The sequence below is a fragment of the Anopheles moucheti genome, chromosome 3 (genome assembly GCF_943734755.1).
Source record: "Anopheles moucheti chromosome 3, idAnoMoucSN_F20_07, whole genome shotgun sequence".
NCBI lineage: Eukaryota > Metazoa > Arthropoda > Insecta > Diptera > Culicidae > Anopheles > Anopheles moucheti.
The window spans coordinates 13759012-13819959 of NC_069141.1; the positions used below are offsets into that span (position 1 = coordinate 13759012).

The window sequence follows — 60948 nt, forward strand, 5'->3', positions numbered from 1 at the left end:
CGTTCAACTGAAAATGATTAACTAAATCTACTTTACCAACAAATGTACTTGTACTTTTGTCATTCTTTTAGAACCTTTATATCTGTGTTTTACAAAAAAATAAGTCAAAAAGATGAATAAATAATGAGAATGAACAGAAGACAACTACGCAAATTAAAGGTTGCTGGTGCTGAGAGTACTGATAAATAATTTACAAATGCATTCTTGTTCTTAATAGATTACATCGAATTGCCAAGGAATTATGTAATGTAAACTAATAACGAGCTTCTTTAGTTTTTTAAGTGGACGATTAGCGAATGGTTTATGTTCGTCAAGCTCTGATACCAGGAGAGCTTCCAACGCCGGAGGATGCTTTTCCCGAGTTGATCATCCGATCAGAAAACCCACCAAAAATAATCAGTTTTTCCAGCTCTGATACCAGGAGAGCATCCAACGCAGGAGGATGCTTTTTCCGTATTGATCGAGACAGAGAACTCACCAAAAATGACCAGTTTGTCAAGCTCTGATACCAGGAGAGCATCCAACGCAGGAGGATGCTTTTTCCGTGTTGATCCAGACAGAGAACTCACCAAACATGACCAGTTTGTCAAGCTCTGATACTAGGAGAGCATCCAACGCAGGAGGATGCTTTTTCCGTGTTGATCGAGACGGAGAACTCACCAAAAATGATCAGTTTGTCAAGCTCTGATACCAGGAGAGCATCCAACGCAGGAGGATGCTTTTTCCGTGTTGATCGAGACAGAGAACTCACCAAAAATGATCAGTTTGTCAAGCTCTGATACCAGGAGAGCATCCAACGCAGGAGGATGCTTTTTCCGTGTTGATCGAGACAGAGAACTCACCAAAAATGATCAGTTTGTCAAGCTCTGATACCAGGAGAGCATCCAACGCAGGAGGATGCTTTTTCCGTGTTGATCGAGACATAGAACTCACCAAAAATGATCAGTTTGTCAAGCTCTGATACCAAGAGAGCATCCAACGCAGGAGGATGCTTTTTCCGTGTTGATCGAGATAGAGAACTCACCAAACATGACCAGTTTGTCAAGCTCTGATACCAGGAGAGCATCCAACGCAGGAGGATGCTTTTTCCGTGTTGAACGAGACAGAGAACTCACCAAAAATGACCAGTTTGTCAAGCTCTGATTCCAGGAGAGCATCCAACGCAGGAGGATGCTTTTTTCCGTGTTGATCCAGACAGAGAACTCACCAAAAATGACCTGTTTCTCAAGCTCTGATACCAGGAGAGCATCCAACGCAGGAGGATGCTTTTTCCGTGTTGATCGAGACAGAGAACTCACCAAAAATGATCAGTTTGTCAAGCTCTGATACCAGGAGAGCATCCAATGCAGGAGGATGCTTTTTCCGTATTGATCGAGACAGAGAACTCACCAAACATGACCAGTTTGTCAAGCTCTGATAGCAGGAGAGCATCCAACGCAGGAGGATGCTTTTTTCCGTGTTGATCGAGACAGAGAACTCACAAAAATGACCAGTTTGTCAAGCTCTGATACCAGGAGAGCATCCAACGCAAGAGGATGCTTTTTCCGTGTTGATCGAGACAGAGAACTCACCAAAAATGACCAGATACCAGGAGAGCATCCAACGCAGGAGGATGCTTTTTTCCGTGTTGATCGAGACGGAGAACTCACAAAAAATGACCAGTTTGTCAAGCTCTGATACCAGGAGAGCATCCAACGCAGGAGGATGCTTTTTCCGTGTTGATCGAGGCAGAGAACTCACCAAAAATAATCAGTTTGTCAAGCTCTGATACCAGGAGAGCATCCAACGCAGGAGGATGCTTTTTCCGTGTTGATCGAGACAGAGAACTCACCAAAAATGACCAGTTTGTCAAGCTCTGATACCAGGAGAGCATCCAACGCAGGAGGATGCTTTCCGTGTTGATCGAGACAGAGAACTCACCAAACATGACCAGTTTGTCAAGTTCTGATACCAGGAGAGCATCCAACGCAGGAGGATGCTTTTGTCCGTGTTGATCGAGACAGAGAACTCACCAAACATTACCAGTTTGTCAAGCTCTGATACCAGGAGAGCATCCAACGCAGGAGGATGCTTTCCGTGTTGATCGAGACGGAGAACTCACCAAACATGACCAGTTTGTCAAGCTCTGATACCAGGAGAGCATCCAACGCCGGAGGATGCTTTTTCCGTGTTGATCGAGACGGAGAACTCACCAAAAATGACCAGTTTGTCAAGCTCTGATACCAGGAGAGCATCCAACGCAGGAGGATGCTTTTGTCCGTGTTGATCGAGACAGAGAACTCACCAAACATTACCAGTTTGTCAAGCTCTGATACCAGGAGAGCATCCAACGCAGGAGGATGCTTTTTCCGTGTTGATCGAGACAGAGAACTCACCAAACATGACCAGTTTGTCAAGCTCTGATAGCAGGAGAGCATCCAACGCAGGAGGATGCTTTTTTCCGTGTTGATCGAGACAGAGAACTCACAAAAATGACCAGTTTATCAAGCTCTGACACCAGGAGAGCATCCAACGCAGGAGGATGCTTTTTCCGTGTTGATCGAGACAGAGAACTCACCAAAAATGACCAGATACCAGGAGAGCATCCAACGCAGGAGGATGCTTTTTTCCGTGTTGATCGAGATAGAGAACTCACCAAAAATGACCAGTTTGTCAAGCTCTGATACCAGGAGAGCATCCAACGCAGGAGGATGCTTTTTCCGTGTTGATCGAGACAAAGAACTCACCAAAAATGACGAGTTTGTCAAGCTCTGATACCAGGAGAGCATCCAACGCAGGAGGATGCTTTCCGTGTTGATCGAGGCAGAGAACTCACCAAACATGACCAGTTTGTCAAGCTCTGATACCAGGAGAGCATCCAACGCCGGAGGATGCTTTTTCCGTGTTGATCGAGACGGAGAACTCACCAAACATGACCAGTTTGTCAAGCTCTGATACCAGGAGAGCATCCAACGCCGGAGGATGCTTTTTTCGTGTTGATCGAGACGGAGAACTCACCAAAAATGACCAGTTTGTCAAGCTCTGATACCAGGAGAGCATCCAACGCAGAAGGATGCTTTTTCCGTGTTGATCGAGACAGAGAACTCACCAAAAATGACCAGTTTGTCAAGCTCTGATACCAGGAGAGCATCCAACGCAGGAGGATGCTTTTTCCGTGTTGATCGAGACGGAGAACTCACCAAACATGACCAGTTTGTCAAGCTCTGATACCAGGAGAGCATCCAACGCAGGAGGATGCTTTTGTCCGTGTTGATCGAGACAGAGAACTCACCAAAAATGACCAGTTTGTCAAGCTCTGATACCAGGAGAGCATCCAACGCAGGAGGATGCTTTTTCCGTGTTGATCGAGACGGAGAACTCACCAAAAATGACCAGTTTGTCAAGCTCTGATACCAGGAGAGCATCCAACGCAGGAGGATGCTTTTTCCGTGTTGATCGAGACGGAGAACTCACCAAAAATGACCAGTTTGTCAAGCTCTGATACCAGGAGAGCATCCAACGCAGGAGGATGCTTTCCGTGTTGATCGAGGCAGAGAACTCACCAAACATTACCAGTTTGTCAAGCTCTGATACCAGGAGAGCATCCAACGCCGGAGGATGCTTTTTCCGTGTTGATCGAGACGGAGAACTCACCAAACATGACCAGTTTGTCAAGCTCTGATACCAGGAGAGCATCCAACGCCGGAGGATGCTTTTTCCGTGTTGATCGAGACGGAGAACTCACCAAAAATGACCAGTTTGTCAAGCTCTGATACCAGGAGAGCATCCAACGCAGGAGGATGCTTTTTCCGTGTTGATCGAGACGGAGAACTCACCAAAAATGACCAGTTTGTCAAGCTCTGATACCAGGAGAGCATCCAACGCAGGAGGATGCTTTTTCCGTGTTGATCGAGACGGAGAACTCACCAAAAATGATCAGTTTGTCAAGCTCTGATACCAGGAGAGCATCCAACGCAGGAGGATGCTTTTGTCCGTGTTGATCGAGACAGAGAACTCACCAAAAATGACCAGTTTGTCAAGCTCTGATACCAGGAGAGCATCCAACGCAGGAGGATGCTTTTTCCGTGTTGATCGAGACGGAGAACTCACCAAAAATGACCAGTTTGTCAAGCTCTGATACCAGGAGAGCATCCAACGCAGGAGGATGCTTTTTCCGTGTTGATCGAGACAGAGAACTCACCAAACATTACCAGTTTGTCAAGCTCTGATACCAGGAGAGCATCCAACGCAGGAGGATGCTTTTTCCGTGTTGATCGAGACGGAGAACTCACCAAAAATAATCAGTTTGTCAAGCTCTGATACCAAGAGAGCATCCAACGCAGGAGGATGCTTTTTCCGTGTTGATCGAGACGGAGAACTCACCAAAAATGACCAGTTTGTCAAGCTCTGATACCAGGAGAGCATCCAACGCAGGAGGATGCTTTTTCCGTGTTGATCGAGACGGAGAACTCACCAAAAATGACCAGTTTGTCAAGCTCTGATACCAGGAGAGCATCCAACGCAGGAGGATGCTTTTTCCGTGTTGATCGAGACAGAGAACTCACCAAACATTACCAGTTTGTCAAGCTCTGATACCAGGAGAGCATCCAACGCAGGAGGATGCTTTTTCCGTGTTGATCGAGACGGAGAACTCACCAAAAATAATCAGTTTGTCAAGCTCTGATACCAAGAGAGCATCCAACGCAGGAGGATGCTTTTTCCGTGTTGATCGAGGCAGAGAACTCACCAAAAATAATCAGTTTGTCAAGCTCTGATACCAGGAGAGCATCCAACGCAGGAGGATGCTTTTTCCGTGTTGATCGAGACAGAGAACTCACCAAAAATGACCAGTTTGTCAAGCTCTGATACCAGGAGAGCATCCAACGCAGGAGGATGCTTTCCGTGTTGATCGAGACAGAGAACTCACCAAACATGACCAGTTTGTCAAGTTCTGATACCAGGAGAGCATCCAACGCAGGAGGATGCTTTTGTCCGTGTTGATCGAGACAGAGAACTCACCAAACATTACCAGTTTGTCAAGCTCTGATACCAGGAGAGCATCCAACGCAGGAGGATGCTTTCCGTGTTGATCGAGACGGAGAACTCACCAAACATGACCAGTTTGTCAAGCTCTGATACCAGGAGAGCATCCAACGCCGGAGGATGCTTTTTCCGTGTTGATCGAGACGGAGAACTCACCAAAAATGACCAGTTTGTCAAGCTCTGATACCAGGAGAGCATCCAACGCAGGAGGATGCTTTTGTCCGTGTTGATCGAGACAGAGAACTCACCAAACATTACCAGTTTGTCAAGCTCTGATACCAGGAGAGCATCCAACGCAGGAGGATGCTTTTTCCGTGTTGATCGAGACAGAGAACTCACCAAACATGACCAGTTTGTCAAGCTCTGATAGCAGGAGAGCATCCAACGCAGGAGGATGCTTTTTTCCGTGTTGATCGAGACAGAGAACTCACAAAAATGACCAGTTTGTCAAGCTCTGACACCAGGAGAGCATCCAACGCAGGAGGATGCTTTTGTCCGTGTTGATCGAGACAGAGAACTCACCAAAAATGACCAGATACCAGGAGAGCATCCAACGCAGGAGGATGCTTTTTTCCGTGTTGATCGAGATAGAGAACTCACCAAAAATGACCAGTTTGTCAAGCTCTGATACCAGGAGAGCATCCAACGCAGGAGGATGCTTTTTCCGTGTTGATCGAGACAGAGAACTCACCAAAAATGACGAGTTTGTCAAGCTCTGATACCAGGAGAGCATCCAACGCAGGAGGATGCTTTCCGTGTTGATCGAGGCAGAGAACTCACCAAACATGACCAGTTTGTCAAGCTCTGATACCAGGAGAGCATCCAACGCCGGAGGATGCTTTTTCCGTGTTGATCGAGACGGAGAACTCACCAAACATGACCAGTTTGTCAAGCTCTGATACCAGGAGAGCATCCAACGCCGGAGGATGCTTTTTTCGTGTTGATCGAGACGGAGAACTCACCAAAAATGACCAGTTTGTCAAGCTCTGATACCAGGAGAGCATCCAACGCAGAAGGATGCTTTTTCCGTGTTGATCGAGACAGAGAACTCACCAAAAATGACCAGTTTGTCAAGCTCTGATACCAGGAGAGCATCCAACGCAGGAGGATGCTTTTTCCGTGTTGATCGAGACGGAGAACTCACCAAAAATGATCAGTTTGTCAAGCTCTGATACCAGGAGAGCATCCAACGCAGGAGGATGCTTTTGTCCGTGTTGATCGAGACAGAGAACTCAACAAAAATGACCAGTTTGTCAAGCTCTGATACCAGGAGAGCATCCAACGCAGGAGGATGCTTTTTCCGTGTTGATCGAGACGGAGAACTCACCAAACATGACCAGTTTGTCAAGCTCTGATACCAGGAGAGCATCCAACGCAGGAGGATGCTTTTTCCGTGTTGATCGAGACGGAGAACTCACCAAAAATGACCAGTTTGTCAAGCTCTGATACCAGGAGAGCATCCAACGCAGGAGGATGCTTTCCGTGTTGATCGAGGCAGAGAACTCACCAAACATGACCAGTTTGTCAAGCTCTGATACCAGGAGAGCATCCAACGCCGGAGGATGCTTTTTCCGTGTTGATCGAGACGGAGAACTCACCAAACATGACCAGTTTGTCAAGCTCTGATACCAGGAGAGCATCCAACGCCGGAGGATGCTTTTTCCGTGTTGATCGAGACGGAGAACTCACCAAACATGACCAGTTTGTCAAGCTCTGATACCAGGAGAGCATCCAACGCAGGAGGATGCTTTTTCCGTGTTGATCGAGACGGAGAACTCACCAAAAATGACCAGTTTGTCAAGCTCTGATACCAGGAGAGCATCCAACGCAGGAGGATGCTTTTTCCGTGTTGATCGAGACGGAGAACTCACCAAAAATGATCAGTTTGTCAAGCTCTGATACCAGGAGAGCATCCAACGCAGGAGGATGCTTTTGTCCGTGTTGATCGAGACAGAGAACTCACCAAAAATGACCAGTTTGTCAAGCTCTGATACCAGGAGAGCATCCAACGCAGGAGGATGCTTTTTCCGTGTTGATCGAGACGGAGAACTCGCCAAAAATGACCAGTTTGTCAAGCTCTGATACCAGGAGAGCATCCAACGCAGGAGGATGCTTTTTCCGTGTTGATCGAGACAGAGAACTCACCAAACATTACCAGTTTGTCAAGCTCTGATACCAGGAGAGCATCCAACGCAGGAGGATGCTTTTTCCGTGTTGATCGAGACGGAGAACTCACCAAAAATAATCAGTTTGTCAAGCTCTGATACCAAGAGAGCATCCAACGCAGGAGGATGCTTTTTCCGTGTTGATCGAGACGGAGAACTCACCAAAAATGACCAGTTTGTCAAGCTCTGATACCAGGAGAGCATCCAACGCCGGAGGATGCTTTTTCCGTGTTGATCGAGACGGAGAACTCACCAAAAATGACCAGTTTGTCAAGCTCTGATACCAGGAGAGCATCCAACGCCGGAGGATGCTTTTTCCGTGTTGATCGAGACGGAGAACTCACCAAAAATGACCAGTTTGTCAAGCTCTGATACCAGGAGAGCATCCAACGCAGGAGGATGCTTTTTCCGTGTTGATCGAGACGGAGAACTCACCAAAAATGACCAGTTTGTCAAGCTCTGATACCAGGAGAGCATCCAACGCAGGAGGATGCTTTCCGTGTTGATCGAGACAGAGAACTCACCAAACATGACCAGTTTGTCAAGCTCTGATACCAGGAGAGCATCCAACGCCGGAGGATGCTTTTTCCGTGTTGATCGAGACGGAGAACTCACCAAACATGACCAGTTTGTCAAGCTCTGATACCAGGAGAGCATCCAACGCAGGAGGATGCTTTCCGTGTTGATCGAGACGGAGAACTCACCAAAAATGACCAGTTTGTCAAGCTCTGATACCAGGAGAGCATCCAACGCCGGAGGATGCTTTTTCCGTGTTGATCGAGACAGAGAACTCACCAAAAATAATCAGTTTGTCAAGCTCTGATACCAGGAGAGCATCCAACGCAGGAGGATGCTTTTTCCGTGTTGATCGAGACAGAGAACTCACCAAAAATGACCAGTTTGTCAAGCTCTGATACCAGGAGAGCATCCAACGCAGGAGGATGCTTTCCGTGTTGATCGAGACGGAGAACTCACCAAACATGACCAGTTTGTCAAGCTCTGATACCAGAAGAGCATCCAACGCCGGAGGATGCTTTTTTCCGTGTTGATCGAGACGGAGAACTCACCAAACATGACCAGTTTGTCAAGCTCTGATACCAGGAGAGCATCCAACGCCGGAGGATGCTTTTTCCGTGTTGATCGAGACGGAGAACTCACCAAACATGACCAGTTTGTCAAGCTCTGATACCAGGAGAGCATCCAACGCAGGAGGATGCTTTTTCCGTGTTGATCGAGGCAGAGAACTCACCAAAAATAATCAGTTTGTCAAGCTCTGATACCAGGAGAGCATCCAACGCAGGAGGATGCTTTTGTCCGTGTTGATCGAGACAGAGAACTCACCAAAAATGACCAGTTTGTCAAGCTCTGATACCAGGAGAGCATCCAACGCAGGAGGATGCTTTCCGTGTTGATCGAGACAGAGAACTCACCAAACATGACCAGTTTGTCAAGCTCTGATACCAGGAGAGCATCCAACGCCGGAGGATGCTTTTTCCGTGTTGATCGAGACGGAGAACTCACCAAACATGACCAGTTTGTCAAGCTCTGATACCAGGAGAGCATCCAACGCCGGAGGATGCTTTTTCCGTGTTGATCGAGACGGAGAACTCACCAAAAATAATCAGTTTGTCAAGCTCTGATACCAGGAGAGCATCCAACGCAGGAGGATGCTTTTTCCGTGTTGATCGAGACAGAGAACTCACCAAAAATGACCAGTTTGTCAAGCTCTGATACCAGGAGAGCATCCAACGCAGGAGGATGCTTTCCGTGTTGATCGAGACAGAGAACTCACCAAACATGACCAGTTTGTCAAGCTCTGATACCAGGAGAGCATCCAACGCCGGAGGATGATTTTTCCGTGTTGATCGAGACGGAGAACTCACCAAACATGACCAGTTTGTCAAGCTCTGATACCAGGAGAGCATCCAACGCCGGAGGATGCTTTTTCCGTGTTGATCGAGACGGAGAACTCACCAAAAATGACCAGTTTGTCAAGCTCTGATACCAGGAGAGCATCCAACGCAGGAGGATGCTTTTTCCGTGTTGATCGAGACGGAGAACTCACCAAAAATGACCAGTTTGTCAAGCTCTGATACCAGGAGAGCATCCAACGCAGGAGGATGCTTTTTCCGTGTTGATCGAGACGGAGAACTCACCAAAAATAATCAGTTTGTCAAGCTCTGATACCAGGAGAGCATCCAACGCAGGAGGATGCTTTTTCCGTGTTGATCGAGACAGAGAACTCACCAAAAATGACCAGTTTGTCAAGCTCTGATACCAGGAGAGCATCCAACGCAGGAGGATGCTTTTTCCGTGTTGATCGAGACGGAGAACTCACCAAAAATGACCAGTTTGTCAAGCTCTGATACCAGGAGAGCATCCAACGCAGGAGGATGCTTTTGTCCGTGTTGATCGAGACAGAGAACTCACCAAACATTACCAGTTTGTCAAGCTCTGATACCAGGAGAGCATCCAACGCAGGAGGATGCTTTTTCCGTGTTGATCGAGACGGAGAACTCACCAAAAATGATCAGTTTGTCAAGCTCTGATACCAGGGGAGCATCCAACGCAGGAGGATGCTTTTCGTGTTGATCGAGACAGAGAACTCACCAAACATGACCAGTTTGTCAAGCTCTGATACCAGGAGAGCATCCAACGCCGGAGGATGCTTTTTCCGTGTTGATCGAGACGGAGAACTCACCAAAAATGACCAGTTTGTCAAGCTCTGATACCAGGAGAGCATCCAACGCCGGAGGATGCTTTTTCCGTGTTGATCGAGACAGAGAACTCACCAAAAATGACCAGTTTGTCAAGCTCTGATACCAGGAGAGCATCCAACGCAGGAGGATGCTTTCCGTGTTGATCGAGACAGAGAACTCACCAAACATGACCAGTTTGTCAAGCTCTGATACCAGGAGAGCATCCAACGCCGGAGGATGCTTTTTCCGTGTTGATCGAGACGGAGAACTCACCAAACATGACCAGTTTGTCAAGCTCTGATACCAGGAGAGCATCCAACGCAGGAGGATGCTTTCCGTGTTGATCGAGACGGAGAACTCACCAAAAATGACCAGTTTGTCAAGCTCTGATACCAGGAGAGCATCCAACGCCGGAGGATGCTTTTTCCGTGTTGATCGAGGCAGAGAACTCACCAAAAATAATCAGTTTGTCAAGCTCTGATACCAGGAGAGCATCCAACGCAGGAGGATGCTTTTTCCGTGTTGATCGAGACGGAGAACTCACCAAACATGACCAGTTTGTCAAGCTCTGATACCAGGAGAGCATCCAACGCAGGAGGATGCTTTCCGTGTTGATCGAGACAGAGAACTCACCAAACATGACCAGTTTGTCAAGCTCTGATACCAGGAGAGCATCCAACGCCGGAGAATGCTTTTTCCGTGTTGATCGAGACGGAGAACTCACCAAACATGACCAGTTTGTCAAGCTCTGATACCAGGAGAGCATCCAACGCCGGAGGATGCTTTTTCCGTGTTGATCGAGACGGAGAACTCACCAAAAATGACCAGTTTGTCAAGCTCTGATACCAGGAGAGCATCCAACGCAGGAGGATGCTTTTTCCGTGTTGATCGAGGCAGAGAACTCACCAAAAATAATCAGTTTGTCAAGCTCTGATACCAAGAGAGCATCCAACGCAGGAGGATGCTTTTTTCCGTGTTGATCGAGACAGAGAACTCACCAAAAATGACCAGTTTGTCAAGCTCTGATACCAGGAGAGCATCCAACGCAGGAGGATGCTTTCCGTGTTGATCGAGACGGAGAACTCACCAAACATGACCAGTTTGTCAAGCTCTGATACCAGGAGAGTATCCAACGCCGGAGGATGCTTTTTCCGTGTTGATCGAGACGGAGAACTCACCAAAAATGACCAGTTTATCAAGCTCTGATACCAGGAGAGCATCCAACGCAGGAGGATGCTTTTTTCCGTGTTGATCGAGACAGAGAACTCACCAAACATGACCAGTTTGTCAAGCTCTGATACCAGGAGAGCATCCAACGCCGGAGGATGCTTTTTCCGTGTTGATCGAGACGGAGAACTCACCAAAAATGACCAGTTTATCAAGCTCTGATACCAGGAGAGCATCCAACGCAGGAGGATGCTTTTTTCCGTGTTGATCGAGACAGAGAACTCACCAAACATGACCAGTTTGTCAAGCTCTGATACCAGGAGAGCATCCAACGCAGAAGGATGCTTTTTCCGTGTTGATCGAGACGGAGAACTCACCAAACATGACCAGTTTGTCAAGCTCTGATACCAGGAGAGCATCCAACGCCGGAGGATGCTTTTTCCGTGTTGATCGAGACGGAGAACTCACCAAAAATGACCAGTTTATCAAGCTCTGATACCAGGAGAGCATCCAACGCAGAAGGATGCTTTTTCCGTGTTGATCGAGACGGAGAACTCACCAAACATGACCAGTTTGTCAAGCTCTGATACCAGGAGAGCATCCAACGCAGGAGGATGCTTTTGTCCGTGTTGATCGAGACAGAGAACTCACCAAACATGACCAGTTTGTCAAGCTCTGATACCAGGAGAGCATCCAACGCAGAAGGATGCTTTTTCCGTGTTGATCGAGACGGAGAACTCACCAAACATGACCAGTTTGTCAAGCTCTGATACCAGGAGAGCATCCAACGCCGGAGGATGCTTTTTTCCGTGTTGATCGAGATAGAGAACTCACCAAAAATGACCAGTTTGTCAAGCTCTGATACCAGGAGAGCATCCAACGCAGGAGGATGCTTTTTTCCGTGTTGATCGAGACAGAGAACTCACCAAAAATGACGAGTTTGTCAAGCTCTGATACCAGGAGAGCATCCAACGCAGGAGGATGCTTTCCGTGTTGATCGAGGCAGAGAACTCACCAAACATGACCAGTTTGTCAAGCTCTGATACCAGGAGAGCATCCAACGCCGGAGGATGCTTTTTCCGTGTTGATCGAGACGGAGAACTCACCAAACATGACCAGTTTGTCAAGCTCTGATACCAGGAGAGCATCCAACGCCGGAGGATGCTTTTTTCGTGTTGATCGAGACGGAGAACTCACCAAAAATGACCAGTTTGTCAAGCTCTGATACCAGGAGAGCATCCAACGCAGAAGGATGCTTTTTCCGTGTTGATCGAGACAGAGAACTCACCAAAAATGACCAGTTTGTCAAGCTCTGATACCAGGAGAGCATCCAACGCAGGAGGATGCTTTTTCCGTGTTGATCGAGACGGAGAACTCACCAAAAATGATCAGTTTGTCAAGCTCTGATACCAGGAGAGCATCCAACGCAGGAGGATGCTTTTGTCCGTGTTGATCGAGACAGAGAACTCACCAAAAATGACCAGTTTGTCAAGCTCTGATACCAGGAGAGCATCCAACGCAGGAGGATGCTTTTTCCGTGTTGATCGAGACGGAGAACTCACCAAAAATGACCAGTTTGTCAAGCTCTGATACCAGGAGAGCATCCAACGCAGGAGGATGCTTTTTCCGTGTTGATCGAGACGGAGAACTCACCAAAAATGACCAGTTTGTCAAGCTCTGATACCAGGAGAGCATCCAACGCAGGAGGATGCTTTCCGTGTTGATCGAGGCAGAGAACTCACCAAACATGACCAGTTTGTCAAGCTCTGATACCAGGAGAGCATCCAACGCCGGAGGATGCTTTTTCCGTGTTGATCGAGACGGAGAACTCACCAAACATGACCAGTTTGTCAAGCTCTGATACCAGGAGAGCATCCAACGCCGGAGGATGCTTTTTCCGTGTTGATCGAGACGGAGAACTCACCAAACATGACCAGTTTGTCAAGCTCTGATACCAGGAGAGCATCCAACGCAGGAGGATGCTTTTTCCGTGTTGATCGAGACGGAGAACTCACCAAAAATGACCAGTTTGTCAAGCTCTGATACCAGGAGAGCATCCAACGCAGGAGGATGCTTTTTCCGTGTTGATCGAGACGGAGAACTCACCAAAAATGATCAGTTTGTCAAGCTCTGATACCAGGAGAGCATCCAACGCAGGAGGATGCTTTTTCCGTGTTGATCGAGACAGAGAACTCACCAAAAATGACCAGTTTGTCAAGCTCTGATACCAGGAGAGCATCCAACGCAGGAGGATGCTTTTTCCGTGTTGATCGAGACGGAGAACTCACCAAAAATGACCAGTTTGTCAAGCTCTGATACCAGGAGAGCATCCAACGCAGGAGGATGCTTTTTCCGTGTTGATCGAGACAGAGAACTCACCAAACATGACCAGTTTGTCAAGCTCTGATACCAGGAGAGCATCCAACGCAGGAGGATGCTTTTTCCGTGTTGATCGAGACGGAGAACTCACCAAAAATGATCAGTTTGTCAAGCTCTGATACCAAGAGAGCATCCAACGCAGGAGGATGCTTTTTCCGTGTTGATCGAGACGGAGAACTCACCAAAAATGACCAGTTTGTCAAGCTCTGATACCAGGAGAGCATCCAACGCAGGAGGATGCTTTTTCCGTGTTGATCGAGACGGAGAACTCACCAAAAATGACCAGTTTGTCAAGCTCTGATACCAGGAGAGCATCCAACGCAGGAGGATGCTTTTGTCCGTGTTGATCGAGACAGAGAACTCACCAAACATTACCAGTTTGTCAAGCTCTGATACCAGGAGAGCATCCAACGCAGGAGGATGCTTTCCGTGTTGATCGAGACAGAGAACTCACCAAACATGACCAGTTTGTCAAGCTCTGATACCAGGAGAGCATCCAACGCCGGAGGATGCTTTTTCCGTGTTGATCGAGACGGAGAACTCACCAAAAATGACCAGTTTGTCAAGCTCTGATACCAGGAGAGCATCCAACGCAGGAGGATGCTTTTTCCGTGTTGATCGAGACGGAGAACTCACCAAAAATGACCAGTTTGTCAAGCTCTGATACCAGGAGAGCATCCAACGCAGGAGGATGCTTTCCGTGTTGATCGAGACAGAGAACTCACCAAACATGACCAGTTTGTCAAGCTCTGATACCAGGAGAGCATCCAACGCCGGAGGATGCTTTTTCCGTGTTGATCGAGACGGAGAACTCACCAAACATGACCAGTTTGTCAAGCTCTGATACCAGGAGAGCATCCAACGCAGGAGGATGCTTTCCGTGTTGATCGAGACGGAGAACTCACCAAAAATGACCAGTTTGTCAAGCTCTGATACCAGGAGAGCATCCAACGCCGGAGGATGCTTTTTCCGTGTTGATCGAGACAGAGAACTCACCAAAAATAATCAGTTTGTCAAGCTCTGATACCAGGAGAGCATCCAACGCCGGAGGATGCTTTTTCCGTGTTGATCGAGACAGAGAACTCACCAAAAATGACCAGTTTGTCAAGCTCTGATACCAGGAGAGCATCCAACGCAGGAGGATGCTTTCCGTGTTGATCGAGACGGAGAACTCACCAAACATGACCAGTTTGTCAAGCTCTGATACCAGAAGAGCATCCAACGCCGGAGGATGCTTTTTTCCGTGTTGATCGAGACGGAGAACTCACCAAACATGACCAGTTTGTCAAGCTCTGATACCAGGAGAGCATCCAACGCCGGAGGATGCTTTTTCCGTGTTGATCGAGACGGAGAACTCACCAAACATGACCAGTTTGTCAAGCTCTGATACCAGGAGAGCATCCAACGCAGGAGGATGCTTTTTCCGTGTTGATCGAGGCAGAGAACTCACCAAAAATAATCAGTTTGTCAAGCTCTGATACCAGGAGAGCATCCAACGCAGGAGGATGCTTTTTCCGTGTTGATCGAGACAGAGAACTCACCAAAAATGACCAGTTTGTCAAGCTCTGATACCAGGAGAGCATCCAACGCAGGAGGATGCTTTCCGTGTTGATCGAGACAGAGAACTCACCAAACATGACCAGTTTGTCAAGCTCTGATACCAGGAGAGCATCCAACGCCGGAGGATGCTTTTTCCGTGTTGATCGAGACGGAGAACTCACCAAACATGACCAGTTTATCAAGCTCTGATACCAGGAGAGCATCCAACGCCGGAGGATGCTTTTTCCGTGTTGATCGAGACGGAGAACTCACCAAAAATAATCAGTTTGTCAAGCTCTGATACCAGGAGAGCATCCAACGCAGGAGGATGCTTTTTCCGTGTTGATCGAGACAGAGAACTCACCAAAAATGACCAGTTTGTCAAGCTCTGATACCAGGAGAGCATCCAACGCAGGAGGATGCTTTCCGTGTTGATCGAGACGGAGAACTCACCAAACATGACCAGTTTGTCAAGCTCTGATACCAGGAGAGCATCCAACGCCGGAGGATGCTTTTTCCGTGTTGATCGAGACGGAGAACTCACCAAACATGACCAGTTTGTCAAGCTCTGATACCAGGAGAGCATCCAACGCAGGAGGATGCTTTTTCCGTGTTGATCGAGACGGAGAACTCACCAAAAATGATCAGTTTGTCAAGCTCTGATACCAGGAGAGCATCCAACGCAGGAGGATGCTTTTGTCCGTGTTGATCGAGACAGAGAACTCACCAAAAATGACCAGTTTGTCAAGCTCTGATACCAGGAGAGCATCCAACGCAGGAGGATGCTTTTTCCGTGTTGATCGAGACGGAGAACTCACCAAAAATGACCAGTTTGTCAAGCTCTGGTACCAGGAGAGCATCCAACGCAGGAGGATGCTTTTGTCCGTGTTGATCGAGACAGAGAACTCACCAAACATTACCAGTTTGTCAAGCTCTGATACCAGGAGAGCATCCAACGCAGGAGGATGCTTTTTCCGTGTTGATCGAGACGGAGAACTCACCAAAAATGATCAGTTTGTCAAGCTCTGATACCAGGAGAGCATCCAACGCAGGAGGATGCTTTCCGTGTTGATCGAGACAGAGAACTCACCAAACATGACCAGTTTGTCAAGCTCTGATACCAGGAGAGCATCCAACGCCGGAGGATGCTTTTTCCGTGTTGATCGAGACGGAGAACTCACCAAAAATGACCAGTTTGTCAAGCTCTGATACCAGGAGAGCATCCAACGCAGGAGGATGCTTTTTCCGTGTTGATCGAGACAGAGAACTCACCAAAAATGACCAGTTTGTCAAGCTCTGATACCAGGAGAGCATCCAACGCAGGAGGATGCTTTCCGTGTTGATCGAGACAGAGAACTCACCAAACATGACCAGTTTGTCAAGCTCTGATACCAGGAGAGCATCCAACGCCGGAGGATGCTTTTTCCGTGTTGATCGAGACGGAGAACTCACCAAACATGACCAGTTTGTCAAGCTCTGATACCAGGAGAGCATCCAACGCCGGAGGATGCTTTTTCCGTGTTGATCGAGACGGAGAACTCACCAAAAATGACCAGTTTATCAAGCTCTGATACCAGGAGAGCATCCAACGCAGGAGGATGCTTTTTTCCGTGTTGATCGAGACAGAGAACTCACCAAACATGACCAGTTTGTCAAGCTCTGATACCAGGAGAGCATCCAACGCAGAAGGATGCTTTTTCCGTGTTGATCGAGACGGAGAACTCACCAAACATGACCAGTTTGTCAAGCTCTGATACCAGGAGAGCATCCAACGCCGGAGGATGCTTTTTCCGTGTTGATCGAGACGGAGAACTCACCAAAAATGACCAGTTTATCAAGCTCTGATACCAGGAGAGCATCCAACGCAGAAGGATGCTTTTTCCGTGTTGATCGAGACGGAGAACTCACCAAACATGACCAGTTTGTCAAGCTCTGATACCAGGAGAGCATCCAACGCAGGAGGATGCTTTTGTCCGTGTTGATCGAGACAGAGAACTCACCAAACATGACCAGTTTGTCAAGCTCTGATACCAGGAGAGCATCCAACGCAGAAGGATGCTTTTTCCGTGTTGATCGAGACGGAGAACTCACCAAACATGACCAGTTTGTCAAGCTCTGATACCAGGAGAGCATCCAACGCCGGAGGATGCTTTTTTCCGTGTTGATCGAGATAGAGAACTCACCAAAAATGACCAGTTTGTCAAGCTCTGATACCAGGAGAGCATCCAACGCAGGAGGATGCTTTTTCCGTGTTGATCGAGACAGAGAACTCACCAAAAATGACGAGTTTGTCAAGCTCTGATACCAGGAGAGCATCCAACGCAGGAGGATGCTTTCCGTGTTGATCGAGGCAGAGAACTCACCAAACATGACCAGTTTGTCAAGCTCTGATACCAGGAGAGCATCCAACGCCGGAGGATGCTTTTTCCCTGTTGATCGAGACGGAGAACTCACCAAACATGACCAGTTTGTCAAGCTCTGATACCAGGAGAGCATCCAACGCCGGAGGATGCTTTTTTCGTGTTGATCGAGACGGAGAACTCACCAAAAATGACCAGTTTGTCAAGCTCTGATACCAGGAGAGCATCCAACGCAGAAGGATGCTTTTTCCGTGTTGATCGAGACAGAGAACTCACCAAAAATGACCAGTTTGTCAAGCTCTGATACCAGGAGAGCATCCAACGCAGGAGGATGCTTTTTCCGTGTTGATCGAGACGGAGAACTCACCAAAAATGATCAGTTTGTCAAGCTCTGATACCAGGAGAGCATCCAACGCAGGAGGATGCTTTTGTCCGTGTTGATCGAGACAGAGAACTCACCAAAAATGACCAGTTTGTCAAGCTCTGATACCAGGAGAGCATCCAACGCAGGAGGATGCTTTTTCCGTGTTGATCGAGACGGAGAACTCACCAAAAATGACCAGTTTGTCAAGCTCTGATACCAGGAGAGCATCCAACGCAGGAGGATGCTTTTTCCGTGTTGATCGAGACGGAGAACTCACCAAAAATGACCAGTTTGTCAAGCTCTGATACCAGGAGAGCATCCAACGCAGGAGGATGCTTTTTCCGTGTTGATCGAGACGGAGAACTCACCAAACATGACCAGTTTGTCAAGCTCTGATACCAGGAGAGCATCCAACGCCGGAGGATGCTTTTTCCGTGTTGATCGAGACGGAGAACTCACCAAACATGACCAGTTTGTCAAGCTCTGATACCAGGAGAGCATCCAACGCAGGAGGATGCTTTTTCCGTGTTGATCGAGACGGAGAACTCACCAAAAATGACCAGTTTGTCAAGCTCTGATACCAGGAGAGCATCCAACGCAGGAGGATGCTTTTTCCGTGTTGATCGAGACGGAGAACTCACCAAAAATGATCAGTTTGTCAAGCTCTGATACCAGGAGAGCATCCAACGCAGGAGGATGCTTTTTCCGTGTTGATCGAGACAGAGAACTCACCAAAAATGACCAGTTTGTCAAGCTCTGATACCAGGAGAGCATCCAACGCAGGAGGATGCTTTTTCCGTGTTGATCGAGACGGAGAACTCACCAAAAATGACCAGTTTGTCAAGCTCTGATACCAGGAGAGCATCCAACGCAGGAGGATGCTTTTTCCGTGTTGATCGAGACAGAGAACTCACCAAACATGACCAGTTTGTCAAGCTCTGATACCAGGAGAGCATCCAACGCAGGAGGATGCTTTTTCCGTGTTGATCGAGACGGAGAACTCACCAAAAATGATCAGTTTGTCAAGCTCTGATACCAAGAGAGCATCCAACGCAGGAGGATGCTTTTTCCGTGTTGATCGAGACGGAGAACTCACCAAAAATGACCAGTTTGTCAAGCTCTGATACCAGGAGAGCATCCAACGCAGGAGGATGCTTTTTCCGTGTTGATCGAGACGGAGAACTCACCAAAAATGACCAGTTTGTCAAGCTCTGATACCAGGAGAGCATCCAACGCAGGAGGATGCTTTTGTCCGTGTTGATCGAGACAGAGAACTCACCAAACATTACCAGTTTGTCAAGCTCTGATACCAGGAGAGCATCCAACGCAGGAGGATGCTTTCCGTGTTGATCGAGACAGAGAACTCACCAAACATGACCAGTTTGTCAAGCTCTGATACCAGGAGAGCATCCAACGCCGGAGGATGCTTTTTCCGTGTTGATCGAGACGGAGAACTCACCAAAAATGATCAGTTTGTCAAGCTCTGATACCAGGAGAGCATCCAACGCAGGAGGATGCTTTTTCCGTGTTGATCGAGACGGAGAACTCACCAAAAATGACCAGTTTGTCAAGCTCTGATACCAGGAGAGCATCCAACGCAGGAGGATGCTTTCCGTGTTGATCGAGACAGAGAACTCACCAAACATGACCAGTTTGTCAAGCTCTGATACCAGGAGAGCATCCAACGCCGGAGGATGCTTTTTCCGTGTTGATCGAGACGGAGAACTCACCAAACATGACCAGTTTGTCAAGCTCTGATACCAGGAGAGCATCCAACGCAGGAGGATGCTTTCCGTGTTGATCGAGACGGAGAACTCACCAAAAATGACCAGTTTGTCAAGCTCTGATACCAGGAGAGCATCCAACGCCGGAGGATGCTTTTTCCGTGTTGATCGAGACAGAGAACTCACCAAAAATAATCAGTTTGTCAAGCTCTGATACCAGGAGAGCATCCAACGCAGGAGGATGCTTTTTCCGTGTTGATCGAGACAGAGAACTCACCAAAAATGACCAGTTTGTCAAGCTCTGATACCAGGAGAGCATCCAACGCAGGAGGATGCTTTCCGTGTTGATCGAGACGGAGAACTCACCAAACATGACCAGTTTGTCAAGCTCTGATACCAGAAGAGCATCCAACGCCGGAGGATGCTTTTTTCCGTGTTGATCGAGACGGAGAACTCACCAAACATGACCAGTTTGTCAAGCTCTGATACCAGGAGAGCATCCAACGCCGGAGGATGCTTTTTCCGTGTTGATCGAGATGGAGAACTCACCAAACATGACCAGTTTGTCAAGCTCTGATACCAGGAGAGCATCCAACGCAGGAGGATGCTTTTTCCGTGTTGATCGAGGCAGAGAACTCACCAAAAATAATCAGTTTGTCAAGCTCTGATACCAGGAGAGCATCCAACGCAGGAGGATGCTTTTTTCCGTGTTGATCGAGACAGAGAACTCACCAAAAATGACCAGTTTGTCAAGCTCTGATACCAGGAGAGCATCCAACGCAGGAGGATGCTTTCCGTGTTGATCGAGACAGAGAACTCACCAAACATGACCAGTTTGTCAAGCTCTGATACCAGGAGAGCATCCAACGCCAAGCACCAAAAATAATCAGTTTGTCAAGCTCTGATACCAGGAGAGCATCCAACGCAGGAGGATGCTTTTTCCGTGTTGATCGAGACAGAGAACTCACCAAAAATGACCAGTTTGTCAAGCTCTGATACCAGGAGAGCATCCAACGCAGGAGGATGCTTTCCGTGTTGATCGAGACGGAGAACTCACCAAACATGACCAGTTTGTCAAGCTCTGATACCAGGAGAGCATCCAACGCCGGAGGATGCTTTTTCCGTGTTGATCGAGACGGAGAACTCACCAAACATGACCAGTTTGTCAAGCTCTGATACCAGGAGAGCATCCAACGCAGGAGGATGCTTTTTCCGTGTTGATCGAGACGGAGAACTCACCAAAAATGATCAGTTTGTCAAGCTCTGATACCAGGAGAGCATCCAACGCAGGAGGATGCTTTTGTCCGTGTTGATCGAGACAGAGAACTCACCAAAAATGACCAGTTTGTCAAGCTCTGATACCAGGAGAGCATCCAACGCAGGAGGATGCTTTTTCCGTGTTGATCGAGACGGAGAACTCACCAAAAATGACCAGTTTGTCAAGCTCTGGTACCAGGAGAGCATCCAACGCAGGAGGATGCTTTTGTCCGTGTTGATCGAGACAGAGAACTCACCAAACATTACCAGTTTGTCAAGCTCTGATACCAGGAGAGCATCCAACGCAGGAGGATGCTTTTTCCGTGTTGATCGAGACGGAGAACTCACCAAAAATGATCAGTTTGTCAAGCTCTGATACCAGGAGAGCATCCAACGCAGGAGGATGCTTTCCGTGTTGATCGAGACAGAGAACTCACCAAACATGACCAGTTTGTCAAGCTCTGATACCAGGAGAGCATCCAACGCCGGAGGATGCTTTTTCCGTGTTGATCGAGACGGAGAACTCACCAAAAATGACCAGTTTGTCAAGCTCTGATACCAGGAGAGCATCCAACGCAGGAGGATGCTTTTTCCGTGTTGATCGAGACAGAGAACTCACCAAAAATGACCAGTTTGTCAAGCTCTGATACCAGGAGAGCATCCAACGCAGGAGGATGCTTTCCGTGTTGATCGAGACAGAGAACTCACCAAACATGACCAGTTTGTCAAGCTCTGATACCAGGAGAGCATCCAACGCCGGAGGATGCTTTTTCCGTGTTGATCGAGACGGAGAACTCACCAAACATGACCAGTTTGTCAAGCTCTGATACCAGGAGAGCATCCAACGCCGGAGGATGCTTTTTCCGTGTTGATCGAGACGGAGAACTCACCAAAAATGACCAGTTTGTCAAGCTCTGATACCAGGAGAGCATCCAACGCCGGAGGATGCTTTTTCCGTGTTGATCGAGGCAGAGAACTCACCAAAAATAATCAGTTTGTCAAGCTCTGATACCAGGAGAGCATCCAACGCAGGAGGATGCTTTTTCCGTGTTGATCGAGACGGAGAACTCACCAAAAATGACCAGTTTGTCAAGCTCTGATACCAGGAGAGCATCCAACGCAGGAGGATGCTTTCCGTGTTGATCGAGACAGAGAACTCACCAAACATGACCAGTTTGTCAAGCTCTGATACCAGGAGAGCATCCAACGCCGGAGGATGCTTTTTCCGTGTTGATCGAGACGGAGAACTCACCAAACATGACCAGTTTGTCAAGCTCTGATACCAGGAGAGCATCCAACGCCGGAGGATGCTTTTTCCGTGTTGATCGAGACGGAGAACTCACCAAAAATGACCAGTTTGTCAAGCTCTGATACCAGGAGAGCATCCAACGCAGGAGGATGCTTTTTCCGTGTTGATCGAGACAGAGAACTCACCAAAAATAATCAGTTTGTCAAGCTCTGATACCAGGAGAGCATCCAACGCAGGAGGATGCTTTTGTCCGTGTTGATCGAGACAGAGAACTCACCAAAAATGACCAGTTTGTCAAGCTCTGATACCAGGAGAGCATCCAACGCAGGAGGATGCTTTCCGTGTTGATCGAGACGGAGAACTCACCAAACATGACCAGTTTGTCAAGCTCTGATACCAGGAGAGTATCCAACGCCGGAGGATGCTTTTTCCGTGTTGATCGAGACGGAGAACTCACCAAAAATGACCAGTTTATCAAGCTCTGATACCAGGAGAGCATCCAACGCAGGAGGATGCTTTTTTCCGTGTTGATCGAGACAGAGAACTCACCAAACATGACCAGTTTGTCAAGCTCTGATACCAGGAGAGCATCCAACGCCGGAGGATGCTTTTTCCGTGTTGATCGAGACGGAGAACTCACCAAAAATGACCAGTTTATCAAGCTCTGATACCAGGAGAGCATCCAACGCAGGAGGATGCTTTTTTCCGTGTTGATCGAGACAGAGAACTCACCAAACATGACCAGTTTGTCAAGCTCTGATACCAGGAGAGCATCCAACGCAGAAGGATGCTTTTTCCGTGTTGATCGAGACGGAGAACTCACCAAACATGACCAGTTTGTCAAGCTCTGATACCAGGAGAGCATCCAACGCCGGAGGATGCTTTTTCCGTGTTGATCGAGACGGAGAACTCACCAAAAATGACCAGTTTATCAAGCTCTGATACCAGGAGAGCATCCAACGCAGAAGGATGCTTTTTCCGTGTTGATCGAGACGGAGAACTCACCAAACATGACCAGTTTGTCAAGCTCTGATACCAGGAGAGCATCCAACGCAGGAGGATGCTTTTGTCCGTGTTGATCGAGACAGAGAACTCACCAAACATGACCAGTTTGTCAAGCTCTGATACCAGGAGAGCATCCAACGCAGAAGGATGCTTTTTCCGTGTTGATCGAGACGGAGAACTCACCAAACATGACCAGTTTGTCAAGCTCTGATACCAGGAGAGCATCCAACGCCGGAGGATGCTTTTTCCGTGTTGATCGAGACGGAGAACTCACCAAAAATGACCAGTTTATCAAGCTCTGATACCAGGAGAGCATCCAACGCAGAAGGATGCTTTTTCCGTGTTGATCGAGACGGAGAACTCACCAAACATGACCAGTTTGTCAAGCTCTGATACCAGGAGAGCATCCAACGCCGGAGGATGCTTTTTCCGTGTTGATCGAGACGGAGAACTCACCAAAAATAACCAGTTTATCAAGCTCTGATACCAGGAGAGCATCCAACGCAGGAGGGTGCTTTTTCCGTGTTGATCGAGACAGAGAACTCACCAAACATGACCAGTTTGTCAAGCTCTGATACCAGGAGAGCATCCAACGCAGAAGGATGCTTTTTCCGTGTTGATCGAGACGGAGAACTCACCAAAAATGATCAGTTTGTCAAGCTCTGATACCAGGAGAGCATCCAACGCAGGAGGATGCTTTTGTCCGTGTTGATCGAGACAGAGAACTCACCAAAAATGACCAGTTTGTCAAGCTCTGATACCAGGAGAGCATCGAACGCAGAAGGATGCTTTTTCCGTGTTGATCGAGACAGAGAACTCACCAAAAATGACCAGTTTGTCAAGCTCTGATTCCAGGAGAGCATCCAACGCAGGAGGATGCTTTCCGTGTTGATCGAGACAGAGAACTCACCAAACATGACCAGTTTGTCAAGCTCTGATACCAGGAGAGCATCCAACGCCGGAGGATGCTTTTTCCGTGTTGATCGAGACGGAGAACTCACCAAACATGACCAGTTTGTCAAGCTCTGATACCAGGAGAGCATCCAACGCAGGAGGATGCTTTTCCTTGTTGATCGAGACAGAGAACTCACCAAACATGACCAGTTTGTCAAGCTCTGATACCAGGAGAGCATCCAACGCTGGAGGATGCTTTTTCCGTGTTGATCGAGACAGAGAACTCACCAAAAATGACCAGTTTGTCAAGCTCTGATACCAGGAGAGCATCCAACGCAGGAGGATGCTTTCGGTGTTGATCGAGACAGAGAACTCACCAAACATGACCAGTTTGTCAAGCTCTGATACCAGGAGAGCATCCAACGCAGGAGGATGCTTTTTTCCGTGTTGATCGAGACAGAGAACTCACCAAACATGACCAGTTTGTCAAGCTCTGATACCAGGAGAGCATCCAACGCAGGAGGATGCTTTTTCCGTGTTGATCGAGAAAGAGAACTCACCAAAAATGATCAGTTTGTCAAGCTCTGATACCAGGAGAGCATCCAACGCAGGAGGATGCTTTTTCCGTGTTGATCGAGACAGAGAACTCACCAAAAATGACCAGTTTGTCAAGCTCTGATACCAGGAGAGCATCTAACGCAGGAGGATGCTTTTTCTGTGTTGATCGAGACAGAGAACTCACCAAACATGACCAGTTTGTCAAGCTCTGATACCAGGAGAGCATCCAACGCAGGAGGATGCTTTTGTCCGTGTTGATCGAGACAGAGAACTCACCAAAAATGACCAGTTTGTCAAGCTCTGATACCAGGAGAGCATCCGACGCAGGAGGATGCTTTTTCCGTGTTGATCGAGACAGAGAACTCACCAAACATGACCAGTTTGTCAAGCTCTGATACCAGGAGAGCATCCAACGCAGGAGGATGCTTTTTCCGTGTTGATCGAGACAGAGAACTCACCAAAAATGACCAGTTTGTCAAGCTCTGATACTAGGAGAGCATCCAACGCAGGAGGGTGCTTTTCCGTGTTGATCGAGACAGAGAACTCACCAAAAACGACCACTTTGTCAAGCTCTTATAGCAGGAGAGCATCCAACGCAGGAGGAAGCTTTTTCCGTGTTGATCGAGACAGAGAACTCACAAAAATGACCTGTTTCTCAAGCTCTGATACCAGGAAAGCATCCAACGCTGGAGGTTGCTTTTTCCGTGTTGATCGAGACAGAGAACTCACCAAAAATGACCAGTTTGTCAAGCTCTGATACCAGGAGAGCATCCAACGCAGGAGGAAGCTTTTTCCGTGTTGATCGAGACAGAGAACTCACAAAAATGACCTGTTTCTCAAGCTCTGATACCAGGAGAGCATCCAACGTAGGAGGATGCTTTTTCCGTGTTGATCGAGACAGAGAACTCACAAAAATGACCAGTTTGTCAAGCTCTGATACCAGGAGAGCATCCAACGCAGGAGGATGCTTTTTCCGTGTGGATCGAGACAGAGAACTCACCAAAAATGATCAGTTTGTCAAGCTCTGATACCAGGAGAGTATTCAACGTAGGAGGATTTGCCTGAGGAGCACATAGTCTGTTTCATACTGATGTAAATGTGCAAGTGTATATGTGACGAAATGATCGCAAGTGTCTGCACAATGACCGAAGAGATCGGCCCAGAAATTCATGGATTTCTTGACACACGGACACCCGACCTAAAATTGGAGCATGTAACTTAATACGCGAAAATCAAACGAACGATCGAAATTCACATTAATATGTGCAGGGCCACGAGAGTTGATAAAATGCTGACAAATTGGTCAAAATTGGCAACAAATTGGTGCTGGTCAACTGTGAAAACCACTATACCGTAGCCGCGCACACAATTGTTTTCAGATTTCCGATACCAGGAGAGCATGTTTTTCAAGAGGTGGAATAAATTTGCGCTGCAGGTGGAATAACCTGCAGCGTGGAATAAATTTGCCCATCACTATTGCATTGCGTACTATCAAACCCGTGAGAGTGTTCACTAGTTTAAGAAAAATGGATGAAACGGAGAGCATCCTTCATTTCGCTCAAACTTTCCGTCTTCTGGTACGAAATTCCATACAAAATCAGCTGTTTTCAGATTTCCGATACCAGGAAAGCATCCACGGAAGAGGTAACACCTTGTACAGCAATTTTGGTCGAAAACCGCCGAAAGGTATGCAATGTTTAAACACTAACTTTCCCGTTGGTCGTGAAAAATTTCTTCGAAAACTACCAGTTTTTGAATGTATAGTACCAGGAGAGCATGCACGGAAGAGGTAGCACCTGGTAATTTTGCCCGCCTAAAGGTATGCAATGTTTAAACACTAAATTTCCATACAAACCAGCTGTTTTCAGATTTCCGATACCAGGAGAGCATGTACTTCAAGAGGTGACCCTCAGCCACTCAGGCACTCATGAGTGACCGGCACTCATGAGTGACTGAGTTACCGGCACTCATGAGTGACTGAGTTACCGGCACTCATGAGTGACCGGCACTCATGAGTTACCGGCACTCATGAGTTACCGGCACTCATGAGTGACCGGCACTCATGAGTTACCGGCACTCATGAGTTACCGGCACTCATGAGTGACCGGCACTCATGAGTTACCGGCACTCATGAGTTACCGGCACTCATGAGTGACCGGCACTCATGAGTTACCGGCACTCATGAGTTATCGGCACTCATGAGTGCCGGTCACTCATGAGTGCCTGAGTGGCTGAGGGTCACCTCTTGAAGTACATGCTCTCCTGGTATCGGAAATCTGAAAACAGCTGGTTTGTATGGAAATTTAGTGTTTAAACATTGCATACCTTTAGGCGGGCAAAATTACCAGGTGCTACCTCTTCCGTGCATGCTCTCCTGGTACTATACATTCGAAAACTGGTAGTTTTCGAAGAAATTTTTCACGACCAACGGGAAAGTTAGTGTTTAAAAATTGCATACCTTTCGGCGGTTTTCGAAGAAATTTTTCACGACCAACGGAAAAGTTAGTGTTTAAACATTGCATACCTTTAGGCGGTTTTCGAGCAAAATTAGTGTACAAGGTGCTACCTCTTCCGTGGATGCTTTCCTGGTATCGGGAATCTGAAAACAGCTGATTTTGTATGGAATTTCGTACCAGCCCATGGAAAGTTTGAGCGAAATGAAGGATGTTCTCCGTTTCATCCATTTTTCTTAAACTAGTGAACACTCTCACGGGTTTGATAGTACGCAATGCAATAGTGATGGGCAAATTTATTCCACGCTGCAGGTTATTCCACCTGCAGCGCAAATTTATTCCACCTCTTGAAAAACATGCTCTCCTGGTATCGGAAATCTGAAAACAATTGTGTGCGCGGCTACGGTATAGTGGTTTTCACAGTTGACCAGCACCAATTTGTTGCCAATTTTGACCAATTTGTCAGCATTTTGTCAACTCTCGTGGCCCTGCACATATTAATGTGAATTTCGATCGTTCAGACTATGTGCTCCTCAGGCAAATCCTCCTACGTTGAATACTCTCCTGGTATCAGAGCTTGACAAACTGGTCGTTTTTGGTGAGTTCTCTGTCTCGATCAACACGGAAAAAAGCATCCTCCTGCGTTGGATGCTCTCCTGGTATCTGGTCATTTTTGGTGAGTTCTCTGTCTCGATCAACACGGAAAAAAGCATCCTCCTGCGTTGGATGCTCTCCTGGTATCAGCGTTTGACAAACTGGTCATTTTTGTGAGTTCTCTGTCTGGATCAACACGGAAAAAAGCATCCTCCTGCGTTGGATGCTCTCCTGGTATCAGAGCTTGACAAACTGGTCATTTTTGGTGAGTTTTCTGTCTCGATCAACACGGAAAAAGCATCCTCCTGCGTTGGATGCTCTCCTGGTATCAGCGTTTGACAAACTGGTCATTTTTGGTGAGTTCTCTGTCTCGATCGACACGGAAAAAGCACCCTCCTGCGTTGGATGCTCTCCTGGTATCAGAGCTTGACAAACTAGTCATTTTTTGTGAGTTCTCTGTCTCGATCAACACGGAAAAAGCACCCTCCTGCGTTGGATGCTCTCCTGGTATCAGAGCTTGACAAACTGGTCATTTTTGGTGAGTTCTCTGCCTCGATCAACACGGAAAAAGCATCCTCCTGCGTTGGATGCTCTCCTGGTATCAGAGCTTGACAAACTGGTCATGTTTGGTGAGTTCCCTGTTTCTATCAACACGGAAAAAGCACCCTCCTGCGTTGGATGCTCTCCTGGTATCAGAGCTTGACAAACTGGTCATTTTTGGTGAGTTCTCTGTCTCGATCAACACGGAAAAAGCATCCTCCTGCGTTGGATGCTCTCCTGGTATCAGAGCTTGACAAACTGGTCATTTTTGGTGAGTTCTCTGTCTCGATCAATACCGAAAAAAGCATCCTCCTGCGTTGGATGCTCTCCTGGTATCAGAGCTTGACAAACTGGGCATTTCAAACTGTGCTTTTCACTTTGGTATCACGCGTATCGAAGTAACCTTGAGTATTGTAAGTTGCATGAAATAAAGTAGTTGGCATAAGAGAAAACACAACACTTAGCCTCCTTGGATATTTTCCCACAAAAGAAAACCGCAATCTAATCTGTTCATAAATTTGTTTTATTTTATTCGTTTCATACATACAACTATCGTCCATTTCAAGCACTCAACATCAATAAATTTCCACTAAGCACATCATTTACAGTAGACAGCACCATCTTGCTACTACTTCCATGGCAATCAATAATAACAACAACGTTAACAAACAAGAAAAAAAACCAGCACTCAGCCAACGCGCCGTTATTCATTCACATTTTGCACCAAGGTCTATCACAGATTGTGTAACGATATGGTGGGGCTCCGAGGAGGAAGAGTGGTTGATTAGAAGGGTTCGTTTGTGTTTGTTGTATACATTACGTTTACAATCACGTAAATCTTACATATGTAAAGCAAAGAGCAAACTACGAGTACAAAGCCGCCCAAACTCTTTGCAAACTACTTAATATTTTTTGTTTCCAGTATCCTTACCTTAAGCCCCACTCACTATAGGAAGCTGATTAGACACTCGATTGTTTTGTACACAGTCTTTCTAGTGCCAAAGGTAAACTATTCCTGGAACGGGCTCAATAACCGTGCCCTACACCTTAGAGTGTTTGTCTTTGCGCTGCTTCAATACTCTCACTTCTATGTCAGTAGTGGAAAAGATCCATTTGGTGACCAAATTTGGCACGGAGCTGCCGCAGATGTCCCGGGTATCGCAACGGGAATCTCGTCGGGATATGTGTGTTTTTCGATTACGAGTCGTTTGTTACACGGTCTACAGCTTCATCATCGAGATTTCATTACCTAGAAAGCATAAAAACATGTTTAGTTATCCTTTCGATTCGAAGCACACCCGTACAAACCTGTCCATTTCGTTCCACCGTCGAACCGTACGGAACGCCACCCGTTGATGGGGACACATTTGTGTGTGGTTGCATTTCTTCACTAAAAACCGCTGGTCCCGCCGTTGAGTTCTTGCTTGCCGTTCCGAAGTTACCGAATGATTCCTGAGGCAAGAATCGATGGATAACAGGTGAAATGAGCTCCGGATCGATGTGTCGCAGATCCCGAGGTCCCGTTATGAACGATACGACTGTGCCAACGACCAACACCGTCAGTACACCGATCGGAGTAATCCAATGGTAGGAAAGCCGATACAACGGAAAAACTTCCCGTTCGTCCGGATAGATCGGATTCACCATGGTAACGTTTGTGATCAGATCCTCGATACATCCGCTCACCGAAACGGGCAGCTTGTGCGGTACGATCTCACCCGCTGCACCAGCAAATTGACTACCAAGCGAAACCCAACCGGACAGCAATGCACCCGACACACCTCCGAACAGTGCGCCCTTCGTGTTGCTCCATGGAATTAACATCCCCAGCGTGAATATGCCACACGTCGTCCCAGCTGCAATCGCCGACAGGGAGGTAGCCACACTCAGTATACCACCCAGCTTCTCGATGATGAACAAGCATCCCATAGCGGCTAGTCCAAGCACAACTACACTGCCGCGCACGAACACGTTCGCCACAAACGGGGAGGGATTAATCCGAAACAGTCCTTTTAAAATGTCCTCTAGCAGGACAGCTGAGGTAGAATTCAGTACAACGGAAAGAGAACTAAGTGCAGCGCCAAACACACCGGCAATAAACAGTCCCGGGATGCCTTTCAACTTTCCAACCGATTCCATCACGTAGTGGGGAAACAGTTGATCGTCCGTCGTCACAAGGCCAACCGTGGCCGGGTCACATTCGAAGTACTTTCCATACAGCAGCAATCCAGCGTAGCAACAGACGGACACAAACACGCCCATTCCAACCGTAAACATTGCAATGGAACTGAAAGATGCACACCAACGGCAGACGACATAAATTAATTGCGCTCAGTAAGAGATAAGCCGAATATCACTTACAGCTTTGCTTTCTTCAAATTTGGTAGCGACATGTACCGCTGAACCATCGTTTGGTTTACGGAGTTGAATGACGTCCAGTAGAAGAAGCCACCGATCAGCACAGCCCAAAATGTTTGCCGCTCATACATGGATGGATTAAAACTGAGGAATGAAAAGACAATAGAACAAAAAGATACTTATTTAAAGCTACTCAATATGATTGATCGTAGAATAAATCGGTTGATCGTACTGAATTTAGTTGATCGTAATGAATCGTAAGACAATGGCACTTTGCCGTAAGAAAATTCCTGCAGTAGGCCAAGACCATGAAGCGAGTGTAACACCTGATAAGTAAGTAAGTATACAAGCTAATCTTGTTACACCGTACTGTAATAAATGCAGAACCGAATGATAATCGTATCATAACAATTCGGGCTCTTCCTTAACTAGCTGTTGTACTTTACACCGTGACTGTTTCGCGAATTCTAAATATTGCCAACAATAAACTTCGCTGAACGTTTCTTGCAACGTAACTGGTTGTATCATATGTAACTAATTGTTTGCAAATTTTCCAATCATATCATCTCACATCATATAGCTAAAGTATTAGCATCTTACTTGAAAAAATCTATCCGTCCACCTTCCACCGACCGGTCCCATATGACATCCGGACCACCGATCGCGATCGTACCGATGATGACGACGACAACGACAGAGATGAACATTACCACTACCTGCCACGCATCGGTAAATACCACAGCCTTAATACCTCCCTGAAATAATTACAATTTAAAAAGAGTACAAAAGCATTAATATACATTTGTGTCCGACTAATTACGGTTGAAATGACTTACCAGAAGAGTGTAAAATATACAAACGACGCACACGATCGCGCCAATCACGTACAGATTGAAGCCGGTCACTAAAGGGAATCACAATTTATATGTTTTAAAGGCTCTAGTACTTGTCGGAAACAGTGACGAAAAGCTACTCACCTTGATTGAATGCTAACGCCGGTACGTAGATGATCATCGGGAGGAAAAGAAGCTGAAACGAATGACCAGATACATGAGTGAGCTATTCCGCGTTCAATACTATCATCAGTTCGAATAGCTACCTCATCAATGACAAACATCACCGATGCTATCGACCGGACGTACGAGTTGAACCTTAGCTCCAGATATTCATACGAAGAATTCAGCTTAAGTGAGCAGAACACCGGCAGATAGACGGTGCAGACGGCGACTCCCATCAGCAGAATCGGTATCACGATCAGCCAATATTGCGTTCCGAAGTTGTAGATTTCGGCCGGAGTTCCTAGTATCGTCACACCCGATATGTATCCCGCCACAAGGCTCATCGCCACTGGGAATGCCTTCAACTTCCGTGATCCCAGCAGATACTCATCCATGGTAGATGATCCGAAGGTAGTCTTTGCCTTGTTCTTCCTCGTACCGGACACTACCGTTCGATGTCCACTTTCATCATCGCTGCTGCTGCTTTCGGGCGTTTCCGCCTCTTCGCTTTTGTTTCTTTTGAAGAAGCCAAAGTATATTCCGCAGCTGGCCGAAAGGACTAGCATCGCACCGAACATGCAGTAATCCACCACGCTGAACTGGTACAGCTCACGGAGACTTTCTGCCAGTGTGCTTCTCCCCGACGCCATCTGGAAAAGGAATACGGACGTCATTCTCAATTTCTAACGATGACTAATGCATGCTGCTATCAAACAAAAAAAAAAAACGGTGGCGATTGCCTTCATCGCTTCCACCTTAAGACACCTTTCCAAAATACAGAAGGGAGATAAAGTTTGCTGTCACTGCGCAGCTCTCCGTGATATCAGGCATCCATATCGCTCAGGATGACAATCGAAAGCGCCATTGATTTAATTCCTGGACGCACTGAACGCACACACGCTAGTAGGGTGCGATTTTGAGGAACTTTGCCTGAACTTTGAGGAATGGAGAGGATTTGGGACTTTGAACTCGCGCTGTAGACACGCGATAACACGGCGGCAGGCGACCAGGGAAGCGGTAATAAAAAATAAAACAAAAACAACGTGAGTGTTTAAATAGAGCCTGTGATAAAGTACCACCATTGCCCACAATTGGGAGCACTTGGTGTACAGGGAGATTTGGAAATGACTGGGCGAATTGCACCAAAAGCCCCAAGTGGCTTCCGGCAGCAAATCAAGAGTTCCGAGATCAGCAAACGAGATGGAAGCTCAAGTTTTTAGAGTACCAATAACGCAGTCGTGTTACAATCCAGTGTTGCTGACTGACGCAAACCGCATCGGACGGGCACGAGATATCAGCATTGTCTAATTGCTTCAAAACAGGGTCGAGGAGTACTTGCGTTTGTAGGGAATTGCATTCTCGATGTGTTTTCGCTTCACCAGCTTCAACTTCCTGGAGGAATTTTGATTTATGCATATGTAAGACTTCCACAAACATCCTCACTCATCATCAACAATTCAAGTTACAAGTACTGTCTTGTTCTCAGCAATAATTACCCATCTTTCTGAGGGTACGCGAATTGCAAGCTGTGCAAATGGTCCGGTTGTATGTTGAAAAATAATTTACATAACATGCATCGACCGGTTACTTTTAAAACAAACAACACGCGAACAACGGCCAGCCACAGTGATGAACCACACTGGAAATCGGGGTGTTTCGAGTGCCCTGTTTGTGCTGCGACGGGGCTCGAACGCGTGGACTTTGACCCGCGAACCTCGGGAGTCGCGTGTGCGCGTTTCTATTAGCACGCGTTAAGTCCGCGGTGACGTTGCGCATGATGTCGATTGATTCGCGTCTCCAATACAGATCAATGTGCACACTTCTGACCGGACCCCATTAACACATCCCAGTGGCCCTACAGAAGGGAGGATGGATGGCATGCCCGGCCTGGCGTTGTTGTTTAGACGGACCGCGCTAACTAAAGTGCACTTTCAAGCGATAAACAAACGACGCTGCGCGTCCTATTATAGCGTGTGGCGGTGATGTGTGTGTTTTTTTTTTTGTTTTGTTTTGTTGGCCTGTCTTCGTTAAGGCACGATCGGCACGAGCAAGAAGTTACACTTTTTCTTCGGTTACGCATGCATTGATACCGTCACGGGGTCAAAACCGTTTGCTCCTCAAGTGAAGGTTGTTGCGGTTTCAAATAGGTGCCTTGTGTCGGTGCCTGTGTTACGATTTGCGGTTTCAGCTATTGACTTCGATTGTCTTTGCCTCACCACCCATCCATAGGTGTTTTTGGTTTCGAACTAAATAGAGGGTATTTATAGTGGAAGCACCGCACATCGGCAAACGAATAAGGGGGAGAATAGAATACCGCTACAGCGAAGGAATGCAAAAGCTTCTGAATACGATCACCTTGAGCGCTATAACCTGCGGTGATCTTCACCGATTATACTATATAGACACAATGTAAGGGATACAAGACAGGCCGGAGGATCTTGCTCGATCATTGAGCGGTATAGGGCAAGGAAACACTAGCTGAGACTTCTGTTCCATGCACTGCACAAACAACGATATCGAACTTTATCACAACATTAACTTAAATCCGTTCATCGGTGTGACGCACCGGTTCGATGGATACATCACGCCACTCAACAGCAACTTCACCTTCACCTTTCCGAGGAAGATTATAAGATAAATCAAAAACACACCGACGTCTAGGTGTAATATATTCCACGCGTAATGAGCGTAACCCTCTCGCGATAGATAACGTAACGATCAAAAGCGACACATCGTTATTTTATGCTCGTTTTGTTGCAATAAACATTTCGATATCAAAGCTGCACAGCTCCACGACGCAACGAGTGACGTACGAGAATGTAATTCAATTTAAGCTCCTTAAAAAAAGGGATAACACATTTCCTAGCAATTACTTTCACTAATCAACAACTGTGACAAGTGCGGACACATCGCTACTAATCGAATTAATAAATTGATCGTGTACAATTAGAACAAGCCTTACATTTCTACGCTTCCCTTCTCAATGAATGCAATTCAATGAATATCACTCACGGACACACGTTTTGTGTTCGATTCTTTTCCGGGTGCGATAACGCAGTTCGCGAGATTCGATCGTACTACCGCGCACACTGACCGCGTTCGAAAGTACACTACCTTGAGAGCACGATAAGCGCGAAACGCGACCTTTACCTCAACTCAACGTTCCGTACGCGGTTGAGTCGAACCGGTGTGTTTTGTTCGTCAACTGACTGGCTCGGCAGCACAATCAACAATAGCGCGTTCAACGACGCGCGGACATCGATCGCCGTCCCGTTCGCGGGCGCGTAACGTTCGAATGCGACGCGTTTCGCCACGTGCTCTGGTAGTAGTGAAGTGAGGAGGCTCGATGCCGCGTATTACTTTGCGTCGCAACAATCGTGTGCTTCACCGCACGGGGCAGGGATTATGCAACGTACAACACAAACCATGGACAACACACGGGACTGCTTACGGGGACAATTATTTGAAGGCCAGCGTGAATGGGTTGCGAAAAGAAATTGCTTTTTCACAGCAAACCCTAAAATTAAACGCTCAATGCTCTCCATGCAACTATCAAACAGACCGCTGTGATGTGGCACGCACCATCGCTGGCTGGAACGAGAAGCAAACTTCGATAGTCAACACTCTGGTACTTACGCCAATATAATTGTGGTGTGCTGCTAATGTCCCCTGCGATCAAGGGATTGTTTGCCAATTGTTATGCCTAAATAATCACAATAAATTTCATTACTTTCGCTGGAAACGATCACAAAAGTAGGCAATCAAAATCGCGCGACCAATTTTGGACAATCTGACCAAAACAAACAAACCGATGTTTTGACAGATTGTGGTTTTGCACTATGTGACAGATGTAGTGTACAAATGGGACAAAATCCGTATTCTAGCAGTTACGGCACAAAAATACCAAATCTTTCGGAAAAATACCGTTTAGAAGGAATTTTTTAACTTTTTTAATACAATGCTTAGAAAAAAATATTCTTACTGCATTTGAGCGGCCAAAGCTGATCTTGAGCTTTTAGGAATCACTTGATCAAGGTCGCAGCTGGGAGTGTAAATTATTCGTTTAACGTTATTTTCTTTCTTGATCTATTTCCACACTTCATTAAAACTTCATTAATTAAAATATATATATATTGATTTATTGTAATTATCTCATGCATAAAACAAAAACACTCATCGGAACGCTAATGCGCCCTAAGCGAGATCTGCAGGCTTCCTTATCACCTTTATTATTTGTTTCCTGTTCTCTGCTCGTAGTACACTTCAGTTCAATGGATAAACTATTATGTCTGTGTGTGTTTTTTTTGCATTTTTGATACTTCATGCAACCACTTTGTTTCTTAAGTGAAACCACTATGGTACACTATGTACAGTTCAAAGCACTATTTTTAGCAGATCACACATGCTCTATAGCGACACAACTAGCCGATCCAAAACGCTAATCGAGCACCGATTAGGTGAAATTTAAAGGAACGCAATAAATACTATTTTGAACATTGTTTTAACTCATCATTCAAGGGTTTATATTCACTAATTTCCAAATTATTGCCTCTAGCCAAAGTCTGTGTGTATATGTTACAAGCTAAACATACTATTTCCCACATTCTCAACGTTTGCAACGACGTTCATGGCTTCAACATTGCATGCATTACATACATATTTCCATTCTCTGTGGGACGGTCGGTTCCATCAGATTTTTTATCCGAACTGTGTGGCGAATTCAGCAGCGAACACGAAAATACATTAACAAAAAATACACCGTCGAAATCTATCGAATGCAAGTAGCGAACACAATACAAACAATTATATTACCATCAGTTCAATAAACAGTGCCATTCAATTCAAACATACAAATTGCACTGTTCCAATTGTTCTGCGCTGGATCGTTATCCATTTCAAACACTATCAAATTCAAAGCTTAAAGCATCAAAGGAACGCATGCCAACCGACCGTCCTAAAAGCCTCTGGTTTATCGTTTACCTTCTTCCACCACATACTCATCGATCGTCTTGACCGTGAGGAATTGATCGCTCAAAAATACCAAATCACGTCCACCGTTCCAATGGCCTGCGTTCAGTATGCGTTCACGCGGTCGGTATAGATCATTGCCACCGTCGTTACTGCGCAATCGGCTGTAAATGTGTAGCGATCCATTTTCCGCACGCTGCAGATCCTTCTGCAATCGCTGATGGTTAGTCCAACAAACGGTTGGATCATTTAGACTGACCATCAAGAGTTCTCCACTGTCGAACGTTAAACATTGCCGATGACAGCCATTGCTTTCGTCCAGTGCCCACTGTTGGCTTTCACTAGTAATACTGAAAAGTTATGGTTAATTATTTATATATATATAGTTCTCACAAATTTCTGACGTTATAAGGTAAAAATGGAATAATTTCTGGATTCCGGTCGAGTTGATTTCAGACAAGCTTTTAGCTCTCTCCATTAAAATCGATACATGTTTAAAAGCATTAGACAAAAACTTACCTCTTGGATGCCAGTGCAATCTCATAGCTGTGCGCAATGTACCACGTCGCTTTGTACAAGTTGAGAGCAAGAACTTTCAGCAGTCTGCGATTATAGCTCGTTCCAGGATCATCCGGGTGGTGCATTTGTAGCATTAATAGCGTATTGTCGTTGTTCTTTGAAACAAAGAATAAGATTGAAAAAAAGCGAATTCAATTTGGTCCTGCTAAAATTTCGTACGGCAGACCTTACCTCTTCAATGTGTAGGAAACAACAAATGTTTATTCCAAGCTCCAGCTTCAAATCGACCGTGTGTAGGATGAATCCGCTCTCGTAACACCAGATGTGTATCGTGGTGTGCCCCATTCCGACCAGCTTTTTGTCGTTGATGCATTTAATTGTCGTTAGCTTCTGCTTGACGGGCATAAAATCTCGGATGCAGGCCAACGTTTGCAGATCCGCTGTCAGACTATACTTGCACAGCCCCGTACGTGATTCTAGCTGCGATACGTGCTCATGCCAACAGATGAGAAAATCGCGGGTGTTCGGTAATGGCAAAAATCGAATATCATCCAATGAACTTGAAAAGGGAAAGAAAGATTAAATGGAGAATGTTTGTTTTCGAATTGGTTAGCCGGACAAGTACCTTTTGACTGTATCTAACTGAAACGACTTCAATCGCAACAGTTCATCGAAGTCATCTGCACCATTTTCGTCGACATTATCGTCTCCAGCTGCGATTGGAACGTTACCATCACTAACCTTTGTCACCTTTGGTACGGCCACGGTGTCAAGAAAGTACGCATTTACGTAGATAGACGCAAGTGGACATATGCGTGACTTGTCTTCACTCAAATTCCTCGCCCTTGGTTCGAGATAAATGGGATCTTGCTTGTTTAGCACGATACGACGAGCATTTTGCATATCCACCTCCGTATCTGTAGACGAAAGGAAAAATATACAAAAAAAAGTGAACATTAACGTAATTAAAGTCCAAACATTGGGGGGTACCATGCGTACCATGATTCCAGCGTCGAATTTGAGCGCGACGTTGCCATTCTTGTTTCACACCCAGGAATAAGCACAGCCGCGAATAGCGCCAAAAGCTGACCAGTTCCTTCTGCACCACAACGAGCTGCTCGTCGAGCAGGAACAGGTGTAGCACGTCACCGTCAGCCCGATTCAGAGGATTTCGCATGCGCTTGCCTTCGTTGACAATGGACACGGGGGCCGATGCCTGTTCCGGTGGAATGGTTTCGATCGTTTGACACTCCTTCGATCGATTACCCACAGGCTGCTGTTGTTCGGCATGCATTTCGGCACTGGTAGAGCTACTGACCGCACTGTCCACGGAACAGCGGCGTCGTTGCGTTGCACTTTTGTCCTTCTTGCCCATCAATGTGGAAGATGACGTCGAAGGTAGTGAAGCAGCGACCTGCTGCTGCTGCTGGTCAGTTTCGCCATCCGGAAGGTACTTTTCCGGATTTGCCTCATCTTTCGCGGGAGAAAGCGAAGGTTGGAGTTGTTTCTTCTCAACGGACGGTACGCTGGAGATAATCTTCGGTACTGGTCTTCTTCTCGATTTGGCGACAGGTCTTTCATGTGTACGGTTGTTTCTGTATCGTATCACTTTTCCGCTACGCAGTGAACTACTGAGAACGAGCCGTCGAACACCTCGCAGCCCACTGCTGGCAATAATCGAGGGATGACCTCTGTGTTTGGAGGTTGGTTTCCTCTTGGTTTGTTTCACTTTCGGTCGCGATTTCGTCTTTGGTTTCGACGAGCTGACGACACTGGCGGGGTTTATCATGTTTGCGTTGGATTCATTCGTACCGGTCACTCCGACAGAATTACATTTTACCACCGGTCCTCTGATTCGCGTTCCCGCCGCCACCTGCTCATCCGTACGAAACACTGGACTAATGCGTAGATACTGCAAAAATTTCTCCCTTTCCTCCTCATCACGACTCAGAAGGTAGGCGTACGGGTTGGCTTTGTAGGACGGCATGCTGGTGCCAGCAATGTCCGATTCTTCCACCTGATCACTCTCTCGCTCGTTATCCATGCTCGCACGATAGCGCGTAGGTAGTTTGTAATAATTTTTCCTTACCAAAACCCGAATTGAATTCGGCGCTACTCCGCTCTGTTTGGCCGGTTTATCAATTTCCGGATTAACTTGACTTTTCCGAAAATCCAAACCTTTACCGTCATCGTCCCCAGCGCCGTTCCCGAGCTGAAATGTTGCCGTCATCGGGTTAGCTATGGCAGTGTTGGGTGAATCTAACGGTGCGCCATCATCATCAATCGGACGTCTCTTTTTAATGCTCCTCGCTTGCAGTCCCGCACTGGTGCAAGGACCTCCGGATGTTCCAGCCGCTCCAGCAGTATCCTCCAGTGTGTCCGAATCTTCATCACTCGATCCGTTGGTGGCATCGTAATAGTAGGGACGCTTGGCACACGACCATGAGGAGCTTGTTTCAATCTGGGCCTTGGTCGGGATCGAATGTAACAAATCTTCCGCCGTTACGCGCCACTGATCGATACGATCCAGGTGCGACATGGGTGGTACGCTTTGGTTGATCTTTTGCAACATTAGATCAAACTCGCTGAGTGGCGTCGGATGACCATCGTCCGCCGACGCGTGCCGTCGGTGTGCCATACTGCGCCGAGTGGAGAAATGCTTTGACCAACCGGAACTATCTTCATCACCGTATGAGTTGGCCATTGAGCTTGCCTCGACCGCTTCTTCAGCGTTGTACGTTACAAACGGTTGTTCTACCGGTTCTTCTCCAATCTCCATATCTTCGGCGGAAGGTTGTTCGCTTTGCACTGCTTCGCTGTCCGAGTTAAACGATAGTTGCGTCACAGGGTGCTCCTTCTTACCGTAAGAATAACTGACACGTTTCCGACTACCATCTTTACCACCGTCCGAACGCGACGCATCCTGCTCTAGACGAATCTTGGCAATGCCAAACGACATTAGGCTTTCCTTGTGAAATGACCTCCGAATGATGCAAGACTGAGAATTGTTGATTCGAGTCATTGGGCCGTCGTCGGTATGGCTTGCTGAAAGAAACAAAGTAAAATAAAATCAGAACACCGTCAACCATCAACACGAACATCATCCAACTTACAGATATCAGATCGAAAGAGCACGTTACCATGGCGATTAGGCAAACCAATACGCAATCGAATATCCTCGACACAAATCACAGGACGCCGTACCGTCGCTGGCAGGTTTCCTGCACAATTTTCTAGCGCTTTTTCGCGAGACACCACCTGGGCAGGTTTTTTATTGTAGGTGCGATGAAAAATTATGTTGCTCTGTGGAGAACCAGCTGTCGGTGTTTCTCGCTTCATTTCTGGCTCTTTTACCGACGAGGATGGACCGGGTGAGTTTAACACGGAGGAAGATTTTCGCTCCGACACCCGATCCGTACTGTGGAATATTCGGTCGTACGTTGATGAGCTCATTTGGATAATGCCTTGGCTTTTGCTGCTGTTATCATTCTCATCCGTTTCGTCCAGTCTTTCTTCACGCGTGGGTTCACCGTCCTCGACCGGGGAGAGATTGCTTCTCGTCGGGTTCGCCAATCCTTCCCCTTCACAGTTTTCCAGGTTGATCGAATGCATGGACGCTGCTAAATACTGTGCCGGCCACTGCTGTCAGCCAGGCGAAGATGTCCAATCTTTATCTATTATACGCACCGCGACACGTAAACAATTGATAAGCTCACAGCGAAATTAAGACTTTCCACAAATTGTTAGTATCGAAAACATGGCACAGCGTCGGATGACGAGACGGACGGGTGTAACAACCACCATACACACATTGCACAATGCTCACACACATACGCACCTTCACCGACAGAAAGCTTGATTCTTTTCGGTGCCAGCGATATTCTGAGTTCGTAGTGCAGCACACGCTTTGGGCTGACCAAATTATACACAATACCTCCGCGATTTTTGTTCAATGTAATCACAATTAATTGTACGCTACAGGCGTTTCGTTATTCGGGACGCTGGGAAAGAATTTTCCGCATCTGTATACTGCCTAGGTCTTCGCGCTTACGCTCCTGCGTCTTCCATTGCCAGAACTACCTATCGCACGTAGACATTTTGTTAAAACACTCTAAATGTTAATCTCTTTTGGTTTACGGTTCCGCACACGCGTACACATCAGTAATACCATTCTTCCTAATTCACGTAGTTACCAAAACTAAACGAATTCACAAAGGCAAACAGTCGGAAAAAGCCCTACCAGTTTGACCACCTTACTTTTTCCACCATGATTATGGGAGTGTACACACGTGCTACGATAGGGTGCAATCGGTCGCTACATTTCATGCGTTCTAACGGAAAGCGTGCGCTAAGAGAGAAGAAGGACCATGTAGTACATTCTAAAAAATGGAAACATTAATTTAAAATTCTACATAATTCTATTCACGATACTAGAAGCGATTGTTAAGGCAATAAACCTTTTCAAAAACGTAGCAAATTGTTCAACAGCAAAATTGAACAGAAATGAGACAGGTGTGCGACTCGCTATTTTCTTCTGTCAGGGTTGTATCGTACAGCGCTGTAACGCACGTCAACGCCGAACGATCAAAACGATAAAGCAATGCCAGATGTCATCATTGGACGTTGTTTCCCCAGCGTTTAGGGCATAATTTAAATTAAAAAAATATTTTCCAATTTTAATCGATTATGTTTTAGGCTATAATTACCCAAACCGAGCAAATGCAAGGCATTGGTAGGTTATTTCAGCTCTTTTTGCGCCGTTTTTTAAGCATTTCCTGGTGATGGCAAAAAAACGATAAGTTTTCCAAACGACAATACAATTTGAAAGCTCTGTGCAACCAAGACGCAGTGCAAATCGAGCGCATTTTCTGTTGTTTCGTTGTGGGACAAAGGTAGCGTTTTGCGGAAAGTTTTGTTCCTGATTGTGGAACAAAGCAACCATTCCTGAATACCACACTTCAGCTGAGTGCCGTTGAAGCGGAAAAACATATCGCAAAGATGCCAAGAGGTATCATTACGTTGCAGCTGGGCCAGTGCGGAAACCAGAGTAAGTACCGGTAAATCCGAACTAGCGCACCGTGGTGTAGCTTATTATCACTGCGTTCGTTTTAGTTGGGTTCGAGTTTTGGAAGCGACTGTGTCTGGAACATGGCATCTCACCGTCGGGAATGTTGCGAGAGTTTGCCAGCGATGGCATCGATCGAAAGGATGTGTTTTTCTATCAAGCGGATGATGACCACTACATTCCCCGGGCGGTTCTGCTGGATTTGGAACCGCGTGTGATTCATTCGATCATGACTTCACCGTACGCGAAGGTACGTCTGTAGTGATGCGACGCTTTAATTGCCTGCCATTAAGAACATCTTCCTCATACTTTTCTTTAGCTGTACAATCCGGAAAACGTATATCTGTCGAAGGATGGTGGCGGTGCTGGTAACAACTGGGCGTCCGGGTTTAGTCAGGGTGAAAAACTGCACGAGGAAGTCTTTGACATCATTGACCGGGAAGCGGACGGAAGTGACAGCTTGGAGGGATTCGTGTTGTGTCACTCGATTGCCGGCGGTACCGGATCCGGAATGGGATCTTACATCATGGAACGGCTTTCCGATCATTTCCCCAAGAAGCTCATCCAGACGTACAGTGTTTTCCCGAATCAGGACGAAATCAGCGATGTGGTGGTACAACCGTACAACAGTCTGCTGACGCTGCGCCGACTGACCAGCTGTGCGGACTGTGTGGTCGTGCTGGACAATACCGCGCTGAATCGCATCGCGACCGATTGGCTGCACCTGGAGAATCCCAGCTTCGCCCAAATCAATACTCTCGTGTCGACCATCATGTCCGTCAGTACGACCACCCTTCGCTACCCGTCGTACATGAACAACAACCTGATCGAACTGATCGCACCGCTAATTCCCACGTCCCAGCTGCACTTCCTCATGACCGGTTACACACCGCTCACGACCGAATCGGACACCCAGTCGGTGCAGAAAACGACCGTGCTGGATGTGATGAGACGCTTGCTGCAGCCGAAAAACATGATGGTTTCGACCGGGCCGGATAAAACCAACCATCATCGGTACATTTCCATCCTGAACATCATCCAGGGCGAGGTTAACCCTTCGCAGGTGCATCAGTCGATTCAGCGCATCCGGGAGCGCAAGCTGGCCCAGTTCATACCGTGGGGTCCAGCCAGTATTCAGGTGGCACTGTCACGCAGCAGTCCGTACGTGCAGAGCAGCCACCGAGTGACGGGTTTGATGTTGGCCAACCATACCAGCATCTGCTCGCTGTTCGAAAGGGCACTGGGACAGTACGACAAGCTGCGTAAGCGTGGTGCCTTCCTGGATCAGTTCAAGAAGGAGGACAAGTTTAAGGACGATCTGAGCGAAATGGACGAGGCGCGTGATGTTGTGGACGCGCTCGTGCAGGAGTACGAGGTGGCAACGAAGGAGAACTACCTCAGCTGGCATGGAAGCCGTGCAGCTGGTGGCGCAGGAATAAACCCGTAAGCGAGAAGCGGAAGCACCAGTTTACTCACTGTTTTTAATTATATCGTTACTGGAAGAGGCGTTCGTTGGACGTGGTGGAAAGGTATTAGAAGAATCGAATAAGTATTGGATTGGATAGGACGAATAGAAACACGGCTGCTCTCTAAAAGAGGAGTAGAATCTCGAATGAGAAAAGCGGGATAGAGAGGGATATGGATTGTTGAGTAGCATACTTAAATATTAGTGCCAATAAAATGCACCATTATATATTACACATGTACTGTTTTGTGTATTTCATTGATCATTCGATCATGATGTGTTTCTTCCACTGTTGAGCTTATTAATGAATCTTAACAATCATGTTGCGATCTTTGATGGTTCTTGAATCTTTAGAATAACGATTTGGAGCCTTTCATTCGGTTCAAAGACTCATAAAACCAGATCAGATTCACCCAACACTAGTTAATTCTATTTTTCTAAAGCTATACAAGGATCTTTGTTAAACATTACTATATATCTAGATAATTGATTTATTTTACTTATTGTGTTTCATTTTCTACTCCTTTTCCGCTTCTGCTATATCTTTGCTTTTTTATACAATAAAATTTGGTTAACAACTTCTCACACCCGTCCTGTGCGCGCCCGAGTGCATTATTTATCCCAACAAAAGGAATTGGTGGATTTTATGCTACATTGGAGTATAAAGAAACAAAACATAACTTCTACAAATCTGAACAACAAACAATGGAATAGATGCACAGTTTTAGCTAATAAATTCCTCTTTTTTATATCGATCACTCGCTACCTCACATTTAATGTGCATTGTTTCGATGAAATTGTATGTTAGACATCTCCGAAGATGTGGAATGTGATTTGATGTACTTGGGAGAAAAGCCTTCTTACACCGGTGCCGGAACTTAGAATTGAAAGGGGAGGCTAAATAAATGGATATACATGCTTCATGCAAGTTCAATTTCCTTTATCTGACTAGATAACAATAGCATAAGCGGTAGGCAGTTAACAATAATGATCATGGTTTGTGGGAGTACATACTTAATGCCGCTCCAACCACACCCTTCATAGCAAAAAAAAACACGCGCTGTTTTGTTCAATTATTCTTGCCGTTATATGTTATAAATTGCATATTCACCTAATAATACCAAAAAACTCGAAACCCCGGAGACAGCGGGAATTAAGCGAATTCTCAATCGTTTCATACCCGGCTGCCGTGGATGTACCGTGTTTCACGAATCGGCTAACAAATCTGCCAACGGATCATCACCCGTTTGAGTGGTGGTCGTAAGAGGTCTAGTTATGATTGGAACGGATCTACTTACCGCCTTTGTTTGATCCAATTGCGGCTGATGGGTGTTAACTTTGGAGGTAGTTCCTGATGAAAAACATAAGCCGAAATAATTATAAAGTGAAAATTTGTTCGTACAAATAATTGTGACTTACTGGATTTACTCCCGAACAGATCATCATCATCGTCACTGCCATCATCGTCATCGTCGAACAGACCCTTCCGTTCCGTTTTAGGTCCCGCACGCGACGCAACCGCATCTACACCTTTAGACTTTAGCTGGCCAGCAATGGACGATACTTTCGTACCAAAAAGATCAGCTTCACCGTTAGCAACAGTGTCGTCTTCATCATCGGAAACGAAAATGCTTCGGCTACCAACATTAGTTGGCTGTAGTTTGGTCGCTGCTTCTTGTACCGGAGCTGGTTTCTTTACAGGAACCGCCTTGGAAGGTAATTTGCTGGAGAACACATCGTTATCCTCATCGTTACTATCACTATCGTCAAAAATGGATTTGGTCGATGGCTTTGCCGTTGTTTTCTGAACCGAAACGACTGGCACCGTCTTAGCACCTTCAGTACCATCAGGTAGCACCGATCGTTTCGTTGGGTTTCGCACACTCGCACTCAAACGATCAACGAATGGGTCATTATTACGCTTCTGTACGCTTTGCTGTACCACTTTGGGCGGCGAAGATAGATGATTCTGTGGTGGGAAATTCGTTTGCGGTAGCCCGGCTTCAATGTGCTCTATTTTGCCTTCCGATCCAACGACAATACGATCATCTGCCGTTGGTTTCTTAACATCGTTTTGGATATGTTCTTCTGCGCTGGGGGAATCAAGCACGGACGAACTTCCTGTTCCTGCGCGCAGGTTATGCCGAGAAGGAGGTTTGCGTTTCGTAGGTATTCTTGCTCTGCCCTTGTTTAAGCTTGTTAATTTTTCACTAGTTGACACATCTCCGGACTGTGCCGATTTCTTATGATCAGCAGTGGTCGCATCATTATTCACATCATTGAAGACCTTCTCCGGTGAACTACTAGCATTACCGGTCGATCTTCTTGCGCCGGGCAGTAGGGCTGCAACGTTGATAGTTATTTTGGTGTTCAATTTGTTAATCTTTAGACGGCCAGGTTTGATGGAATCTACACGATTGCTGTCCTCCACCATCGGTGGTAACGAGGCAGGAGCGACGTTATCAAACAGGCCTTTATTAACTGAGCTACCCATCCGACCGGCCGACGGATCATCAAAATTAGACTTTGTCCTGGCGTTATCTGCTTCATCCGGTGGTGGTTCATCGTCAAAGAGATACCGTGAACGGTTGCCACCAGCTCCACTATTCGGTATGAAATTAAGCGATTGTGATTCTGTTGGGTAGCTAGCTGTATCGTCCATGATCGATGGCAACACTGGCTCACCGGATACGGTGTTATGCGGGTGTTGTCGATGTTGTGTCGCATCGTCCGTTTCGTCACCATCATCCGGTGGTGGCACGTCATCGAACAAACCAATCGGGCTGAATGTTAAGGCACTTTTTGGTTCAGACTTTGCTGAAGGAGGCGTCAGAGGTGCTGTTGGTGGTGGTTGCTCAATTACTGATCCAGCTATAGCCGGTTTACTACTCTCGTCTTTAGTAGTTTCATTCGTGTGCAGATAATAATCTATATCGTTTGCTATCATCATTCCCGTACTCGATTCATCTCCTCCGTGTGACTTTTCTTCAATTTCGGTTGGTTCGATGTGATTCTTTTCCAAATTCACTGCTCTTTCATCCACAAAGACTTCATTACGATCGGTATCCACGAGAACATTATTACTGGGAATTGCAATTACTAAAGTTGCTGTAGAGTTTTGCACTTCATCACATGGTTCGGTTTGAGGCAATTCATCCTTTTCTTCAATACTATTCGTCCTACCATCGCGGGAAAGTTCGTTACCGCTCTTAGACGTCGATGCCTCGAATGGAATTGGATCGGCTGACTCGATTTGAACTTCGTCATTACACTCTTCCTGTACGGAGTTTTTTATGGATTGTGAAGGATTTTCTTCGTTTTGCCAATCATTCGTTTTTGTATCATCTTCAACATTTGCTTTTATCTCAATTGATGGTACCACGTTGGATGGTGTATCGTGCATCTGACTCGATTCTTCCTGTGCCACGGATATTTCCTTGTCGCCTACCATTACATTAGTCTCCGGTGAAGTCGTTGTATTCTTCATAATTGCCGCACTTTTTGGTACGCTATCGAAAATAGAATCATCCTCTTCGCTTTCCGAATCCGAACTGAAAATGGATTTCTTCAATATCAAGCTTCGTATATTAATTGGATCGACGACAGCTTCTTTTGGAGGGGGTTGAGATTTGATCGATTCCGGTGACTGTTTGGGAACGCTTTCATGAGATTGAACGCCGGCAAAAAGTTCATCGTTTGAAGCAGGTTGCTGTGGAACTTCATTATTCCGAGTATCAGATTCTTCCGATTTTGGTTTGTCTAAGACAACTGCTTTGTTCGGTTTATCTTCCACACGATTCAAACGAGATTGCGGAATAGCTTTACTTGTAGTACTTTTGCCAAACAGTGCATCTTCATCGTCAGACGGTGGTTCATCATCAAATAAAGATACTCTCGGAGCGTTTTTCGTAGTTTTAACAGGCTCCAACACTGCAGCTGGTTTTGATAAGCTTCCGACCAATGGTTGATCATTTGGGACAAGTTGGTCACTGTCGGAATCTTCATCAAACAGTGATTTACTTTTGCTCGGAAGGTTGTTTTCCGTCTTCATCGGGGGAATTTGTTCGGTATGTGCTCCCGCTGTACCAACATTTCGTTTCAATGCATCTAGTTTGTTCTTCAAGATATTTGAGGATTTGCCAAACAGCGCCTCATCATCGTCATCTTCCGCTTCGGAGCTATCACTGAAGATAGATTTGATCACTTTTGGTGTAGCATTTGGTTTTGTTGCAACCGGCTTCACATCTCCGGAACCTCCAAACAAAACAGCCTCAGTATCCTCCTCAGATTCCGATTCATCAAAGATAGATTTCTTCTTTCCCACGGGCAACCGGTCTGCCGGTTTAGGTAGCATTATACGACCAGACATATTTTGTGTTCCTTGTTGGGGAGATTTTGGTTGCGGCTTCGTTTCATTGCTACCCACCACAATACCGCCATAATCGTCCTCGTCATCTTCCGCGAATAGATTAACGATTATTTTATCCCTTAATCCACTTGTGGTCACCTGTGGTGCTGGCGTGTCTACTGGTCGAACAGTTGGCTTAATGGAAGGCTTTGCCGCATTAAACAACTGATCGAAAGTATCTACCGGAGGTTCATCGTCGAATAGATTCGTTTCAGGCCGTTGATTATTTACTGTTGGACGATGTCGATTGCCTTCCGTAGAAACAACTCGCGACAGCTCTGACCCAGCAGAAGGTTCATGTTGTTTTCGCAAATTGTTGTTAAGTTCATCAATTAATTCAGGCATAGGTTTAGGATTCGTTAGTGCCGATCCTCGATTTTTTGATACCTGTTTCATTATCGGTTGTTTCTGGTCGATCGTCGGTGCACGATTATTGTTGCGAACATTTTCCCGAACTTCCTCCTCATCATCGTCACTCTCGATAAAGAGGTTGATAGTTTTCTTTCGTTCCGGTAACACTGACGGGTCTTGCAACGGTTCCGGTGGTTCATCATCGAACAGGTTAACTAACTTTCGCGCAGCTGGTTGAGTGTTGCCTTTAAAGAAGGCCTTTGTCGTGTCATTTACCGGCACTGTTTGTCGTGGCTGTGGTGTTGGTGTTGGCATTGATTCATCCACCTCCGGAGAATCATCAAACAGTCCACGTTCACTCTTCGATGGCCGGCCATCTTCTGGAGGAGATTCTTCCGGGAATAAGCTTGGAGGTTTCAGCCTGGAATTCTCCGGCCTTCCAACCACGACTTGCTTGGTTGGCAACGTACGAGGAACCTTCGACGAACTAGCAAACGAGTAAATGGATGATCCATCGTCCCCTGTGATGCTGGGATCGAGGGAAGGTGCCCGTTTCCGACCTTCCGTACCCCAGATCGAACTTTCCGATTCGGACGGAGTGTGCTGCTTGCTGTTCGGTTGAGATGGAAACATTCCTCCGTCATCTGTTTCACTCGGTGAGTCAGAGTACTCCTCCTTTCGATCCGAATTGCATTCGTATCCTTCGTTCAATCCTACGTGCCAACTGTCTTGCCATTTTTGCGTGCCAATCACAAACGGCAAGCGTCGATCCGTATCGTACGGTGCTGGTAACGCTTGCATTAACGTTCGCCTAGCAGGTGGCGGATAATCCCCATCGCTCGATTCAGTGTCCGATAGTGGGAGCAGAAATTTATCGTACGATTCATACATTCGTTCTGTAGATCGTTCCACTGCTACCTGGATCAGATCGTCTAGTGTCCGTTCGTCGACTTGCTCCTGTTCTGCTTCCTTGCGCGGTTCATCTACTTGCTGACGGCGCCGCCGCAATCCGTAGAAACTTTCATCGTCTTCTTCGACGCGATTTTCAACAAACTTCACCTGTTCCACTGCAGAAAACTGATTCGTTGCGTTCGCTAATGCCAGTTCCGAGTGTTTTACATTTAGCATCAAGCTGTCCAAATTTTCCCTTGTTTTGGTGCACAAGTCTTCGACGTTCTAAAATGGAAATAATAGTCGGATAATTAACTTTAGCTAGGCCACACAATCTAACAGGCACCGTGCAAAAACGACGATCTTACCTTCGCGATCGAAACCATGTACTGCAACAGTTGGCCGTCCGATTCAAGAGACCAATTCGGAATACGATTGCAAAGCTCTTCCGGCGTGAGTGCCTGTAAGGAAACCGATTGGCTATCATGAATCTGCGCAAATCATCGCTATCGTTGGTTCAATTAAAAAGGCGTAGGGGTTTTCTTTTCTTGCCCACAAACTTTCGTACGCTCCCGAGGCAAATTTCGCTTGAAATCGAATCGTAAATCAAAACTCCGAAAATGGGTGTGAGATAGGAAGGAAAACCGTTTCATAAAAATTTCCTCCACGGTCCAAGACACAATTGGAATACGGAATAGCCACTCACGGTGTCCAATATTAACCGTGCAGTGCACGGCAACGAGTGTGTAGTAAATAAGTCATCACTCCAGTCCGAAATCAGTACATGATTTGGTCGAGTAGGGGGATGCCGGAGCGGCCGTTTCTAAATGATAATGATTGAATGAGTTAACGGGCGTTGTGGCCATTTACCACCCCGTTGCAATGCACACAAAAGGTTCGAAAAAGGAACAAAACATCTCAGTCAACCAACAAACGCAAAGCCAACCGTGATTTGGTACGCTGCAGTGAATCACAGCGAATGCTGCGTAGGAAGATCAAATCCACACACAGCGGACAATGTTTCTTATCACAACCACGGACGGTATACACACAAAGTACCACTGGAAAAGGCACGATTCTTCAGGTCCCACTCCCTTTTACCAGATCAATATATCTTACCATTTTGTTTGGATACCACTTCGAATGGAACTGCAATACACGAAAATCCAATTCGAGCGAGCACGGACGATTTGATCCACGGTTTAACACACGATCACGATATTTGGCCCTTTTTTATATTGACTCCAACGCTATCAGATAACCATTTCGGCTGCAGTTGAAAGGTTGCCTGTCCTACAATTGCATATCATCGCCCATTTCGGTTCGGTCTGCATCAAGATCACTGTAATTGTTCCAACGATGAATACCTCTCCGGGTTTAATCACAACGAAAGAGAATTTTAAAACAAGAAGTAGTATCGCTACCGTATTCTAAAAACCATAAACTTTGATGTTGTTTCTAAAAATACGAGGGTTTTTGCGTTACTACACTGTTTTGTATTTTCGTTGCTTATTTGCCACTTTGTAATGCTGTCAAATTGTTGCGATTGTGTGAGATAGCGTGTTTATATCGTGGGGTTGAAATGCTCTGGACGTTTTAAATTCATGGGACCAAAGCCGTTACAAAAGCTGATGTTGTATCGTAAAATCTGATGAAAAGGTATCATAAATACAGCAATCAGGGCTTTTTCTGGATCTAGATCTATAAATGTTAGAAAAAAACACAGCATTTTGCGTTCAATTTCTCTGAAAAAAATGATTCAAACAGATCTAATAAGAATCACGTGTGTCTCTGATTCAAACGTCAATTTACTTTTTAATTTTTTGCGCATGATCCGTACCGTGCATGCGTGTTTTGTCAACGGAATCGATCGATTTCAACAAGTACACTTGTGTAGTTAGTTCAGATATCCCAAACATCCAGTGGTACCAGTGCCGGAAATAATTATCTACCCCCAACATGTTGCAAGACTGCGACTATGACTACTTCTACGAGGAGGACAAAATGTAAGCTATGTAGAGAAAACGAACCCCGCACTGATTGATATCATCAGTTGATTTGAATTTTAAGTGAATAGCAGGTTTTTGGTTGCTTTCGTTACTTACCCATTTCCGTTTCGGCCTAATGTGTTTTGCATAAATGTTTATGTTATTTTTTCGTTCGTGAGTGTCCTGAAAGCCGGGCCAATAATGTGTCTTGGATAAAACACTCGATCCAGAAGCGTTTCTGGAACTTCCACCGTCCAGAAAACGTGCTCCAAATCATCTTGAAAGCAACCAAAACATATGTTTCTACTTGTTTGCATACGCAGCTGGTGGATGGTTGTATACTTGGCGCATTTTACGCATGCTCGCCCTTATCGTTCGATGTTTGTACTGTTTGTATTGTTGTGTGCATTTCATTTGAGTGTGGTTTTTTCAATTTTCATTGGTGTAAGTGTTTTTCATTGATTCCAACCCTCCACTTTTCAATGTGCACCGTGGAAGATTCCCTTAAAGTGCTGGTTCTTAAATTTGTGCCTATATTCGACAAACGTCTCATTTCGCGACCACGTAGTTAAAGCTCAACAATGGATTCTAGCAAGGATACCGAACCGTGGTGCGAAGAGACGACGGCACTGTTAACGTTTGACCAAGAGGACGAGAAGTGAGTAGTAGCGGAAGGCATTCGCGTAAGAGCTGTGAAGCTTTACAAACATCCAGCAATGCCGTACGCAACGTTGGGGCTTCGGATACTTTAATTCATGGTTTTGCGATTAACTTCCTACCTTTCTGCTGCCGAAAACAATTGCGCCACATGGAAAACCCCTTTTCCAGTACGGCTAGCAAACAATTCCGTCCAGCAGAAAAGATCGCGATGGAGGAGGCCGAAACGAATCGTGATGACCAAGACGCAACGCTTATTGCCATCGGTTCACCTGGGCCGGGATCTAGGCTAATTCGCACGGAACGGCGGAAGGAGTCGAAAAAGCATGCAAATGAAAAAGATGATACAACAAAACCAGACCAGGAATCGGGCGGAAGGCGCATGGATGAGATCGCATTCGCGTCGAATGACGATCTTCCGGATCCGGTACTGTACGCGGACGGTTGCGTGGACGATAACAAGATCATAATGCTCTGCCAGCGCCAGGAAATGGAGCGCCTGTAAGTGTGCCGTGTGTCGTATTGGCTTTTGATTGTACTAGCGTTCGTGTTGTGTGTTGTGTTTGCGCGTGTGGGAATGTGCTTGAGGGGTGTGGAAAATTTGGGGTAGTGGGGGTAGTTTGAAGCTTTTGCAGGATGCGTTTAGGTGCCACGAGGTTCCAATCAGAACTCTTGAAATAGTAGATATATAAGACACAATGTTAAGAATGGAGTGTTACATATATTCTAGCTCGGTCGTGTGATGAATGCGCAAGTTGCTACTTTGTGCTTGTGTTTTATGCAACAGAATGTTTGAACAGTAAGCTTAATGATTTATTTTGCTATATTTATTTTAGAACCCTGTCCAATACTCTCCAATGGGAGATGGTCAATCCCCAAATCTGTGCAACACACTAAGAAATTAATCAAAACTGATTTAATTTGCATTAAACAGGGGCATGACGGTCAGCTCTGGTACGGTGGTGATCAAAAAGGATACCAGCAACCTGATCGGCATAAGCATCGGAGGTGGCGCACCACTGTGTCCATGTTTATACATCGTCCAGGTAGGTTACCCAATATTTCTCTACCGTTGATAAAATATGTCTTGTAATGTCTTATTTATGTAATCAATTTGAAAAGGTTTTCGACGGAACACCTGCGGCTCGTGAAGGAACTCTTCAAAGTGGCGATGAGCTGCTGGGCGTGAATGGCGTTTCCGTCAAGGGCAAAACTAAAGTGGAAGTCGCGAAAATGATACAATCGGCCACGGAGGAGGTGATGATTCACTACAACAAGCTGCACGCGGATCCGACCCAGGGAGAAACACTTGACATTGTGCTGAAGAAGATGAAGCATCGTTTGGTGGAACGGATGTCCAGCAGCACGGCCGACACACTGGGACTTTCCAGAGCCATCCTTTGCAACGATTCGCTGGTGAAACGTTTGCAGGAACTGGAACGAACGGAAACGATGTACAAGGGACTGGTGGAACACGCTAGAAGGTGAGCTCGACTAAATCTTTACTGATGTACCCATTTTCTAACAGACCTGTTTTATGGTACCCACAGGATGCTGAAGGCGCACTTTGATGTGTTGCAGACGTACCAGGCGTTTGGGAATATGTTTGCCTCGATCAGTGTCCGGGAGCCACAGCCACGTGCATCGGAAGCGTTTCGCATTTTCGGTGAGCTGCATCGGAACATGGAGAAGGACGGCATCAAGATGATCAAATCGCTAAAGCCGATACTGGCCGATATGGGCACCTATCTGCATAAGGCCATCCCGGACACAAAGCTCACCGTGAAGCGGTATGCGGACGCAAAGTTCAGTTATCTATCCTACTGTCTCAAGATAAAAGAGATGGATGACGAAGAGCATGGATATGCGGCGATCCAGGAGCCACTGTATCGTGTGGAGACGGGCAACTATGAATATCGGTTAATTCTACGCTGCCGGCAGGATGCGCGGTTGAAGTTCGCCAAGCTACGTAGCGATGTGCTGGAGAAGATCGAGCTACTGGAGTGCAAACATGCCCGAGATCTGGCGGGTCAGCTTCGCAAGTTCATCGAGGGACTAGCTACGCTAGCGTCGGAAACGGTCGAACGATTGGAAAGCATTCCGAATCTATTCCCCATCGAGGTAGACCTGAAGGCGAGTGCGTTTCAGTACAAATCGGCTATTAAGTTTCAGGCAGAAGAGTACACAGACGAGGATGTACCACAGGGGGAAGAAGCTATCGAACAACTGGAAACACCGAAATCGAGTGCAGAGATTTCAGCTGGGGATTTGGAACGGTCCAACGGAACGGATGACAGTGGACAACTGTTGGGAGGGTTTGAGGACATAGACCTCGGCAAGCGATCCACCGTGGAACCTTCGGAGAATGATCTGCTGAACGAACTGGGACTTGCGGGTATTGATCTATCCGTTGGAAGCAAACCCCTCAGTAGTCACAATCTCATGGATGATCTACTCGTGCCGGAGTTGTATAAGTAGGAGGAAATTATCACAATCAGGGTTTTGGGAAAAACTTCCAGCTGAGATTTCTCTAATAGATGATCAGTAACATTGTGTATCAGTGAGGTATTGGGGGAATTTTAGCAACCGGTAAGATTGTAAAATCTTACCTTTCCTCAATGAGAACCAAATACCTTTTATAGAGATTGGATAGGTGAAACAACTTTTAACAAATTAGTTGTAACCAACTGACCATAAATAAAACTATACTGAAAATTGTAATTTGAAAATTTTGTATGCTTCACTTCTAGCTCTGGAAGTATACTTAGGAAAGAAAAGGAACACAAGTTTTTACTCGTTTTCAAGTTTAATGTGTTACTTACACTATCGTACAATAAATAACATTCTTTAAACAATAGGGTGTAAGCCGCTGTACAACCCAAGCTTACACGAGGTCTTCGTGGACTGCAGTGAAGTAAACGTAATAAACGTCACCCTACAAACCCATCTTATGTAAGGTTCTATTTCATTATTTATACTTGAGGTAACTCAGTCGAAGTGTTCGAGTTTTTGTGTCGTTAATGTCTTATCCCGTAATCCTACCATCTATTGCATCTGAGTATTTCGATTATATCTAACTTGCCTACTATTGCTTGATCCCTTAGTTTGACTACCATCAGTTGCTATCTCATACGCAAGCTGGTAATCAATTTTCCGCTACTATAGTGCCACATCGCGATACTTTCGAAAATCGTCCGACTCATTACCGAGCGACTGCCGACTGTCGGTGGCACCGTTCGGGTACAGGTTGTTGCCATAGCCGTAGCTTGCTATTTGCGAGTGACTCTTGCCGTAGCTCGCAGGTCCACCGTGAAGTCCAGCATGGGGATGTCCCGCAAAGTAGCCACCGGGAGGCATCGCACCGCCAGCTCCACCGTAGTTTCCATGGTGCTGGAGCTGGTAAAGATGGTACGGGTTCATCAGGTGATAGTGGTAATAGGCCGCCGGATAGGCACTGTAGGCTGGATTGTAGGCGAGCACATTCCACGGATTCATGGCGTAGTTTTTGAGCAGATTATGTCCGTACCGGTAATATGGTTGGTCGTGTTTCTTTACGGGTAGCGGCGATTCCGAGAACGTTATGTTGCCCAGATTCTCGAGCGACACACAGTTACGGCCCAATATTTTGTTATTCTTGGTCGACTCGATCGTGTAGTAGATCGGATCGTTTACTGCTGCTGCCGGTCCGTCACTCGCCAGTGTCGCTATCGTGCCCGTGTGTTCGATCGAAGCATTCGTGTCCTTCTCCCGTGCCTGGCGCAATGTACCATTCTCTGGCACGTCATGCAGCTTGTTGTGGATTTGGTTCTTTAAATTGTTGTGCAGCACACTGTCCGGTTCGTCAGCCGCCGGGGATAAGTCTTTGGATTTCTTCTCACTGATCGTCGCGTGCGTCGAGAGAAACTTTGGTGGAAAGATGAAGCGCAAATCGAGCAGTGACTGGGTCTTCTTGCATTCGGTCACGAGCGGCGGCGGACCGGTAGGCATCGCTGGCGATAACCCGAATATGCTGGCGTTGAATTCACTCTGTGACCCGTACAGGTTGTTGTACGCCGTGTACTGCTGTACGATGTCCAAGGAGTTGTTTTCATGCGGCACGTAACCGGGATTATCGAAACCCGTCGAAGGCCTTCGACTAGGACCGTTCGGAGCACCCTGTGTGCTCCGCTTGCTCGCACGCAGTGAGTTCATGCCGGTGGTAGCGTTGAAAGGAGTGGTGGGAGTGGGTGTTGTGAGCTGCAGTCGGGAGGCAAGTGATTCGAGCTGGGATAATACTTTCTTCTCCTGTCGCCATCTAAAAAGAAACGAGTTTCAATGGCATTAGACGATCGTTTGATGATGAGTAATGGTTGGTATTTTAATTGATTTAAATTATTAAACTGTTAAGATACTGGTTCATAGCGTGCTATTTTAGTGATGCGATCAAGATCTCCTGCTCTTATATAAGGTAATTAGGGAGAAGTGCTAATTAGGGTATTAGGGGATGAATATGAAATAATAGATTAAACTTCAATATTCAAAGATCAACCAACCATTAAAACGTCGACACATAATTTTAAATTGATTGAGGCGGCTACTTATAACGAACTGATTCATATAGATCCACATTTCGTTTACTTTTCGTACTAAAATGGCTAGAGAAATCAGAAAAGGGCAATATTATGCGCATTGATAATGACATTGAATTTATCTATCTTTTTCTCACGCGAGTCAATGGAAACTCATTGGAGTAAAGGTAGTTTTGAAGGAAGTTTTGAATGATTATTATTCTCAATCCATCTCACTGCCCCTTCGCACATTGTTGAGACACCCTCACGCACCACTTTAATATCACTGACGTTATCATATCACGTTCCTTTGCTTTGTTTTCTATTTACACTAACCAACCGTTCAACAAATGCCTTAACCACCCTTAACTTACCTCAATGCTGTCGGAATAACGCACAGCAGTGCTAAGCAGTTGACTATTAAACGTATTAAATATCCAATTAATTCCGTTAGCCCGTGCGCCGATTGTAGACCCTGCAAGTGAGAAAATGTGAGGATAGAGTTGAAAGCAAACCGTGTAGAAACAATGGATCATGCTGACCACCGGAAGCACAACCCGCGGAGCCCATACTTACCCAATATTGTATGGTCATGTACATGACTAGTGCCAGTTCCGGAACCGACAGCACACCGATAATAATCGACCAGCTGAGAAGCCCCCACGAAATGCCCTGTGGTGGGTAAACAAATTGGGAAAGCAAAGTGTAAGAAATTGGGAGCTTAACGGTGAAGAATTCTGGTACAAGTTTTTTTTTTGTTTGCATTTTCATTGGTAAACAATTGTTGCAAACAATGCGTACACCTACCGTGGACAGTCCATGGATCAAGATCGCGGACGAGATGAAGAGTATGAAGAACTGGGCGCACAACAGATAGGCCGGTATGGGTAGGTCACCGCGGGCCTCCAATATCCAGGAGATTTCGCAAGAGAACGCCACCAGATAGGTAAGCTGCGAAGGAAATCGTAAACAGAAGGTAAAAAAAATGTCAAAAGGTGGCTTGAAAATATGTGGGTTGAAGGGGCCAGGAAATGATCATTTCCATTGGCAGAAATCGAATGTGGAATGTTCGGACGTGTAGCCTGTGCCGTGTGCCACCCTTAGCGCCGAATAGCGCGGAGCATGGAGCAACGTGCGTAATGGGCTCAATGTTGCAACCGCCCTCCCATAGTCATTGCTTTCGGTTCGATTTTACTTTCGGTCTACGGTGTGCCGGCTAGTTGTCTGTATGGGTCCGTATGCCTGCCGCCGTGGTCATCGTCGTTGACCTCAAACAGAGGCGGCGAACTTGAGTGGTTTGCATGTTAAATTGCTAACCGAATGAGTTTGAACTTGAAGCAGCGTGCTAATGGCTAGTGTACGTTTCGTACATGGTTTCGCGCCACAACGCATACCGCATCGGGTTAATGAAAAAGGGAAACTTACTGATCAGAATGGAAAACATAACAATAACAGCGTCATGTATTAGACGATGTAAATATTAGGTATTGACCTACAAGGAAGAATTAGTCGTCTCACATACATTTGATGTCAGGTCGTCCCAATTAAACATTGCAATATCTCGAGGATCGTTCGACGTACAAACTCGGAAGCGCTCTGGCAACTCGGAAAGCTTAAGAGCTCTCTGACGACCAGCCAAACATAGACTATCAAGCACTCGCCGTTCTTGCTGAATGATTGAACTGTACGCCCTTTATTAACGTGTCAGTGTTATAAAGTCCGTTTTTGCTTGCAGATATACCCCGCTTACCCGTACCAATGGAATGGGGTGAAGCTGTTTTTCCTTTAGCAACAGTAGCGGTTTGTTAAATGGATAGTAAAGATGGATTCTTTAATTTGTTTTTCTCGCTTAAACATCGGATCGACAAGATCAGCAAGAGATCGGCAATCTTTCAAAACCCATTTCCATTTTAAATATTAGGGAAATTTCTTCTTGCTTGCTCGATACCACGCACTAAGCAAACGGAGCAGCGGTAGCGGATATCTAATTAGACAAAAAAGCTTCTGCTCTGAGCTGAAGTGAGCTGTATCCTTTTTTTTTTTTCCCTTTATGATTAGGCAAAACGTTCATGATTAGGGAAATTGCACGAAATTGCGGTCGCGGTAATTTGAGCGTACTCTAATGATGGTCGTTTCCCGGCGATATTCAAAGGAGACGGGTACGGTTCCAGTAACAGTTCGTTAATTTTGAACTGGAATAGCACGATCAACCATGGTTCAACGAAGATCCAGTAATGGTTGAGGACCCTCGAAAGCCTAAAAAACGAAAATTGGTAGTTTTTTTCAAAGGAAATCTAAATATTTGATCTGGAGTATTTTTAAGAGAAAGTATACACATTCAACAGTATGCGAAGAAAACTCTCTGCCACTACTAGTAAAAAACTTGATAAAATATTCAAATTTATCATACAATAGTTTTTCAGTATATCCAGCAATTCTGGAGAATAGTTTATAAAGGATTTTAGACATAAGCTGTAACTTTGTTTGTTGTTATATTTAGTACGTTGATATAATTTTTACTAGATATTCCTAAGACCGAGAGAGAGAGGTTCTCGAAAAGCACTTTTTTCTTGACTAATTTATAACTACTAAATTAAATATTTAAATTTATCAAGCCCTTTGCTACATTTACTATTCAATTGTACACATTATCAGCGAGAGTCATCGGCTGACCCTGTCCGGTGTGAAAATACCCCCCCGTTGATACAGTTTGGTGACCGGTGACCGGAATAGCAGCGGAACTGTAACATACAATCGACCTCCGAACGCTTCTTTCACTAATTTGTCCCCCTTATCTGCTCTGCGGAAACGAAGGAAGCAAATACACATTTTCTTCGCATGCTCAGGCTAGGGGATGATACTGGCGATGAAACCCATACGTCTCATCGCCACATAAACCTTGGGCATTTATTAAGGTCAGCCAGCGGTGGCCAATCACTACCAACAATTAAGTGGAGCTCCCGGACGCCGAGAGGGAATGCTCACGCGCTGTAAGCCGCAGAGTCCGGGTAGATGTTGCGTATATTTACGCGAAGGAAAAAGGGGCCACATTCGCACATGTGGGCACATCACGGTGTGCACGCGCTTCTGGTACGCGTCATCGTGCGCTGGTAAGGGTTGAGCGGGGCCACCAGATGTGGGCTTAGTTACGGTGAAGGCGAGCATTTCGGTCAGAAGTGAAATTTTTGACGGTTTTACACCGGTTCAGTGAATCATCATCGCCCATACGGATGATGGCATTGTGCCGCTACGTTTGGGGAACACCAAAAAAAAAAAAAGGAAGTTAATCGTAGCCAAAACATAGTCAAACGAATAACATTTCAGCTTCCAACGTTGCCAACCACAAGCTGGTACTTCCGTCACGATACGATACTTTTGGAAAACCGTAAGAAAATGGCCACCTTTCTCTTTCCGCCAGAACAATGGAGCAGTTAACAAACACGCATAGCTAATGTACACCATTAAGAATGAAGCTTACAACATGGGGCAGACCCGCGCATAAGAACCAGAACTCGCGCGAACAGTTTAATATCGTTCCCGCGCAAAACCACAAAGGGAGTTCCTTACGAAACCGTTTGTGGGAGCTTTAAACTAACTTCGAATCACGCGAAAAGCTTGCACCCGTGCCAAGTCCGTGTGGGTGGTAGACTTTTGTTATAAGATCCCGCACATTCCACGGTCAGTGAACCCGCGCTTTGACCGGTGGCCGCGTTGAGTGTCCGCAACGATGACGACTTAATTGGACGGGCAGGTTCGAAGTACCCCGTGAGCATCGTCATGCGTTTTGCACCTCACCCTTTCAAGCTGATGATGAATTAAGTTCACAGACGAATAATCACCGAAACAGGCGACGATAAAGATTGGACTTTATTGCAGGTGCAGATACGTTTCGGTACGATTAATGCTAAGTAGTGTGATTAGATAATGCTTAAACTTATCCACCAAACGGAACACATATTGAGCATTTAATTTCGATTAGACTTTTACTAATACTAATAGCTGAGATGATGCTTTTTGGAATTTTGAGATGGGATGAGATGATAAAGCACGAACCATTGCTTAATTCTTTTCGAGTTAAGCTGGAATATGTACAGGAAGAAGTCGAAATTTTCCTCCTCTTTTAAACTTTTGGAAGAAGAAATCTTTCTGGAGTAAGACCCAGAAAATGAGAATGATTCCAGTGGTCCCAGTACACAGTTTACCCCTCGCTTGAAAAGAATGGAAAACTCATCAAGAAATAAAACAATATAAGCAAACAGTGACTTACCAATGATAAGCAGGCCGATATGCAGCAGTAGATGAATATGTTTCGTTTGGAAAAGTATCCCATAGTTGCAGTTTCCGTTCGTTGGTTTCGGGTTTGATAGCGTTCGGCTCAGTCTGACGTGCAGTTTGACATTTAAATATCACTTCAATTGTTGACCCCGTCAATCACTTCTGTTGCACCATGAGTACGTTGGTTGATCTACACCCTACCCATCGCGCTCACTGCCACCAAACAACCAATCCGTGTCAGACGATCGTTTACCATGCTGGGCCGTAAATATTGTGTCCCGAATCAAATAACGTTGCTTGAAACGATTGCCTCGAAGATGGTGTTGGTTGGCGTTCCCGTAACCAATTTACGACCTGTGAAGACACGAATGGGTGATATAGAGTAAGTAAGAGAAGACGGGAAATTAAAAATGTGCTAAATGGTGGAATCCCTACAGAAAATGGCTAACGAATCGAGCTTAATGCGCAGAATAACAGGAAACCGGCGAT

General features: G+C 46.2%; 6 protein-coding genes across 9 annotated transcripts; 2 read left to right on the forward strand and 4 right to left on the reverse strand.

Moving 5' to 3' along the window:
- Positions 1 to 28474: 28474 nt before the first annotated feature.
- On the reverse strand, positions 28475 to 35087 carry LOC128301260 (sodium-coupled monocarboxylate transporter 1-like). Of its 3 annotated transcripts, none has more exons than XM_053037643.1 (8): positions 34962 to 35087; positions 31427 to 31975; positions 31305 to 31356; positions 31164 to 31231; positions 30928 to 31082; positions 30331 to 30471; positions 29278 to 30256; positions 28475 to 29218 (listed from the first exon to the last, which is right to left on the reverse strand). In XM_053037643.1, exons 2-8 carry the CDS (start codon positions 31973 to 31975, stop codon positions 29201 to 29203), a joined length of 1962 nt encoding a protein of 653 aa, XP_052893603.1. In that variant the 5' UTR covers positions 34962 to 35087; the 3' UTR covers positions 28475 to 29200. The 3 variants fall into 3 exon arrangements, with proteins under 3 accessions (XP_052893603.1, XP_052893604.1, XP_052893605.1); XM_053037644.1 differs by lacking the exon at positions 34962 to 35087 and adding an exon at positions 34288 to 34514; XM_053037645.1 differs by lacking the exon at positions 34962 to 35087 and adding an exon at positions 32551 to 32560.
- A 1007-nt stretch (positions 35088 to 36094) lies between these two features.
- LOC128304112 (uncharacterized) lies at positions 36095 to 41013 on the reverse strand. The gene is made up of 7 exons (XM_053041247.1): positions 40651 to 41013; positions 39926 to 40486; positions 37812 to 39857; positions 37438 to 37729; positions 37044 to 37371; positions 36813 to 36967; positions 36095 to 36643 (listed from the first exon to the last, which is right to left on the reverse strand). Exons 2-7 carry the CDS (start codon positions 40422 to 40424, stop codon positions 36295 to 36297), a joined length of 3669 nt encoding a protein of 1222 aa, XP_052897207.1. The 5' UTR covers positions 40425 to 40486; positions 40651 to 41013; the 3' UTR covers positions 36095 to 36294.
- Positions 41014 to 41672: 659 nt separating this feature from the next.
- LOC128302149 (tubulin gamma-1 chain) lies at positions 41673 to 43565 on the forward strand. Its single transcript, XM_053038898.1, has 3 exons — positions 41673 to 41859; positions 41925 to 42127; positions 42197 to 43565. Exons 1-3 carry the CDS (start codon positions 41811 to 41813, stop codon positions 43322 to 43324), a joined length of 1380 nt encoding a protein of 459 aa, XP_052894858.1. The 5' UTR covers positions 41673 to 41810; the 3' UTR covers positions 43325 to 43565.
- A 60-nt stretch (positions 43566 to 43625) lies between these two features.
- On the reverse strand, positions 43626 to 50114 carry LOC128300466 (WASH complex subunit 2). Its single transcript, XM_053036531.1, has 4 exons — positions 50094 to 50114; positions 49361 to 49453; positions 44762 to 49277; positions 43626 to 44693 (listed from the first exon to the last, which is right to left on the reverse strand). The coding sequence occupies exons 1-4, from the start codon at positions 50112 to 50114 to the stop codon at positions 44548 to 44550; spliced, it is 4776 nt and encodes a 1591-aa protein (XP_052892491.1). The 3' UTR covers positions 43626 to 44547.
- Positions 50115 to 50887: 773 nt separating this feature from the next.
- On the forward strand, positions 50888 to 54320 carry LOC128303180 (PRKCA-binding protein). 2 transcript variants are annotated; one of them, XM_053040046.1, is made up of 5 exons: positions 51554 to 51638; positions 51809 to 52138; positions 52572 to 52683; positions 52760 to 53121; positions 53188 to 54320. In XM_053040046.1, exons 1-5 carry the CDS (start codon positions 51562 to 51564, stop codon positions 54113 to 54115), a joined length of 1809 nt encoding a protein of 602 aa, XP_052896006.1. In that variant the 5' UTR covers positions 51554 to 51561; the 3' UTR covers positions 54116 to 54320. The 2 variants fall into 2 exon arrangements, with proteins under 2 accessions (XP_052896007.1, XP_052896006.1); XM_053040047.1 differs by lacking the exons at positions 51554 to 51638; positions 51809 to 52138 and adding an exon at positions 50888 to 50998.
- A 182-nt stretch (positions 54321 to 54502) lies between these two features.
- LOC128304300 (uncharacterized) lies at positions 54503 to 60574 on the reverse strand. Its single transcript, XM_053041472.1, has 5 exons — positions 60452 to 60574; positions 56992 to 57135; positions 56761 to 56856; positions 56559 to 56659; positions 54503 to 55931 (listed from the first exon to the last, which is right to left on the reverse strand). The coding sequence occupies exons 1-5, from the start codon at positions 60512 to 60514 to the stop codon at positions 54797 to 54799; spliced, it is 1539 nt and encodes a 512-aa protein (XP_052897432.1). The 5' UTR covers positions 60515 to 60574; the 3' UTR covers positions 54503 to 54796.
- Between the last annotated feature and the right edge of the window lie 374 nt (positions 60575 to 60948).

Bases quoted from the DNA above. Each gene is read 5' to 3' on its own strand.
- LOC128301260 (XM_053037643.1), bottom strand. From the start codon at position 31,975: ATGGCGTCGGGGAGAAGCACACTGGCAGAAAGTCTCCGTGAGCTGTAC. The intron at 31,232-31,304 runs GTGAGTAGCTTT...GATTCCCTTTAG, and splicing joins GGCGTTAGCATTCAATCAAG to TGACCGGCTTCAATCTGTAC. The intron at 31,083-31,163 runs GTAAGTCATTTC...TAATTATTTCAG, and splicing joins GTATATTTTACACTCTTCTG to GGAGGTATTAAGGCTGTGGT.
- LOC128304112 (XM_053041247.1), bottom strand. From the start codon at position 40,424: ATGCATTCGATCAACCTGGAAAACTGTGAAGGGGAAGGATTGGCGAAC. The intron at 39,858-39,925 runs GTAAGTTGGATG...TGTTTCTTTCAG, and splicing joins GCTCTTTCGATCTGATATCT to CAAGCCATACCGACGACGGC. The intron at 36,644-36,812 runs GTAAGTTTTTGT...ATAACTTTTCAG, and splicing joins ATTGCACTGGCATCCAAGAG to TATTACTAGTGAAAGCCAAC.
- LOC128302149 (XM_053038898.1), top strand. From the start codon at position 41,811: ATGCCAAGAGGTATCATTACGTTGCAGCTGGGCCAGTGCGGAAACCAG. The intron at 41,860-41,924 runs GTAAGTACCGGT...CGTTCGTTTTAG, and splicing joins GGGCCAGTGCGGAAACCAGA to TTGGGTTCGAGTTTTGGAAG. The intron at 42,128-42,196 runs GTACGTCTGTAG...ACTTTTCTTTAG, and splicing joins TGACTTCACCGTACGCGAAG to CTGTACAATCCGGAAAACGT.
- LOC128300466 (XM_053036531.1), bottom strand. From the start codon at position 50,114: ATGGTAAGATATATTGATCTG. The intron at 49,454-50,093 runs GTAAAAGGGAGT...GTTTCCTTACAG, and splicing joins TGGTAAGATATATTGATCTG to GCACTCACGCCGGAAGAGCT. The intron at 49,278-49,360 runs GTAAGATCGTCG...TTTCCATTTTAG, and splicing joins ACATGGTTTCGATCGCGAAG to AACGTCGAAGACTTGTGCAC.
- LOC128303180 (XM_053040046.1), top strand. From the start codon at position 51,562: ATGGATTCTAGCAAGGATACCGAACCGTGGTGCGAAGAGACGACGGCA. The intron at 52,139-52,571 runs GTAAGTGTGCCG...TGCATTAAACAG, and splicing joins CGCCAGGAAATGGAGCGCCT to GGGCATGACGGTCAGCTCTG. The intron at 52,684-52,759 runs GTAGGTTACCCA...CAATTTGAAAAG, and splicing joins CATGTTTATACATCGTCCAG to GTTTTCGACGGAACACCTGC.
- LOC128304300 (XM_053041472.1), bottom strand. From the start codon at position 60,514: ATGGGATACTTTTCCAAACGAAACATATTCATCTACTGCTGCATATCG. The intron at 57,136-60,451 runs GTAAGTCACTGT...TTTCCTTCGCAG, and splicing joins TATCGGCCTGCTTATCATTG to CTTACCTATCTGGTGGCGTT. The intron at 56,857-56,991 runs GTAGGTGTACGC...TACCCACCACAG, and splicing joins TGATCCATGGACTGTCCACG to GGCATTTCGTGGGGGCTTCT.